We start from the raw sequence: 72,089 nt of genomic DNA, 5'->3' as shown, positions 1-72,089 counted from the left end.
TCGTTCCCTCTGTGTTTGCCCTCCTGCAACCCCTCCATCTCTTCCAGGGAACTTACGTTCACTCTGGATGCACTCAAAGCAAATGGCTTCCAGCATGTCCCCAGCAGTATTTGCTAACGTTGGTGCACCATGCATGTGTTGATGTCATCAGATCAGCAAGGGGGGTTTGAAGGTGGCAGCAGTAACGCTTCCACTGCCACTTTCAAAGGTGGAATGTTGTGGGGGGCCATGGGAGGGGTGTCAGCACTCCCTGACATGGGTCAGTGCTAGGACAGCTTGGAGCTGTCCTTGGCATATGCCCATTGTGGCTGAGGATGGCTCCAGGCTGTCCTCAGCATGGAAGGGGTTACTAACTGATTAGTTTGGCAAATAATACTCACCTTGTGCCTCAGTTTACTGACCTGACAATATGACCTGACATTAGGGCAGCACTTTGAAACTGACTCAGTAAACACCAAGGAGGTGCTACCATGACAGTCCCCTGCATGGTTTTGATTAACACCTTTAGAACAGTTCATCAGCAGGCACCAGCGTTTGCATTCCAATAGCACGATCCTAAAGCTGTATTGCGCAGGACCCTTTCTGTGATGCACCTCTTCCCAGACTCCAGTGAACAACTCTGTCACAGCTCATAAACAGGTGAAAGAGTGAGAGTTGCTTGTCCTTTGACTAGGCTAAAAGCGGTGGGGCACACAATTGCAGACAATGGGCATGCCACAGTGCCTCTGTGGGGGCAACAGGACAGGAGCCCGAATTGCAGAAAAACCTTCGAAATGCAGATGGTTGGCCACTCTACCTTGAGTCTCTTGTCCTAGGTCTTGTAGCACTTTACCTTGAGTATGAAACCTGGGAGAGGCACCTACGCTGGGCTTTGCAGCTATAGTGTAGGGCTGCGAGGCCCTAGGGAGTGGGTGACTCTCCCCTGGGCCTCACAGCCATGATGCAGCACTATGAGGCCAAGGGGGGGGGGGTGGACTTCCTCCATCCTTGCCTTGCAGCAATGTACTGACTGCAAGGCCTAGGGGATGGGCCCTCCCTCTCCTGGGCCTCACACTGCTAATCCTTAGCTGCGAGGACCAGGAAACAGGGGGCACGACGGCAGAGGGATCCATGTTGGCTAGCTGAGCATGGAGACCTGAGCGGCTGCCCACACCGCCTATGCATAGCACCGGACCTGGTCACAAGCTCAAAACTGGGATAAGGAACAAGGGAAGTAATTATCAGAGAGTTGATGAGTTATAGCTTTTTTCAAGGCTAATTTGCAAAAGATGTCACCCTAAGGAAAGTATTTAATTCCAATGTTCTGCAGACTTTTGTGTAGTGCCTGACTGTTATAATGAAATAGACAGTCACAATTTCTGCATCTGTCTTAACATCAAGACAGATCTTATCCTCAATTAGAGATGGCAGATGCCTGGTTTAAAGTACCATAAAATAATTGAAACCAACATTGGCATATATCTTCCTATGAAATATCTACTTCGAAAAGAGAATTCAAGTTCACCCCCTAGACCTCCTGTCCAGCAGTGAAAGCTGCAGACAAGAAGGAGCGGAATCATAGAGTTTATTTAGGGACTCCGATTGGCCGAATTTGGGATGGGCAGTTAAACAAATAGGCAGTTATAGTTGGGAGTCATCAGGATACAGACATATTGATTTTAGATGAGCCTTTCATTTTATGCAGATAGCCGTGCGAAATGGTTACTTTAGGCAGGTACTACTTTGTATGTGAAGTTTAGAATCAAACCCTTGTTTAATTCTTACACCCATAAATTGAAATACCTGACATGCATCGTTTCAGGATATCACACAGGTTGCTATCTTGTACAGTGACGCATGCCTGTTCACTCTGTCTTCGCAGCAATCATCTGTTTTTGCTTCTCACGCTTTGAACTAAATTGCGTAGGCACTGTGAACATGTAAAAGGTCCAAAGATCATAGTAACTGAACCAAGGTCACAGCAGTGATCTACAGTTTGGACCACTTTGTCTTTATTGAATCTGTTATCAGTAAATTAAGAACGAATTAGAAGGGCATTAGGAGAACTTTATCTTCAGATCTTAAAAGTAGTGTGGCGTGAGGCACTATGTTAAATAAGATATTATTCTTGTTTCCTCTGCTTCTCCTCTAGCAATCTAAAGGGGTGCATGAGACCTAAGAAATCAACACTAAAGTAAAGCCAATCAATACCTAGCCGCGAGGACAATAATAGCAAAAAGAAAGCCCAGGATGCTTTAAGACATGTAAAAAAATACTGACCTTCTTTCTCTGGTGTCAACCTGCCGAGGGACAAGGAAACCTGGAATTCAAAAGAGGTCAGTGATATAATACTTCCAGGACTGTTGAGTTTCAAATCTGGCAGTGTCCTGTGTGTAGATTATCAGGTAAGGGAGCTCAGTGGACTCGGCATCTGGTGAATAGTTGTGTGTGGTTAGTGCTCTTTGCAGATTCCAGCACTGTGACTACAGCTCTGAGTGAAGAGTGCTTGCATCACAGATCTGACTGTACAAACAGTGCATATTGCAGTTTCTATCCTTCAATCAATCATTCACTTGTTAAGCACGCTACTCACCCGATAATGTCTCAAGGCGCTGGGGGGGGGGGCTTGCTACTGCTCGAATAGCTTGGTCTTGAGATGTTTCCTGAAGGCCAGGAGGTCCTGGGTTAGACGTAGGTTGACGGGGAGGGAGTTCCAGGTTTTGGCGGCGAGGTGGGAGAAGGATCTGCCGCCGGTTGTGGTCCGGTGGATGCAGGGGACGGTGGCAAGGGGGAGGTTGGCGGAGCGTAGCTGGCGGGTGGGAACGCGGAAGCTGAGATGCTCATTGAGATAGGCAGGGCCTGCGTCGTGGAGAGCCTTGCGAGTGTGGATCAGGAGATTGAAGATGATCCTCTTGCTGACGGGTAGCCAGTGAAGGTCTCTGAGGTGGGCTGAGATGTGTTCGTGGCGGGAGAGGTTAAGGATGAGGCGTGCGGAGGCGTTCTGAATGCGCTGAAGTTTCCTCTGGAGCTTGACTGTTGTTCCTGCCTAGAGTGCGTTGCCGTAGTCCAGTGTGCTGCTGACGAGGGCGTGGGTGACCGTTCTTCTGGTTTCGATGGGGATCCATCTGAAGGTCTTGCGAAGAATGCAGAGGGTGTTGAAACATGAGGATGAGATGGCGTTGACTTGCTGGGTCATGGTGAGCGATGAATCCAGTATGAAGCTGAGGTTGCGGGCGTGGGTGGTGGGAGTTGGAGCGGCTCTTAGTGTGGCAGGCCACCAGGAGTCGTGCCATGCTGATCGGTTGGAGCCAAGGATGAGGATCACAGTCTTATCCGAGTTCAGTTTGAGGCGGCTTATCTCCATCCAGTTGGCGATGGCATGAAGTCCGTTGTGGAGATTGGTCTTGGCGGTGGCGGGTCTTTCGTGAATGAGAGGATCAGTTGGGTGTCGTCCGCGTAGGAGACGATGTTGAGCAAGTGGGATCGGACGATGTTGGTGAGCGGGGCCATGTAGATGTTAAAAAGGGTGGGGCTGAGAGAGGATCCATGGGGGACTCCGCGGATGGTCTTGGTGGCTTTTGACAGGAATGGAGGGAGGCGGACTCTCTGAGTTCTGCTGGAGAGGAAGGAGGTGATCCAGTCCAGGGCCTTGTGGCGGATTCCGGCAACGTGGAGGCGTGTGCGAAGTGTGTGGTGACAGACAGTATCGAAGGCTGCCGAGAGGTCAAGGAGGATAAGGGCAACGGTTTCACCTTTGTCAAGCATGATCCTGATGTCATTGGTAGTGGTGATAAGAGCGGTCTCGGTGCTGTGGTTCTTGCGGATGCCGGTTTGGGAGATGTCGAGCAAGCTGTTGTCCTCCAGGAAGCGTGATAGTTGGCTGTTGACTATCTTCTCATCTTACATGCAACGCCGGTAACAGTTTCATTGAGCACCGTGACAGGGATCCGAGGCTTATCACGGTCCTCAGACACTTCGTTTATCAACCATTATATCATCCTCTAAGAAATTAGCGAATTCTGGCATTTTGGAACACCGTATGACACTCCTAGCTTTAGCCTTGAAAAAGTCTAACCTGACGAAACACGTGTCGGCTGTTGTCTATCTGAACATGAATTCTGTTTTCACCTTCTGACTCTGTGCCCAGGATGTCTGATTGGGCCAGACGTCATCTGTTCACCTAAAGACATCACAAAGGAATAAAGTGGAACTTTTCACCTTTCTAAGATGTGCCGTGGTTTTCTCTTTTGCATCTTCTCGATGACCTTTGCTGGGAAGGACAGAAGGGAGATAGGCCGGTAATTCTTAAGGTCTTCGGGGTCTGCCTTGGGTTTTTTGAGCAGGCAGTTGACTTCGGTGTGTTTCCAGCTCTCCGGGAAGATGACGGTCTCCAAGGAGCTGTTGATAGTACGTAGTTGTGGGGTGATGATTTGGCTGGCTTTGTTGAAGACATGGTGGGGGCAGGAGTCGGCGGGTGATCCGGAGTGGATGGTGCTAATGGTCTTCTTGGTGTCCTCGTCGTTGGTGTGGGTCCAGGCGCTCAAGAGGTTGGTGTGGTTGGGTGCGTTGGAGTTAGTGTTAGCCGTGGTGGTCATGGGGATCGGAGAGGCGAAGCTGCCGTCGATGTCCGTGATCTTGTGGTGAAAAAAGGTGGTGAGAGAGTCACAGAGGTCTTGCAAGGGGGGGTCAATGGAGCAGGACTTGGGGTTGGCGAGTTCTTTGATGATGTTGAAGAACTCTTTGATGTCGTGCGCGTTGTTGTCGATTTGCTCTTTGTAGAATTATCTTTTGGTGGTCTGGATGAGCTGGCGGATGGCTGTCTTGAGGGTGGCGTGGTTTCTCTCTGTTTGTTCATGGCGCAATATCTTCTCGATTTTCCGGCACTCCCGCTTGGAGGTCTGAAGGTCGGCGGTAAACCAGGTGTTTTCTTGCTGGTGCGGGAGTTGGGTGGTTTCCTAAGTGAAGCGAGGGTGTTGCCGCAGTCGTCTAGCCATTGTTTGAGGTTGAGGGCAGTGGTGTTGGGGTCGCTTTTGTTGGGTGGCGGGGTGAGGGTGGAGATCAGCTGGTCCTTCGAGATCTTGTTCCACCTGCGGTGAGGGATCCGTTGCAGGTGGTGGTGAGAGGTGGGCTTCTGGAAGGAGAAGTGGACACAGCGGTGGTCGGTCCAGTGGAGTTCGGTGGTATGGGTCAAGGTGATTTGGGTGCTGGCGGAGAAGACGGAGTCGAGTGTGTGGCCGGCTGAGTGGGTGGGTGTTGTGACGGGTTGTTTGAAACCGAGGTTGGCGAGGTTGGTGATCAAGGCTGAGGAGTTGCTGTCGTTGGTGTTCTCTAGGTGAAATTCAGGTCACCGAGGAGCATGTAGTCCGTAGAGGCAAGGGCGTGGGCGCTGATTGTGTCGGTGATGGCATTGCAAAACTGTGGACAGGGGCCTGGGGGTCTGTAGACAAGGGTTTCTCTGAGGGTGGTGTTGGCGTTGACGTGAATCTAGAAGTGCAAGTGTTCGGCGGCATCAATGGTGTCGTGGGTGTTGGTTGAGATCCTGATGGTGCTCCTGTGGACTATGGCGATTCCTCCTTCAGGTTTGTTGGTGCAGTCTCTGCAGGTAATCTTATAGCCTTCTGGGATGGCTATGGAGATGTCAGGTTCCGAGGAGGGGTTCATCCAGGTTTCGGTGAGGAAGGCGATGTCTAGGGAGGTTGAGGTGGGAAGGTCCAAGAGATTGACGGCGACTTAGTCAATGTTCTTTTCAAAGTCGAAGGAAGAGTCACCCTTCTACTGAGAAACAATAATCATACAGTAGAGTTTTGGTGCGAACATCAGAGAGGTCAAAAGCTTTTGACAAACAGTGAACCTGCAGCATTCAGAAAACAAGCACTGGCAAAGCCAATCAGCCTGGCTGTAATATGCTAATAAATGCAAATCTAAGAAGGCACAAAGACACATAAACTCTTCGAGCCATGGATCTTTGTAAGCTGCTGCATGGCAGTTGTATGACACAACATCGAGAAAAACAATGCCAAAATACCCAAATATCATCCAAAAAATTACTAAAACCTAAATATCTGGACCCTATACTTAAACAGTAAAGATATAGAGTAGCGTATGTGTGGCTTCACCCCTTCACATTACAGAAGTAACACAAAAATGTTATCAACACCATTTATTCTGTGTGACTTAACATTATTATTGTAAAGTAAAGCATCAAACCCTTTAATTGAAGGTGCATTGATTTTAGAAACTAGAGTTTCACAGATACGTTTGAGTTCTAATGTTTAACTTTAACATGAAGATTTGTAGTTCTCATTCACATTTACACTTGTATTTTCAAATATCACCTCTACTGAAAGTATACTGCATTTGTAACCATGAATTAATTTATTCACTTATTGCAAAAATTCTGACACTATGCTTGCAGTTATAATTGAGTATTCACAGTGCACATTGACAATGATTTACTAAGTTAGCATGAGTAGGCCTTCACTTTAACAATAAATGTAGTTTTTCGTGTTCTGCATGTTTCTTCTTTTGCAGGTGCGCATTTGTGACTTCTTAGCTAGAGAAAGGAGCATTGTGTATTAGAGATAGAGAGGCCTAAGAAGAGAAATGTTGGCAAGAACTGAATGATTTAATGAAGCCTCCTATTCATTGCATCTCTGAAATGGAAAGACTCAAGGTTAATCTGGTTGGTGGAGCTCTGTGAGAAAGGAGATTCATCCAATGTTGCAAGTGTGCTTCGTGAGAAAGAGAATAATTGGGTTTCTGTTGACATGTTGGGAGATACAGTTGCTCCTGGAACTTTCCATCTTAAGTTAGTGATCACATTGTTAGAGCTATGCTAGATGCTTTTAGACTTGAAGAGGTGGAGATCTTCCAGGACCCTGTGCCCTTACAGTGCCTAGCTTCATGGTATCACTAGTTTCTTCATTTCTGAAGATCCCTCCTGGAAGCTTTATGATGTTGACACCTACCTTGCTCTGTCCCTGAAACCCTTGAGACCTTATCCTACATAGCTTAGAACTTAATTAGATATCTTTAATTCAGTTTATGTTTAGGAGGAGCAGTCCAAATTTATTTAAGGAATGTCAATTCTTATTTCTTAGTATTTGTATTGCTGTGAAGGTAGTCCTTGTATGCTTTATGCTATTGAGACTGAACTTATTCCAGCGTTTCAGCTTGCTGGTTCTGATTCTGTACCTGTACTATTTGATTTTGATATGCATCTATACTGGATTAATTACTAATTTGTTATAAACTTAATCAATTTTAAAATTAATTCCTGGTCCTCATTGTGTGGCCAAATGGGCTTCACAAAATTGTAAATTGTTGATCTGTTGTTAACTCCCTTGCCTCCCAGTCCACTGCAAGATCCATCAGATGGAGACCACATTCCGCTTCCATACACACCCTCTCAGATATAAATATAGACAAAAAAAATATTGTTGAATACTTAAATTACAACATATAAAATGAAATAAATATCATTATATCAAAACTAATGAAACACTACAACAATTACAAACAACAAAATATCGAACACCTGAAATCATCAGAATTCAAATAAAACAATATTACAATAAATATAATATAGACATATAAAAATAATTATCAATAGGAATAATATACAATATATCACCATAGTAAAAACACTAATTAGTATTTACCATAAGTGGTAAAAAGAATCAAACTACTTTCCAAACAACCTATCAAATTAAACTTGAAACAGTTTGAAAATAGAAATGCTTTTCCAATTAAAAGCATTAAAAAAAGGCCACAAATACACATAACAAAATTCATTAAGAATAGCAATACAGTGTCCCGCTGCTGGATTGAAGCTCAAAATAAGAGGAATTCAACATTACAAAGAAACACTAAATGCAACAAGGATGTAAGCTTTAAAACAAATGTCACCTAACAAAAATAATAAAAAAAAATTAAAAAAAATGAATATGACAAATAACTGCAGCTATGCTGTATATTTATTCCTCCAAAATACATGTGCATCCACTACAAGACACGTCAAACAAGGAAAAGAATATTAAGCCACAGACATCAACAAATTACAAATTAAAGAAAGGTAAACTGGAAAGTAAGTATTTATTTATTTATTAGTTTGTGAAGCTCATGATTACCCAAAGGGTGTCCTGGCATTGGCAAACTAATATCTTTTGCACCCCCGGGCATAAATACTGAGAAATAAAGCCTGGTTAGACAAATAAGTAAGTGTTCAGAGCTCTAGAAGATCAGGCATTAGGTGTACCTCAAGATGCAGTCTTCTCCAGGCCTGAGCAGTTAACACGGAGAAGGCGCTAACCAATTGCATACTATGATACTTCGGTACTATAATCAGAACTGCAGAGTTTGAGCCAAGCAGTCTGAGAGGACCGTATTTTTTAAACATCTCAGAAATATATGAGGCTCAAGTTACTGAATAGAGAGCTGTGTGAGCCATACAGAGGGCCTTGACCTGGCATCTCATCTTAACATGGAACCAGTGAAGCTGTATGATAAGAGGGGTGACACTATGAAACTTTCTCCTCCTCTCTCAACCTGGCAGCTGCATTTTTTATGAGTTGTAACATCTTGATGAGGTAATATGGAAGACCAACATATAGGGTATTGCAATAATCTAGTCTGTTTAACCACAGGGATTGTACCAGCAGATGTCAGGAGTGTTGAGGAATGAACTGAGTGATTTTTTTGAGTTGGCTCATGATCAAGAAGCACTTACACACCAGCTTGTTGATATGCTGCTGAAATGGAAGTCTGCTATCAAATAGTACACCTAGATTCTGAGCAGAAGATACTAGTTCCGGGCATTCACCCGAAGACTGAGGCCACCAAATAAGAGACCACCCAGAAGAATCTTCAAAAATCAAGACTTCTTTCTTTTCTGAATCCAACTAGTAACCTTAACTATCACTGAATTGCTCATGGAGCTGAGTGATGTCACCCTCCATGTGGATGATAATTTGAGTGTCATCTGCGTAACCATAACATTGAAATCCAAAAGAGGCAATCAAGCCTACCAGGGGAGCAACATATATCTATTAAAAAGTGTAAGGCTGAGATCAGACCCCTGAGAAAAACCACACATTATGGGGTCATTATGACTTTGGCGGTCTTCCATGAAGACCACCAAAGCCACGGGTGTCAGAAGATCACCAGTGCTGGCAGTCTTCCGCCCTCCATATCCAGGTGCTGCTGAATTTCTGCTACACTTTGGGTGGAAATCCAGCAGTAGTTGTGCTGGCAGGCGGAGATGCTGGGGCAGTTCCACCACTGGCCGAGCCAGTAGGATGCCGCACACATATTATGAGCAATAATACGGTCTGGCGGTGTCCTCATGAAAGGGCGATGCCGGCGGTGGAAGCGCCCCTTCCCGTTCCCTGCCGGACGACCTCCTCCCCGGACCCGGTAAGTTGATCGTCAGACAAGGGAGAGGGTTGCTAGGGTGGGAGGTGTTGTGTGTGCATGTGTGAGTGTGTGGTGTCTGCGTGTGTGCATGAATGTTTGTATGCGTGGTTGTATGCATGTCTGAATGTATAAGTGTGTGCGTGTATGCATGTAAGTGTTTATGCGTGTGAGTATGCGAGTGTGAGTGTTGTGAATGCGAGCATGAGTGTTGTGGTGAATGCATGTTTGTCTGCGTGTGAGTGTGCGTGTTTGGATGGATATGAGTATGCATGGTTGAATGCGTGCATGAGTGCTGATGTGAATGCGAGTATGGATGCATGTGAGTGAATGCGTGTATGTAAGTTTAGGTGAATGACTGAATGCATGGTGCGTGTAGGTATCTGTGTGCGTTTGCACATATGTGGGGTGTGGGAGGGGTTCTGTGTCTGGAGGGGGCGGGGTGCGCTGTGTCTGGAGGGGTGAGGGTGGTGGGTGCTGTGTCTGGAGGGGGTGGGGGAGGGGGCGCTATGTCTGGTGGTGGAGGGGGATTTAGTGCTTGCTGGGCAGTGGGGGAGACCTCTACTGGTGACAGGGAAGAAATTCATTGTCACTGGTGTCCTTTCCACCAGGGTTTTCTTGGCGGTGCTACCGCCGTGGAAACCATGGCAGAAAGGCAGCTCCTAATACCACTGGCAGTCTTCTGTGGACCATCGGGATGGAGATGCTCATCTCCGGCCCAGCGGCTCTGCCCCCCTGGTGGTATGAAAGGAGGTGTAGCAGATTGGCAGAGGCCAACTCGCCACACTCATAATGTGGCGGTCTTCACCACCAGCCGTTTGGCGCTGAAACCGCCACCTTTACCCTAGTGATCTGAAGACACCCATGGTCATAATGACCCCCTATGTCCTTATAGACTGAGTGAAAGGCTGCTCTCTGAACTGCCTGCGTTCTAAGTTCCAAAAAATGATTCAAAGCATCTGAGTGGCTTGTCTCTCAGGCCAATAGTAGCAAGTATTTCCAATAAGACAGTATGTGAAACCGTATCAACTGCAACAGACAAATCCAGAAGTATAAGTGCTGCTTAGCTTTGGGCATCCAAAGTCATCAGTATATCATTTGTAACTAAAGTGACTACAGTTTCCGTGCTAAAGTTGGATCACAATCCTGATTGATGTTTATTAAACACACCATTGTCCTCACAATAAGAGTCTAACTGTGCATTGACCCAGCTTTCCAGGATTTTTGAGAGACGTGTGAGAAGAGAGATAGGCCAATAATTAGACGGAACATTAAGATAAAGTGTTTCCTTTCGCAGAAGTGTCGTAACTAATGCTGTTTGTCAAATAGCATGCATCCACCCACTTTTTTCTTTAAAGAATTACTACATATCATGGTTATCAAAGAAGAAAGAAAGGATGCTATCACTTTAAAAATCCTAATAGGACAAGCGTCAAGAGAAGAGAGTGATCTGATCGTAGAGACTTTAATTATCACCTCCTCATTAGTGAGAGGGCTAAAATTGGACCAAATGTTCTGCAGATGGGTGTCTTGCTCCAGTTTTCCTGACAAAGGCATTGTGGGTGTAAATGCAACTACTGTAAAATAGAAGAGATCTTGGTTTGAAAGAAATCAGCCAGCTCTGAACAGTGCATTAGCATAGAAGGGGCTTTAGACAAATGATGCATTTTTTTTGCTAGAGACCACAAAAAGCTCCCTAGTGGGATTATTAGCAGACAAAATGTTACTGTGATAGTTGCTTCCCCTGCAGGTTTTCAAGAGCCCTTTATACGTCCTGTGTTCTAATTTATATGCCTTTTCTTTCATGCCAGAGTTAGTTCTTGGATATACCAGAGATGTGATGGTGTTTTACAATATATCTTCTTACTTTTAGGTGGCAACACCTCTTCATGAGATCCCCCAATCCAAGAATTGAACTGCCCAATTGACACATCTACATTGGTGTCTGTCTGGATACTTGGTTTAGATTGTTCTAAGCGGTCCCTTTGTCTGGAACTATCCAGAATTGTCCAGGCCCACTAATAATAACTCGTGGGAGGTTACAAGGAAGGAGTACCACCACTCTTATGAAGGCGGAAAGAAGTCAGTTTGTGGTCAGACCATAGAACCTCTTCTACAGCCTCCACAGAAATCAAACCTACTTTAGCACACATAAAGTCCAATATGTGTCCTGCCTTTTGGGTGGGTTGTTGAACCAAATGTTCCATTTCCAAAGCCAAACAGATACTGATAATCTAAGAATTGTTAACATCCAGATCACTGTCGTGATAGTCAGGTCCCCAATACCACTTAAGACTCAGGGCCAGAAGTATAAAGACTTTTAACGGTCTCAAATGGTCCAATTCACAGAATCAGGACATTTTCAAATGCTAAGTAGCTTTTTGGATGCACCAATCCAAAATTGTGATTGAGTAACTTGTTACTGAATCACAATTTTGCTTTGCGATTCGGTATTAGGAAAGGGCGTCTTTAGGGCACCCCTCCCCAATACTGAATTGCAGTGGTCTGTTTGAATGTTTTGTGACTAAAATGCGATTGCAAAACATTTGGAGGTTACTACCAATTTCAAACGCATTTGGTAACCCATTTGCAAGGGGTCCGTAAGAGCCCCTTCACCTTGGTGAATGTCTGTAAAAGCATTTTTTAAGAGCAGGCAGTTTCCCCAAGGACCACTGCCTACTCTTAAAAAAATAAGAAAAAACCTTTTCATTTCCTTTGGCTTCATTTAAAAAAAAAGATTTCTTTATTTAAAAGCAATCACAGACATGGTGGTCTGCTGCCCCGAGCAGGCCACCAACCATTTGATTTTTGTGATTCCCAGTGGGTCGCAAAGCAAACCCCACCTCCTGACTATTAATGAGGTAGGTCTTTTGCAACCCTCTGTGAATTGCAAATGGAGCTCAGGAGAGTTTTTTCCATTTCAAATTGTGATTTCCTAATTCTGATTTGCATGGAATCACAATTAGGTACTTGCAAGTCTAACATACATACATGTGGCCCTCAGTCTCCAAAAAACAGCTGTTACTATCTCTTGAAATAAGCTAATGAAATTCTTTACCTGACCAGGTGGCCTGTACATTAATAGAAACGTCACTGAACATTTATATTTGATAATTAGTGACGGGACAAGTAATACTACCTCCTGCACATTTGGTACAAACAGGGGGCAGCATACAAATGTCCTTTTACAGATCAAGGCAAACCCTCCTGCTAACCCCAGGACCAGTGCGCTAGCCTCAAAAAGTTTCTTGTTAATTGGTAAAATTTAATTGGCAAAGACAAACTACCCGTAAGTCACTAGTGTATGGTAAGGCATGTAGGTTTAGAGACCCCAGTGAACTTGATGCACTTAGGTCTGCACTGCTGTGGCGTCTGATCTAATTCTAAAGCCAGACCTGTCTTGCTAGTTTGAAAAAAAACACGTCCAAATTCAACTATGGAATTAAAAGCACTGACAAAGTACAAAACTACCTTTTTATTACGTATGAGTCACTCCAATGGTCTGCCCTAGTTGCCCCAAGGGCAGGGTGCATAATTATAAAAAGCAGGGACAATATAAAGTTGTTTTACATACCCTGGTAAGGAAAAACAGCATTGAACCCTTGGCCAGTGATGGAGGACACTTATCTCCCCAAAGGAACCAAATACCAGTCAGCAGCCTTATCATAACTGAGCTGCCCGGCGCTAAATGATGTGGAGCCTAGCACAACCTCACCACTCAGCGGCCAGCTTTGATAGAACTATCACAAGTTGATGCTAAGACTAACAAAGCCGCACAGCTCGAACACCACTGACACGAGTAGACGTGAAACCTCACGAAGCCTAGCCGCACAGTTTCAACAGAACTTACGCAAGTTGACTCAAAGCCTCACCACCCAGCTTCATTGAAACCAATGCAGAGTGACACTACACAGTGCAGGACCCCGCATCGTAGCCATCACAGCTCCTCAGAACAAAAGCTGGACAACGCAAAGCTTCCTGAAGCAATGGTGCACAGAACAAGCACCAAAACCATAGGCTACAATACTCAGTAGGCCTAACTTGATCCTGCCCCCAGCCTGTTCTCCATCATGGTCGGCCTGAACTTGTGACTTTTTCCTGGTCCAGCATGACCAAATACCCTCACTGCATCCTTTGGCACTATTTTTACCTAAATGTAACTAAATCTTTAGAAATTCATAACTCTTGTTCAGTATGCTGGATTTTTTGTCCTTTTGGTGTCATTTTAAAAATACAAATCTTTCAAATATTTTATACATTTTTTGTTGGATTTTTATTGTGTTGTATCTTTGACTTATTTACTGTTTTGGTGGTTTTAAATGCTTTACACATACCTGTCTCTTAAGATAAGCCTGACTGCTTGTTTTCTAAACTACCACGGATTAATTTACTTAGACTTGTCTGGACCTATTAGTGATTGTGATTTTAGTACTAGCTGAGGGTGAGTAACCCAGCCTACTAATAAACACACTTTCCTACACTCATACAATAAAAAACATACGTTTCTGCTGGCCAAAAAAACATGAAGGTATTCTAACTGCTCCCAATTTAATGATGAATACTGAAAACACAAACATATGTGCTACATAGAGATACTCTGTAAAATTTCTCAAACTGTTTCCATGCTTTGCATTGTCCTAATGATCCATTTACATTTTAAGCCACTTCCGTCTCACAATAACATATATTCATAGCTCCTAAATAAATGCATTTTTTATAACTGAGGAATCGTGTTCTCTTAATCATTGCTATACATAAGTATAATTTCATTTTTGACTGTGTGTGCAATGTAAGTAATTACTCTCATTGACTTTTAATTGTATGTGTTTGATAAGTGAGCTCTAAAAGGTTTCATTAGTATTCATTATGCACAAGAGATGATAGCATTTCTCCTCAGAATAATTTTATTAATGAAAGTGAACCGCTTTCACTTAATCACGATGACGCCAAAAACTAAAATTACCTATTAACTAAATTAGAGCTTGTTATAATATAGACCCACTTACAGATAGGCAGGGATGCTTTTTTTGTAGAGAGAACAACAAAATAGTTCAAATACAGCATAAACATATACAAATCCTTATTAATGTAAAAGGTTACGGAAAAGATAACTCTGACAAATCAAGCCTTCGTAGGTAGAGAATAAACAGGATAGTTATTTGAGATTTGAATTTTCAGACGTTCACTATGTCTTGATGTTTAGCCCTTGTTACCAAATTTACATTTTAAAACGTGCCATTGTGATTTCTTATGTTTTTTTATCTTCAACGGGGATAGCAAATAAGAACTGTGAGCATTCTTTTATCGTCATTGCAGGCGCACCCGGCAACGCAGCCTGTCAGTACTATTTAAAGAAAACACCTTCCCCTGCAGGGCTTAAACATTAATATGCAGACACCCCTACTACTCAAACTCAAACTACTGAATTTCCATTCACCTGAAAGTTCACAAAACAACACTGATAGTGCCAAGTCACATTTCCCATTTCCTTACTCAAAGCCCCAATTCCATAGTTAGTTGTCTTATCGGCTTTGCGTTCTCTGAAAACCTGGACATATACTTAGATAGTAAATTGGTAAGCCCGTTATAATAGTAGAAGTGACCAATCCAGCTTTTTCAACTGGACAACTGAGAAGATAATAAAATACATTGCTTGAAGGTTAGCAAGCCTTCCGAAGAAAATTCTGCATCCTTTTTCTAGAGACAAACAAGTGCTATTGCGTTCATAATCCTTGCGAATGATTCCTTGGGCCACAAGCAAGTGCTGTAGAGTTTGTAATCCTTGTGGATAACTCCTTGTGAAACAAACATGTGCTACAGAGTTGATTGCAAGATACGTATCTGGATCTAGATGTATTTGTTGACTTCACAGAAAAACAGATTGAAGGATTCCACAAACACGTCCCTCCTGCAGCACCTGTGTGTCACGATTCCCTACCAAGGATGAGAGACAGCATGAGTAGCTTTTATTCTGTGCTTCAAGATCGTTGCCACCTTCAGTAAGACTCGTGAGAGACATATGGCATTGTGGGACACATAGGGGTCCGCGGGGGTCATTCCGACTTTCCCGCTGGGCCGGCGGGTGACCGCCAAAAGGGCGCCCGCCGGCCCAGCGGGAAAGACCCTGCAACAAGGAAGCCGGCTCCGAATGGAGCCGGCGGAGTTGCAGGGGTGCGACGGGTGCAGTGGCACCTGTCGCGATTTTCACTGTCTGCAAAGCAGACAGTGAAAATCCTGTTGGGGCCCTGTTAGGGGGCCCCTGCATTGCCCATGCCAGTGGCATGGGCAGTGCAGGGGCCCCCAGGGGCCCCACGACACCCGTTCCCGCCATCCTGTTTCTGGCGGTGAAAACCGCCAGAAACAGGCTGGCGGGAAGGGGGTCGGAATCCCCATGGTGGCGCTGCAAGCAGCGCCGCCATGGAGGATTCCCCCAGCCGGGGGAAATCCGGTGGGAAACCGCCGGACCCGGCTGGGAGACCGCGGCTGTCAGAATGCCATCTGAAGCACCGCCAGCCTGTTGGCGGTGCTTCCAGCATCCTCCACGGGTTGGAATGAGGCCCATAGTCCTTCTTTCCTTTAACCAGGCGTTGCACGAACTCTGCAAGGCTTCTGTCTACACAGTGCCCAGACCCTGCACAGCCTACCATTCTCCACTGCTCCTGAAGATGTGCACAGTCATGAGCGTTGAAGTCAGTAGCGGCTGGTAATTTTAGGAGGAGGGGGCAGCTGGAACACACACATACACACTCACGCATTTATTCACACACGCACCCATGCACACACACACACATCAAGTCACAACACTCATTACCAAATATTCAAGCATACACGCACACATGCACCAGACATTAATAAAAAATATATATATATATATATCTTCAGCTCAGCGTCAGAGGTCCAGGAGGGATGGGACTGTAGCCTTACGTCATTGAATAACCTTAGGCTAGCAAAAGAGGGAAGGCTGCAGTCCTGAGCCTCTGATGTCCCAGGAGGGTTGGGAGTGCTGCCTTCCCTCATTGGATGACCTTAGATCAGCCATTGAGGGAAGGCAGCAGCCCCAACCTTGTCACAGAGTGGGATGGGGTCAGTGAGACTGCTGACCCCACCACACTCTGTGATGATGTGTAACTGATTGACACATGGCCCTGGTTGCTTTAGGGCTTAAAACTGAAGGGCCCAGGTTGGAGTCAATGAGTGACACTGCCCCTCGTCACCGAGGGGGTGGGCCTTGAGGACTTTTGCTGAGCAGAGTAGGCCATGCCCACAGGAGCTGTCACCTCCTTAGGCCAGCAAAGTTTAGCACAGGCAGGAGCCTGCGCAAATAGCCCATGTCAAGCTCCTGGCTGCCTGACCTGAAAATGAGGAGTGTCTGGCTGACCTTTGCTCAGCTTGACAGACACTCTTCTTGAGGGGCAAAAGGCAAGGGTGCGTGGCCTCTCAACCCCAAAGGACAGGCCACGGCTGCTCGATGTAGCGCATCACACATGACCAGAGAGCAATGGTAAGCGCTTCTTATGCTGTACCCTGACAGACTCTAGTGTCCAAGTTTCAGTCTCTTGCAACAATGTTTCATCTGCAGCAACTAAGCATCTCGGTTGCCTATCATGAAACACTACAAAACACAAAGAACTTAGAACCATGAATTGGGTACAGATTCCACCACTGCAAGACTTTTTGAGACTCCTTTGTTGACATATTGTTTATATTGACCTTACTTGTGTAGTTAACATAGTGCATGTGTTGCAGATGCAAATCTCAAACCAAATGGCATCTACACTCTGTATGCACTGCTGGCCCCCTCTGCTAGTTTGGACTATTTAAGAGACCCAGAACTACAGTATAGAAAGGAAAGAGTGCCACTGCAGTCTTGAGCCAGGATTCTATGAAGGCAACCATATCCTACCACTCTACTTCCTGAGTGATACCCACTACACTGACACTATTGAGGCTTGCACATCCTTTGGAATCTTTGGCCCTACACAATGTTTGTCATGTCAGATACCTGTTTCTTCAGGTCCTCCATTGAAGGTTGAAGTTCCTTGAGTGATTCGTTTGTTGACTCCATCTGACAGCTTCCCTTAGTTATCTCAAAGCCAGTGGTGTAACAAAGGTCCGCGAAGTGTGTGTGGGGGGCTGTCAGCACGGAACACTGTGCACAGGCTGCTGGCCTCTGACTGGGTCCGGGGGAAGGAGTCCCCCTCCAAGTTCTTTGCAGGGGGCCTCCTCAAGTTTTGTTAAGCCCTTCCTCAAAGCAATTCCTGGTCGACCACTAACGAGTTTATAATGCTTTTCTGAATGCTGTGATGGCTTCTAGTATTCTATTGAGTTTATCTGGGGATGAGGTGTATTGCTCATCAGGTATGAAATCGTGGGGTATTTCACTTGCATCAGCTGAGGGCTTCAATGATTGCACTAGTGATCCTGTAGCGCTGCTCTGTTCTTTGTTAGAGAGGTGTGTGCCCATTCTGGAGCTATTGCAATGTTGCAGCACTGGTCAGGTAGTATCAGGCCCAGGTAGGTAATACATTCAGGTAATGATTCCAACGCTCCTCTATCCCCAGGGGTGTGAGGTCAACGTCATATGGCCACTTTGATGGTTTGCCTGGTTTGTCCTTGACAGGAAAAATCAATGCAAAAGAAAGTCAGTTGTGGTATTTTAACCAATCTAATTGCTGTTAGCAGGATGCGTTCCAAGAGCAGGTCGGTGAATCATCCAACTGGCACCCTTCTCTCATGGCCTAACAGACCATGGAAATCTGACAGCGATCCCATGGCAAATTCTTGAAATCCTCCAGTCCAGCAACCAACTTTGTTCTGCTACCTGCAGGGCGGGTGTCACAAACAGTCTCAGAAGAATTTCAGAGACACACTGTATCACACATTATGCCTGGCCAGTTCTTCCAATATTACTGTCCCAAGTTGTTAGCAGTGCCATGTGGCAGCAAAGGGCATTTTCACATTTCTAGTGTTCAACTGTTCTGATGTCATACCTTGGGACCTCACCCAATACTGCAGGTATGTCTACCACAATGGGTTGTTCACCTACTGTTTTACAACCTTCCTATGAGTTTGGCATTGAACAGATTATGGTGCCCATTCACTTCTTAGCTACCCACTGTTTTCACATTGAGGCCCCATCATGCTTCTCTGTCACCATCGAGGCAGTCAGCCTGCAAGTTGTTTGGATCCTCACGACATTCCCTATTCACGGAGGGACACTGGCAATGAAGCGAGAGGATAGAGCAAGATGGGGGACCACCACTTCTTAAGTCTCCAGTCACCTCCACCCTTGGCTTTCTGTGTCTGTGGAAGAAGGAGACACCAACAAACACTGCACACTGTAAGAAGGAATCAGTTGGTGCAGACAAGAGAGGTTCATCCCCTAGGTACTGGATCGATACACGTTCCAGTTCATGTGGTCCCGTAGTGGTGCTGTTGTTTTGCTGTTGTTTTCCTGCTTGGTGGCCGGATGTCACCACTGTTGCCACTGGTTACTGCAGGTTATTTTCTGGGTTTAGCTGCCTCACAGTTCCCCCGCCATTTTAAAGATCACCTTCCTCTTACATGAATTGCTCCTGCATCACACCGCAGACTATTTAGGGTGCTCTATCTACAATTTAGAGCTCCTTGCAGGTCAGGATCTCTCCAAGCTGACAGGCCAATGGGGAGCCGCTGGGCTATGCATCCTGTGCCATTGATTGCAGGCCATGTTCTCATTATGAGACACACTTTCTCTTAATTCTAAATTGTGTTGGAACAAAGATTTGTGTAGCGTGAAAAAAAACCACGATACAGTGTACCCAGTTCACATACGCATGTGCTTGTGTAAGTCAGACATTCACAAAAAATATTATTAAGGTGTATTATCGCACTTGAGTAACTACCACTTCAGATGCATCAGTGGGTGTTGCAGGGCTGTGATGCTTATAAAGGTTTGAAAAAATACACAACATTGAATGTTTGTGGTAATTTACAAACCATTCTTCACCCTTTTCCCCCAGATTTACTGTCACCTTGGAAATAGTAGAGGGACTCCTGACAAAAAGTAGGAGTCAACCACATTCTAGCAAGAGAAGGGAAGGAAATAACCCCAAAATTGGAGTGAGAAAGTATTTCTCTATGGAGCAAATCTTTTTGAAAAATAAATGAAATAATATGTACAATTATGCATGCTGAATGCTTCTACTCTGTCTGAAATACGAATTCATGAAGTAGACTTGGAAACCTGGGAAACCAGTTTTCCTGGCGTGCTTCAGGAAACGTTTGTGAATTCCAAAAAGTTGTAAGTCTGCACCAATGTAAAGGTGTAAGTCAGCGAATGCAAAGTGACAACTTTTTCAAGAATTTGAACCATTAATTTTACTTGTATGATGCATACTAGATTAAAACGAACCCGATGTCTCATTTCTGCACTTTAAATAAACACTTTTCTCTTAAAATTGACACAAATGCAAAGCCGTGCTATTATTGCCACAATTCAGTTCATTTTCATCATACATGCTGGCTCGTATTGGAAGTAATGGGCAGGAAGTAAATATGCAAGAGACTCTGTATCTGCACTGATAACGTTTTGCAAACACAATCTCTTCCCAAGATGCAAAACTCTGACCCACCCACCCAGAGGCTGATAATAAACGCACAGCTAAAAACGATGTGCAAGTGTTACAGTAGTACTGCATAACCCCCAAAAAATATTCTAGAGGTATAATCTAAAAAAGACCTAGAGAATGTTTTCTGCTGTTGGGTTTTACCTTTTGTTTTAGCACTTTGCTTTAAATGAGCATGATTTTACTTTATTAACTTTGTGATCTCGGACAACCATATTATTTCTATTACAAGTGTCTCCAACGTGTCCATCGTTAGCTACCGGTAGCTCGCTGAAACCCTGTGAGTATCTCGCGACCGACTGTTTGTTTTAGCCTTGTGTTAGCCTCTCTTTATTATTTTTTTTAATTGCAGGCCTCTGTGCAGTGCTTGGCTGCCTTAACCAAAGCAGCTGCTTAGATTGACTGTACTGAGCTTAACTGTAGCGAGGCTAACAGAAGTGGGTGATTTGGGAGGTAGTAAGTGGTAAGAGAATTTGCACTTCCAAGTGGTGTCCAAAATTAGTACATACAGAGAAATATAGTCAAACAAAATTAGGTGCACGTGGTCAGGTGCCCTACTACCCTGAGGCACAAGAATGATGCATACAAGTATGCACTAACTACATTGAAGAAATGCGACCACAGCACTCAAAGTATGAGAAGTAACAGAGTACAGGTATACGTTTGTATGTAGCAGATCCGTAAAATGAAGAGTACAGCAATCGTCTTAGTGTTCCATTGAGTTGTTTATTCGGACCAGAGGTCGCATGTCCAGAAGAACAGTCAATCAAACACAGCCAAGGTAGTGTGTTCAGAAGTACAATCATATACAGCCAACACGTGTTTCGTCACAACAGTGACTTCCTCAAATCTGTAAGAGACATATAATACAGAGATCTGTTTGAATGTATTTATGTTGGAACCTTAAACATAAAGAAAGGACTAGATATAAGTGATTAACAGACATGACAACGGTGACTGAGTATGTGTAAGTAAGGTGCCAACACGTATAAGTTACTATGAAGACTTAAAACAAAGGTGGAAAAAAGTGTGGAGACCGTACACGCAAGTGATACATCGTGAGTATTTATCTAAAAAGGTGAAAATATCAAGGTGTAAGGGTAAGCAAGCAGAAACTGAGATTACAGTGACCGTTGATCATCAAGACAGATGTCTGAAAAGGCCCTTGTCAGGATTTGCCGGGACGTTGTTTCATAATCATGTGTCCCTTGCACATCACAACTTTCAGAGACATCATATGAAGGATCTTTCTTTTGCTTCCGTTTTTGCTTCTATAGAACCCAGTCACCTTCGTTAGACAATCTCCAGAGATCGCCAGCGTTGATCAGCATATATCTTCATTTGATGTTTTTGAGTAGTGTCAGTAGCACAAACCTCTTCAACATTCTAGGTTCATTCACGGGTCCACTGTGAGAGTTTGATTCTATTAGTGATCCCGAGCATCAAGGTGGCAGGACTCTCATCGGTGGTAGAGTGAGGAATCGAATGATAGGCACGAAGAGCTTGACATAAGGCCTGACTCAGCTTAATTCCCTCCATCAAGGCATGTTCAATCACTCATTTTAGGGTTCCCATAAGACATTTTATGACACTGTGAGAAGGTGGTTCTGACCATCTGCTCCCCACATATTTTTTGTTTTTTTATCACTTGGCTTTTGACCTTTTACTGTGGGGGAGCCTTATAATCTGTGACTCACCCCCAGTAAACTCATGGTAAAATGCACTGTGCATGTTTACTGCCAGTGCCCGCCTGTGGGAATGTGCCCTCTTTTTGGCATGTTACTCCCAATTTCTGCCTGATGTCAGTGTGCTTTGACTGTGTCACTGGGATCCTGCTAGTCAGGACCCTAGTGCTTATGTTTTTTATTCTGCTTGTTAGCATGTTTCACTGTTCTTGAAAGTATGCTTGACTCTGTCACTGGAGTCCTGCTAACCAGAACCCCAGGGTTCATGCTCTCTCTGTTTCTAAAGTGATCACTACATACTGGTTTCCCAGTATTTCACTCCCAATTGGCATACTGGTCACCCCTTATAAGTCCCTAGTGTATATGGTACCTAGGTACCCTGGGCACTGGGGCTCCCTATGGGCTGCAGCATTACGTTTGCCACCCATAGGGAGCCCATGCAAAGGTTTCTACAGGTCAGCCATTACAGCCTGTGCATGCACCATTTCACAGCCATTTACACTGCACCAGGTCACTTATAAGTCACCTGTATGTCAAGCCTTTCAACCCTGAAGGTTGGGTGCAAAGTATCTGTGTGTGAAGGCACCCCTGCACTAGCAGATGTGTCCCCACATCATCCAGGACCATTTTACTGGAATTCGTGAATGCAGGGACGCCATTTTACGCGTGCACTGGACATAGGTCAATACCTATGTCCAGCTTCACAATAGTGTGAGAAAGTAGCCTCTTTCTAGCCTTGTTACCCCCACTTTGGGCCTGTTTGTGAGTGTATGTCAGGGTGTTTTCACTGTCTCACTGGGATCCTGCTAGCCAGCACCCAGTGCTCATAGTGAACACCCTACGTTTTCAGTATGTTTGTTATGTGTCACTGGGACCCTGCTAGCCAGGACCCCAGTGCTCATAAGTTTGTGGCCTATATGTATGTGTTCCCTGTGTGATGCCTAACTGTCTCACTGAGGCTCTGCTAACCAGAACCTCAGTGGTTATGCTCTCTCTTTACAAATTGTCACTAACAGGCTAGTGACCAATTTCACCAATGCACATTGGCATACTGGAACACCCTTATAATTCCCTAGTATATGGTACTGAGGTACCCAGGGTATTGGGGTTCCAGGAGATTCCTATGGGCTGCAGCATTTCTTTTGCCACCCATAGGGAGCTCTGACAATTCTTACACAGGCCTGCCACTGCAGCCTGAGTGAAATAACGTCCACGTTATTTTACAGCCATTTACCACTGCACTTAAGTAACTTATAAGTCACCCATATGTCTAACCTTTACCTGGTAAAGGTTGGGTGCTAAGTTACTTAGTGTGTGGGCACCCTGGCACTAGCAAAGGTGCCCCCACATTGTTCAGGGCAAATTCCCCAGACTTTGTGAGTGCGGGGACACCATTACACGCGTGCACAATACATAGGTCACTACCTATGTATAGCGTCACAATGGTAACTCCGAACATGGCCATGTAACATGTCTAAGATCATGGAATTGTCACCCGAATGCCATCCTGGCATTGGGGAGACAATTCCATAATCCCCGAGTCTCTAGCACAGACCCGGGTACTGCCAAACTACCTTTCCCAGGGTTCCACTGCAGCTGCTGCCAACCCCTCAGACAGGTTTCTGCCCTCCTGGGGTCCAGCCAGACTTGGCCCAGGAAGGCAGAACAAAGGACTTCCTCAGAGAGAGGGTGTTACACTCTCTCCCTTTGGAAAAAGGTGTCAGGGCTGGGGAGGAGTAGCCTCCCCCAGCCTCTGGAAATGCTTTGATTGGCACAGATGGTGCCCATCTCTGCATAAGCCAGTCTACACCGGTTCAGGGATCCCCCAGCCCTGCTCTGACGCAAAACTGGACAAAGGAAACGGGAGTGACCACTCCCCTGACCTGCACCGCCCCTGGGAGGTGCCCAGAGCTCCTCCAGTGTGCTCCAGACCTCTGCCATCTTGAAAACAGAGGTGCTGCTGGCACACTGGACTGCTCTGAGTGGCCAGTGCCAGCAGGTGACTTCACAGACTCCTTCTGATAGGCTCTTACCTGTGTTGCTAGCCTATCCTCCTTCCTAAGTAGCCAAACCTCCTTTTCTGGCTATTTAGGGTCTCTGCTTTGGGGAATTCTTTAGATAACGAATGCAAGAGCTCATCAGAGTTTCTCTGCATCTCTCTCTTCACCTTCTACCACGGAATCGACCGCTGACTGCTCAGGACTCCTGCAAAACCGCAACAAAGTAGCTAAGACGACTACTGCAACCTTGTAACGCTGATCCTGCCGCCTTCTCAACTGTTTTCCTGGTGGTGCATGCTGTGGGGGTAGTCTCCCTCCTCTCTGCACTAGAAGCTCTGAAGAAATCTCCCGTGGGTCGACGGAATCTTCAACCGCAGGCAACAAAAGACTGCATCACCAGTCCTCTGGGTCCTCTCTCAGCATGACGAGCGTGGTCCCTGGAACTCAGCAACTCGGTCCAAGTGACTCCCACAGTCCAGTGACTCTTCAGTCCAAGTTTGGAGGAGGTAAGTCCTTCCCTCCCCACGCTAGACTGCATTGCTGGGTACTGCGTGATTTGAAGCTGCTCCGGCTCCTGTGCACTCTTCCAGGATTTCCTTTATGCACAGCCAAGCCTGGGTCCCCGACACTCTAACCTGCAGTGCACAACCTCCTGAGTTGTCCTCCGGTGTCGTGGGATCTTCTTTTGTGACTTCGGGTGAGCTCCGGTTCACTCCTCTTCGTAGTGCCTGTTCCGGCACTTCTGCAGTTGCTGCCTGCTTCTGAGTGGGCGCCTTGTCTTGCTGGGCGCCCCCTCTGTCTCCTCACGCAATTGGCGACATCCTGGTCCCTCCTGGGCCACAGCAGCATCCAAAAACCCTAACCGAGACCCTTGCAGCTAGCAAGGCTTGTTTGTGGTCTTTCTGCGTGGGAATACCTCTGCAAGCTTCTTCACGACGTGGGACATCCATCCTCCAAAGGGGAAGTTCCTAGTCCTCTTCGTTCTTGCAGAATCCACAGCTTCTACCATCCAGTGGCAGCTTCTTTGCATCCTCAGCTGGCATTTCCTGGGCATCTGCCCAATCTCGACTTTGTCGCAACACTTGGACTTGGTCCCCTTGTTCCACAGGTATTCTCGTCCAGAAATCCACCTTTGTTGCATTGCTGGTGTTGGTCTTCCTTGCAGAATTCCCCTATCACGACTTCTGTGCTCTCTGGGGAACTTAGGTGCACTTTACACCTACTTTTCAGGGTCTTGGGGTGGGCTATTTTTCTAACCCTCACTGTTTTCTTACAGTCCCAGTGACCCTCTACAAGCTCACTTAGGTTTGGGGTCCATACGTTATTCGCATTCCACTTTTGGAGTATATGGTTTGTGTTGCCCCTGTACCTATGTGCTTCTATTGCAATCTATTGTAACTTTACTGCTTGCATTACTTCCTTTTGCTATTACTGCATATTTTTGGTATTATGTACATATATCTTGTGTATATTTGCTATCCTCATACTGAGGGTACTCACTGAGATACTTTTGGCATATTGTCATAAAAATAAAGTACCTTTATTTTTAGTATATCTGTGTATTGTGGTTTCTTATGATATTGTGCATATGACACCAGTGGTATAGTGGGAGCTTTGCATGTCTCCTAGTTCAGCCTAAGCTGCTCTGCTAAGCTACCCTTTTCTATCAGCCTAAGCTGCTAGACACCTCTTCTACACTAATAAGGGATAACTGGACCTGGTACAAAGTGTAAGTACCCCTTGGTACCCACTACAAACCAGGCCAGTCTTCTACAAATAGTAATCCCGAATATGGCCATGTAAGGTGTCTAACAACTTGGAATTGTACCCCAATACTGATTCAAGTATTGGTTGCACAGTCCCATGCACTCTGGGGCTCCACAATTGTCCCCCAGTACTGCCTTACCAGACTTCTGAGGTTTTCCAGGTAGTCCCAGCTGCTGCCACCTCACAGACAGGTTTCTTCCCTCCTGTTGCCTGAGCAGCTCAAGCTCAGAAAGGCAGAACAAAGGATTTCCTTTGAAAGAGGGGTGTTACACCCTCTCCCTTTGGAAATAGGAGTTACAGGCATGGAAGGGGTAGCCTCCCAGAGCCTCTGGAAATGCTTTGAAGGGCACAGATGGTGCCCTCCATGCACAATCCAGTCTACACCAGTTCAGGGACCCCCAGTCCCTGCTCTTGCGTGAAACTGGACAAAGGAAAGGGGTGGTGCCCAGAGCTCCTCAAGAGAGTCCCTAGGTTTTGCCATCTTGGATTCCAAGGTGGTGGGGCACTCTGGGAGTATCTGAGTGGCCAGTGCCAGCGGGTGATGTCAGAGACTTCCCCTGATAGGTGCTTACCTGGTTAGGTGACCAATCCCCCTTTCAAGGCTATTTAGGGTCTCTCCTCTGGGTGTTTCTTCAGATTTGGATTGAAAGACTCCAGCAGGAATCCTCAGCATCGTTTACTTCATCTCCTACCGAAAGGAGAGCAGCTGAACCCTCCAGGAATTCTACAAACTCCAACAAAGAAGAAAAGACAACTTCTGCAACATTGTGCCGCTGTCCAACTTTGGTGAAGGTAAGAGCTTGCCTCCCCAGGCAAGATAGTTCTCCCATGCACTACGTGACTTCCAGTTGCCAAGGTTTGTGTGCGACCTTCCAATAAGTTTTTCTTGCACAGCACAGCATAGGCCCCCAGCACTCCATTCTGTGATGCACAGCTTCCTGAGTGGTTCTCCGGCGGCGTCGGATCCCTTTGTGTTGTGCTGCATGAGACTCCTTTTTCACCTTCTTTGTACCCATGCTGTGGGACTCATGTGCATGCTGCCTGGTCTCCTGAGGGCTCTCTGAGTTGCTGAGAGCCCCCTCTGTCTTCTCCTCCTGGGTAGAGGCCACCAGGTCCCTGCTGGTCCCAGGCAGCACCATCATCTGCTAACCACAAGCTTTGCGTGTGCCAAAGTTTGTTGGCAGAATCCAGCAATGCAAACCAGACTGTGGTCATCCGTCCGGTGTGGGACATCTTCTTCACCAACCATGAACCCACATCTGACTTCTTGGGTGCATAACTGACTTTGTCTTCTCACCAGCGGTTCTTCTTTTGCACCTTCATCCGGGTTAGCAGGAGCTCCTGCCCTCCCTAGACTCTTCAGTGCTTCTTGGACTTGGTCCCCTTCTTCCACAGGTCTTCAGGTCCAGGATCCATCATTGGTGTCTTGCAGTCTCTTCTGGTTCTTGCATAACCTTCTATCACAACTTCTTGTGTGTTTCAGGAAACTTACTATGATTTACTCCTGTGTTTCTGGGCTCTGGGGTGGGTTCTATTACTTAAGTTTGGTGTTTTCTTACATTCCCAATGCGGCTCTACACACAACACTTGCCTAGGTGGGAAACTGACTTTCACATTCCACTATTTTAGTATATGGTTTGTGTTCCCCCTAGGCCCATTGCAACCTATTGTGATTTGCACTATTTGCACTGTTTTCTGACTGTGTACTTACCTGTTTTTGGATACTAGTGTATATATTGTATATATTACTTACATTCTAAGGGAGTATAGTCTCTAAGGTATTGTTGGCATTTGGTCACTAAAATAAAGTACCTTTATTTTTGTAACACTGAGTATTGTCTTTCATGTGTGTGAGTACTGTGTGACTACAGTGGTATTGAAAGAGCTTTGCATGTCTCCTAGTTCAGCCTTGGCTGCTCTGCTACAGTTACCTCTAGACAGCCTAGCTGCTAGACACTGACTACATTTCACTAATAAGGGGTAACTGCACCAGGTATAAGGTGTAAGTACATTTTGTACCCACTACAAACCAGGCCAGACTACTACACCACCTTTTAAGACAAGGGTGCTGCAATACAGTAAGGATAAGAGGTACATGGCTGGTTACATGTGGACAAGTGTGCATGCCTGTGCACAATTGTTAGGACTGCGCAAGGGAGACTACTGTCATGCACAGCCCTAAAACTGCGCACAGGTAGCCTGGGATGGATGGGACTATGCAGAGTGGGTGGTGACCTGGAGTAGGCCTTCTAATGTGGGCATACACATGTAAGGAAGGTCAGTGTGCTTTAGTGTCTTAACTGTAGTGGCACTCCATTACACTCCTATGGGAAAGACTGCCCTTTGGCACCTCTCCAGTTCCCTGGGATCCATAGATTCCAGAGTTGCACCAATGTACACTGTAACCTGTACGAAACGAACATTGCTGTGAAGTCCAAAAGTATATCTGTTCAGCTTATGGGTTATCCAGAATGTCAGATTTCTCTAACTCAGCTCAGAATCAGAGCCTGGGCCTTTTGTGACCCTGTTGGGCTGGGTTTATGACTTGTCTCTCCAGCTGCAGGAACAACGGCCTCACCCATCAAAGGAAGCAATTAACAGTGCTTACGTCAGCTCTAAAGGAGGAAGGAATTGGATGAATTGCTCTGCATCAATCAGCCAGTTGTCATTCTTTGCCAGGAAAAAAGGCCTGCCCCAGAACACTCAGCAGAGGGAGTCCAGACCTCTGGAGTCAAACCAAAGATTTGCTGAGAAAATGCCCAGGCAGTGATGCCAGTGAGGGAAGGAGCTGAGTCCCCCCAAGCACATGTAGAATGTGACTCCTAGGTGACACCATTTTGAGCTATCCCAGAAGACTAAGCAAGGAGGTTGAGACAGAGGTGGAGAGGTGATGTGGCACATCAGGATGGGCAGGAGGCTTAGCACTGCTGGACACTCCCGCCCCACTCAAAAGGTCCTGCATAGGGGGAGAGAGGTTCTGCCAACTAATGGGTTAGGAGGCTGGCACCATGGACAATTGGAAGGAAGACCCCCCCCCGACTGCCCACTGGATCAAGGACTCTGCCTCTGATTGACCCCAGAACCCGGTTGGAGAAAGACTGGGCTCTGCGCAAGGAAGAGAGGCCCAGAGGAGAATCAAGTGAAATGCTGGTGCAGGGAGCCAGTGAAACCTGCTCCCTGGACAGTTTGGCCTCTGCAAGGCTGGGAGGCCTAAAGAACGTGTTCCAGGTGGCACGGGCTCACCACCAAGAGTGAATGAAGACCAAAATCATCAAAATCGGCCCAAAGGGGCCCGAGTGATGGCTGTCAAAAGTTTGGCTATCTTTGACCTTTTTGGTCAGTACCGGCAACAAAGTGCATGGGGCTCCAATGTTGTTTAAATCTGTGCCCTTTTGGTGGGCCTGGGCCCGGGGGCTACCCCCCTGTAAGCAAGAAAACAAAGAGCAGAAGTGCCGTTACGCTTACCCCAGAGAGGAGAATGGGCCAAGGACCCCTTTCCTGGGCCCCGAGGAGGAGTCTGCCTAAGGGAGCCGTTGAACTCCCTGTTTCCTAAGTGGGAGCCAAGGACCCCATCTCTGGGCCCCGTAAAGAATGTGGAGGTGAAAGAGGACCGCCACGCTCTCCTGCGAAATCAGAGGGGGCCCAGGACTCTATTTCTGGCCCGAGAAGACCACAGACCGGGGCAGTGTTCGCACCCCCTCAAAGGAGAGGAGGGGAGAGGCCCAGGACCCCATCCCTGGGCCCAAGGTGCCAGCCTTGCAGCAGGACCACCGGCAGCAGCAGAGCCATCTGCCCACAGAAGCGTGCAGACTGAAGTGAACTGCCAGATCCCGTGGTATCACTTGAATGTGCTGGCCAGACGGGGAAGTGGCGGGAGTGGCCAGGGTGGGCTCCCTGAGCCGCTCTCCAACAAAAGAGATCTCCATGCGGGGTGTCTGGTTGGGACCGGGCATCCTAAAAGAAATTAAACCACGGTGCAAGGCTGCAACAAAACTAGGAAACCGGAAGGAAATTCCCAGTGGCTCTTCCTGGGGCAGCAGGAGAGCCACTGCTCAAATATTCATACCTCTCATGGAAGATCACCCTATAATGCCCTGCAGGGCCTGGCTCATGCTTTTCAGTAAAATCACTTGTTCTCAGCTCGTGGTGACCCCAGGAGGATAGGGTCACCACTAAAGGGATCCAAATGGACAGGGGGAGCTGCTAGAGCAGCCTAACCTTCCTCCGGCAGTTTAGCATCCCCACCCTGGGGGCACTCATAAAAGATCACCCCTCAAGGGATTTGATGTGTTTGCAAGCACTCCCCAAGCTGGAGCTTTTGCCCTCATCTGGGAGTGCTCCTCCGTCTAGGCGGAAAGTGTATAGCTACAGTGTTGTACTATTTTTGTTTTCATGTGGAGAGACACTCTCTAGGGGTGGAAGGTGGTATTACACATTGGTTAATGTACAAGTGATGTCCTTTAGGGACTGTGCTAATAAATGCAGTATTATATGTGAAAAGTGATTCTACATTGATCCTGATATATGCTGCAAACACCCTCTAGGGGGTGAAGGTCTGTCATTGTATAAATGGTGTAATTATAAATGTGATGCAATTTAGGGGCTGAGGTTAAATTGTGTATTTTATGTTAATAGTATTCTTGCTAACATAAACCAATCAAACATGCCTATGACATATTCTTGCAAATGCTTTATTTGAATAATGAGACTGACAGCCACTTGTGATCAAAGTATATATGCTTTATTGCCAGTATTAAGTGCTCTAACTCCAAGTTATACTCAGATAGTGCATTGGAATACAAGTGAATGTTTTGACACGTGAACTGTTGATTTAAATTCAAAAGAAAAAGCACAGACTGGACAATCAAGTATTCAGTGTTATTATTGTCTACTTGTGAATGGTGATTACCAACCCCCACACCACCTCCCTTGAGTAGGTCTTGGACTGCTCTGCTTTGCTACCCGCTGAGAGTCAAGCACTACAGTAGGGTGTCTGGCTTCCAGTGGAGGACAAATGTGGACCCATTACTTGTGCAGGCCTGTCTGGTATGGCCCACACTGCAAACATGTCATCCAGCAGCTCAATTACTTTGTTGTGGATTGTTGATGACATTTCCTAGCGGCCCAAAAAAGTCTACGGCCACTCTCTTCCATGTGAGTGCTCGTACTTTATCTGAATCAGGAGTCATCCCACCATCAGAAAATATGTACCCACAGAACTTGAGTCTGGTTTTGTGAAATTTACACTTTTCTGCATTTAACCTGAGACCTGTATTTGTAAGTAACTGACACACTTGTTTGAGAGCCCTATCATGCTCCTTCCATGTTGTTCCAAATACCAGTATATATCACTGTAATTGAAAGCACGCATAACAGGTTGAATTAATCTATGTATATCATCTTGGAAAATTTTCTGCAGCAGATGACTCTCCAAAACTCAACCCTTTTGTATCGAAACAAACCAACATGAGTTGAAAAGTGGTACCTACAGTTATCTTCCAATAAGAGTTGATGGTATTCCTTGCTCAAGACAGAATGGGAGAAGACTTTGGCTCTGTTCAGGTGTATGATCATGTCTGCAATGTCCAGACTAGCATGTCTTTCTCTTTCAATTTCTTTGTTGGCCTGGCGCATATCCATGCGAATGTGCACTGCACCACCACTGTCCTTTTTAGGCACTATCACTATGGGCGACACCCATGGTGTGGGACCAGTAGAGTGCATGATATTGTTGTGTTTTAACAGGGCTTCTACTTCCTTCTTGGCTGCTTTTTGTAGGTGAAATGCTTTTCTGTGGTGTCACTGAACAGGCCAGATGTTTCCATTAGTGTGAAGTTGCACCTTTATTGTCTTGAGCCATTCTGGGCCATGAAATAGCAACGGGAGCTGACTCACAATTTTGCATTGCGTATTTAGATTGTAATTAATGGATATCAGTTCCACATAATCAGCAGCTGCAAAACTAAGTAGGCATTCACTGGTCTAAGTACCCTGAAGAACATGGATGCAGGTTTGCACTGACGTCTTCTTATGCCTCAAGGTCGCAGTGGACGACACTTGACTCTGCAATGATTTGGAAGCAGCCCATGTGAACACTTTAGTATTTGATGCTTTGAGTCATGGTACGTGTGTCAAACTGTTACATTTTTCGACTGGCATGATGTTGATTGATGCACTGCTGTTGATTACAAAGGTTATGGGACAACCATTGATTTTTAGTTTGAATTTGGGGCAAGGTCCATATGAATAATTTTGTTTTGTTGATTCACTTGTTTTTGTCATTTGTTTGTCTTTTTTGCAAGCAGAAAAGCCCATGTGTGCATGTCGCTTTTTTTCAGATATGATCATTGCACATTCACCCTATTCACTGTTGCTCAATGGTGATGTTGAGGACCTCTTGCAGGATGAACTTGATGACAATCAACTTCATTTAGTTTCCACACATCTCAATTGAGGTTGCATTTTGTCTTTGTGGGCGTATCAAGAACGCTTCTGGAACATTCTGGCATCCATTATCTCATCTCGTCGTGGTGCAGTTGGTTTCTCTTATGCTTCGCAAACTGTTATGAAGTGTTTCTCTTCTCCACAACCTTTGCACGTCTGTCCGATGGCTGTACATTTGCTTTCAAGTGGAAATGAAAATCCACATCAGAAACAGACTTTCTTTCTTCAATTATGTCGACCTTTATTCATCTACTTTGTGTTTGTGTTTGCTCTTGATGATTAACACAGATTCACTCTTTGCTGTTCCCACTTTAATGACAGCAGCATGCCAAGTGACGCTGAGGCGCATGACTTCTTCATCATTAAATTCCCCCAACTTACAGTGTTTGTTAAGCACTTCGGCCCATATTTATACTTTTTGACGCAAAACTGCGCTAACGCAGTTTTGCGTCAAAATAATTCGCGCCGGCTAACGCCATTCTGAAGCGCCATGCGGGCGCCGTATTTATTGAATGACGTTAGCCGGCGTTAGCCGCCGGCGCCGTCTGGTGTGCGTTAAAAAAAAACGACGTACACCAGACAGCGCCGGCGTAGGGGGATATGGGGCTTGGGCGTCAAGAAATGGAGCAAGTCAGGTTGAGGCAATTTTTTCGCCTCAACCCGATTTGCGCCATTTTTTTTCCACTCCCAACCCCCATAGAAATGACTCCTGTCTTAGCAAAGACAGGAGTCATGCCCCCTTGCCCAATGGCCATGCCCAGGGGACTTCTGTCCCCTGGGCTTGGTCATTGGGCATAGTGGCATGTAGGGGGGCACAAATCAGGCCCCCCTATGCCACAATTTTTTTTTTTTTTTAAACTTACCTGAACTTACCTTAATGTCCCTGGGATGGGTCCCTCCAGCCTTGGGTGTCCTCCTGGGGTGGGCAAGGGTGACAGGGGGGGTCCCTGGGGGCATGGGAGGGCACCTCTGGGCTCCTTCAGAGCCCACAGGTCCCTTAACGCCTGCCTTTTGCAGGCGCTAAAAAATGGCGCAAAAGCGGCCGTATGTCATTTTTTTTGACCCGCCCACTCCCGGGCATGAATTTTGCCCGGGAGTATAAATCCGACGCACATGCCTCGGAGTCGATTTTTTAGACGGGAACGCCTACCTTGCATATAATTAACGCAAAGTAGGTGTCCACGCTAAAAAATGACGCAAACTCCATGGACTTTGGCGCTAGACGCGTCTAACGCCAAAGTATAAATATGGAGTTAGTTTTGCGTCGAAATTGCGTCAAAAAAACGACGCAATTCCGGCCCAAACGGAGTATAAATATGCCCCTTCAAGTCTCCCAACAAACTTATCCATCATTTTGACAACTTGTTTTCTTGCTTCATTGAAAATACTCCTTTTATTGTCGACATTTGGCATCAGATTGAACTTGGCTCCTAATGCTTCTTTGATCTGACTGTATAACATTGTCTCAGTCTGTAAGATTTTCTTTATCACTTCTTTCACTCCATTACCAGCAAGATTAAGTATTTAATGATTCTCTCATCATTTACTTCTTCCAGAGCAGATATTAAGTCATCGCAAGTCTCCATCCATGTGGTCCATCTGGCACTAATATTCTTCTTTTTGGCGGTATCGAATGGTGATGGAGACTTCAGAAAAGTGGCTGCTGTCTACTTCGTACCGCTTTCTACTCTCTTTGACAGTGAGTGCTGTTCAGACAGCCCTTGTGGTGCACCTGAATCCACGCCTTCTTCACTTTTGATAGTAAGTGTATTATTTGCTTCTTCCAAGTTCTAGTCTCTGCTTTCATCTTTCTGTTTTGTTCAATTAATTTTTTTGTGCTGTTTCGACAGCTTTCACCATTCCTAGTCCAATCTGTGCCTTTGATAATGGATGGTAGTGCAATTGAGTCGCTTCGCTTGAGATGAGATTTGGAATATAGTGGATGTCACTTCCTACTTTGCATGGATCGGTCACTCCAGCAGGTGTCGTGCTTCACGCCCAATGTTGCAATCACAAAGCTTTTTTACTTCGCTGGTGAGTATATCTCTATTTTCCTACCTGGTGGTTGCTGCCTTTAGTGTTCTGTTTGTGTGAATGATGGCTCGGTGTGGTGGTGCAGTATCGTATTCTTCTTCAGCCTGGCTGGCAAGTCTTGGCAGGTTTTTCAAATGGTGTTTCTCTGCTAGGCTTTCAACTACTCCATGAGGCCTTGAATGGGGTGAAGTGGAGTTTGCACTCCACATACACCAACTGCAGGCTTCTTTGCACCAGCTTGGGGCACACATGGAACGCAGAAGCAGTTTGCTATGTCCTTGCAAACTCTCAGGGAGAACAGTCTTATTTCTTCAGGGCACGTATCCCTACTCGTCGCCAGTTGACACATCCTCCCCAGCCCAGATGAATGCGCCAGAACACACTTCACGAGGAGCTCAAAACCAACATTTTTATTCATCAGTGTACAACATTCAACCTGAAACTTATCATTAGCTCATAACCGCTTTGCAAGACCTGGCTGTTCAAGCAGTAGCAGCACCTCCCCACCACCTCAGCGCCTTGAGACCCTCATGAGTGAGTAATGGGTTTTACAAATTCCTTATTGATTGATTGATTGAGCTGCTAATAGCCACACCTTCACAGCTCCCAAATGACTGTGTAATTCTTTCATTGAGTCTGCTCAGGACTGATGGGTCCTAGTGCTCACAGTCCTGACACTAAAGCCAGTGTAGCGAAGCAGCAGCCTTGACACCTGAGCCTTGACACAGGAAGTCCGAGTTTCTGGGTTGCATACTGCGCAGGTGGTACAGCGCTCGGTGCAAGAGGGCAACCACTGTAAGGCCTCAGTTACCATCAGTTACAATTTGAGAGGTACTTTAGTATAAATGAAAAGACTTGTGTGAAATGCTGTAAGAGATGTGAAACACAAGAGGTATTTTTTTTTTTACAAAATGTGAAACACTGAATTCATTAAATCATTCTGACTAGGCACACTCGAAAAATTGGAACACAATTACCAAGAAATGTCCGTCTTCTTATGTACTTGCTCCTCATCAATTATCGGTTTGCTCTTTTTTATTATATTCACTGGAAATGGTCTTCCCGAATCAGGTAACTAGCCATTAGTGCCTTGAATAGTTACAATGGGACTAAGGGTAGTCGTAGTCATGGACTACTGAACTCCCTGTTCAACTGCAGAGCTTATTATATAATTCACAGCTGTATCGATGTTGCATTGAAGAGATTGATTTTTTCTTTCTTGAGTCATATTTTTTCATGATGAAATTGTAATTTGATTTGTGCTTATTTTCAGCTTGTGTTAGTTCTTGCCCTATAAAAGAAGAGAGTGTAGTAATTTTGCAATGAAAGTGCGCTGGTTTTAACTCACGGGAAGATGATGAGATTGAAACTTATTTTTATTCATATGCTTACATTAAACTTTATTCTTCTCCGCCATACATGTTTCAGACTGAGTTCCCCTTCTTTTTAAATATGAGAGTGAGATTGCTGCAATCACCACTGCTGGACACCTGTGAGCCATGAGCATTCCCAGTTTGAGGATTGTGTACAGAGCATTATTTTTCCAATGTGTAGTTGCACAATATATAGCTCACATTGTGATTTCTTTGCTCAGTCTGACAGGGGCAAAGTGTTGCAAACACTAGTGTTTTTGGGATATCTTCAAGAGATAATGGAAGCACGCCCTCCGCATCTTCCTGATGTTCCACAGAGGTGAGGAGGAGTTGGGGGGAGTTGGATATGTTCCCCCAATGTAGTAGGTCATTCATATTTGTGATATCTTCCTGTTTACTGACCTCAAGGCCTACAAAAGTTTACATCTCCCACATCTCCCACCACTTGAAAGAACTCCACTGGCTCTCGGTCCAGAAGAGATGCCACTTCAAGCTCCTCACCCACGCCTACCAAGTCTTCCATCACCAAGGACCCGCCTACCTGAACCAGCGCCTGCACTCTTACCAGCCCTGCAGGAACCTACGCTCCGCACACCTTGCCATCGCACAGATCTGTGCCAGAGGACGATCCATCTTCCCATCTGACTGCCAAGCCCTAGAACACCCTCCCCCGCCACCTCTGTACCCCCTCCACTGAATTAGGGAAAGGACTCAAAACCTGGCTTTTCGATTGAGACCTATTTCAAACCTGGCGGGTGACAAGCTGCACTCTACAAATACTTGATTGATTGATTGATTGACCAATAATAGACTTGGCTTTACTGCGAACATTATTACTTTGAAGTATCCTCTTACCTGAGACATGTGTGTGAGGTAAAACAACGCCGTCCTTAGGAGACCCCTTGAGTTGGTCGGGGTCGAAACATAGACAATATTTTTCCATTTGGGTAAGGATGACTTATGAGTGAAGGGGGTAGTCCTGATATACAGGCTGACAGACGGACTTACCAGTCTGGTAATATCATTGGGACATGTATAATGTGCCTCTGTACTATATTGTATATATGTGTATTTGTATGTTTATGTGAGCACTGCCTTGTCTACACTATTGAGTCACTTCTTCACACACTTCATTTTGAAACAAGACTAATAATTAGATCTACTAAAATGTGTCTCTTTTGTAATAACGATACAACTACAGAAATTAGTGGTAGGATTATATAGTAAGTGACTAAATCAGAGTACAGGGCTAAAAGGCCTTTCAGAATAAAATTAGCGACTAAAATAAGTCCCACGTGACGATTGTATGTTGACAATATTCCTAGCAGTACACTTTCCTTTATCAGTAGATAGTATTCAGCCTAAGAAGCGTGCGTCATTTCCATACGGCACACTCCCATTCATTTTACGGACACACAAGACAGAGAAAGTACAATTTCACAGAAAAGAATGTGACAATTATAAAAATATGTCTCAAGTTTCTGCAAGGAAAAATGTACCAAAACATACTATAGTAAATGTTTAGAAAAGGGTGTTAAAATGTATAATAATGTTCCACTAGTGTATTTAATTATTTAATACAATACATTCTCTGTGTTTAGAAAGCAAGCAAATTAAAATAAATAGCCTTTCTACCAGAATCTAACACGTTTTACCCAGCGCTTCTTTTGTGTTTCCTGGTATTAACATCTCTGTACCACTCAACTGCTTGTCACTGTCATTGGTAACAGGAAAGGGCCTGCACTGGTTGACTGAGCGACTCCAGTTGAGTGTCTTCCTTGCAGAAACTTACTTTGAGGCTGATGGTCAGTCGTGATTCCATTACAGGGAATTAGTAACTCAGTCAGTGCTTTCTGGTGTTGCTCGGACGTGATTATAGCCGCTGCTGCTACATCCCCGTTCCTTGGCCATAGTTCTTCCACCTTCCTTTCTGTTGCATTTGCATTTTCCCTTATTGCCCAGAAATCCAGATTAATAGAAAATCTGAGGGAATATTTTTAATTTGATAAGGATTTGTTTGAAATATCCCAGATTGATTAAAATCTACAAGAAATGTTAACAAAATCTCCGTAATCGGTGTGGAATTACCATGAAAGGCTATTTATATGAACACCTATGCTGCAAACGTTGACTATTCCTAATAATATGCTTCCTGTGTGTTTTTTTCATTTTACAAATGCAGAATTTATTTGGTGTGCATTACTTCTGCTTCCGTACTACTGCATTACTTGACATGCACCTCAGTGTGTAAGATTGGGGCCTTTTCTGCAGTTGCACAGACTGAGTGCCAATGTTTCAAAGAAGAAATCACGTATGAGAGATCATTATAGGACATTATGAAGTATTATATGATTTTCTGAGGGCATATCAGATCTGCCTCTTTCACATTTTCAGAGTTTAGGCAAGGGAAACCTTTTCATCAATGCTCGGTAAATTTGCAAAATTTCTGACATTAAAATTGACATGCCTCAAAATGTTGCATTGTACAATTTCGTGTAACTACTTTAAGTGCGAACCTTGCATAAGAAGTCTCATAAGATACCAGCAGTGGACTACCTAAAGATCTGAAAAAGTCTGGCCTAAAGGCATTTTATGATCAAATCAGTCTTCTGCCAGTACCTTGCAAGACTTTTGAAGCGACGTGAGAGCTTACATAACAGAAGTCACAAGCATACTGATAAACCACAATTCAGTTTGAAACTGCAGTTTCACATAATTTCCTATAGTGTCACCATTTTTTAATGGAATTCTAAAGCATTTTGCAAACAAAATACTTAAATAACACGCTCTTACTTCTGTAACCACAATGAAGAGATATAAAATAGTGAGGACTAATAACGTTTACAACTCTAACAATATATGAATTATATTCCTCAATTCCAGAGTAAGTGCAAGCATTGGCCATAGCCTTTGGCACACCTTCTATGTGTTGAAGATTGAGGAATGGAAGTTATAAGCTAGATATAAAGAAACGAACAACTTTACCACCCCAGGTAATCCCTCACCTCTCTGCTGGGGTATAATCAGCTAATTTTCTGGATGTGCCAAAGAGTGGAGAAGGATTTTTTGATTAACAACACTAATATACAAACTGACAAAACACAGAAACAAGAGTCGGGCAATCAAAAAACAATGGTTTGGTCCATATGCAGGTTGACTAAATCAGAGCAGAGTGGCAATATGGTTCAGGCACCACAGATGTCAAGAGGCTCCAGCTCAGTTTTTAAAATAGACTATTGTAAGCTGTACAAAGTGACTAGGAATGTGCTTTTCCCATCCAAAACTGATATAAACAATGAACAAAACCTCTAGTCTGTGGAGAATCTGTTTTCTGCGAAAGGTACAATTCCACATTTCAGATATGTTCCTGAAATTGCACTCTAAAATGCACCTTTAGCCAGCACCATGCCACAAACCCTTCTGCTGAGCTAGCTTAGAGTATATGGTAACCTGTCTCTTTAAGACACACTTCAATTTACCGAGATTCTGTCAATGTCCAGCAATCTGACAGCCATATTTCTGCCCAATACAGTGCACTCCTGTCCTTTCCCCAGTATCAGAGCACAATGGGCTGCCTAGCACCAACCCAGGCACACTCGCGACATGGTGCAAGGGTGTCTCTGTTGCTTGTAGGATTGTTTTTGTGCAGGAAGGGGCACTTTTCTGCAAAAAAACAATCCCCTGAGGCTTTATGCAGTACACATATTGAGAGGAAAAAATTAGGAGAAATAAAAATATTTCTCCTTGTTTTGCTTCACTTGGGGAACTTTAGATCACCACTTCTGGTAAATTTAGGAATGCATCTGAAATCCATGGATGTTGGGTGGGAACATCCACACAACACCCATGGAACGCCTCCCTTGCGCAGAATAAGGCAACACAGCGACTAACATTACATTACTTTACTCAAGATTTATTAAGTCACTCAGGTTGATGCAAGGTGGCCTTGCGTGAATTCATAAATCAAATTTTTGAGTTGCATTGCGTTGTTCAAGTGCGATGCAACTGGAGTCATAACTATGGCACTGAGGCCCTCATTACAACATTGGCGGTAAATCCTGCTTAGCACCGTGCAGAAGACCGCCAACACACCGCCGCAGCGGCGGAATACCGCTACAGCTATTACGACCCACAGCCCGGAATCCGCCAAAAAACAGACACCCACACAAGTCTGCCACACCAAAGGTCAGTGATAAACTGGTGATAACAAAAACTCCACCGTCACGCCAACAGGAATACGCCCACACTATGTCACCCACTAATCCATGCAGCGGTCTTTCAATCGTGGTATTCCATTGGCGGTACACACCGCCGCGCTAAAAATACACACACTTACAAAACACAACCACATTGGACAATTCAAAATACACACACCTGAAACACATACGCACACCACTCCCACACACTCAATACAATATAAAACACACACCCACATCACCCACAAACCCCTACAACAAAAATTGAGAAAGAAGCCCAGAGAGAGACACCACCAGAAACAACACTAGCATCCACAGGCACACAACACCATCACCCACACAACATCCACGCACCTCAGACAGCACACACAAACACATCCCCTCACACATCACAACACACACCACCTCACACATAACCCACACCACACCATGGCACCGCAAAGACACCCCAGGTTCTCTGAGGAGGAGCTCAGGGTTCTGGTGGAGGAAATCGTCCGGGTAGAGCCACAGCTATTCGGATCACAGGTGCAGCACACCTCCATAGCTAGGAAGATAGAGCTATGGCGCAGAATTGTAGACAGGGTCAACGCAGTGGGACAGCATCCAAGAACTAGGGATGACATCAGGAAGAGGTGGAACGACCTACGGGGGAAGGTGCATTCCGCGGTCTCAAGACACCAGATTGCAGTACAGAGGACTGGCGGTGGACCCCCACCTCCTCCCCCACAACTAACAACATGGGAAGAGCAAGTCTTGGCTATACTGCATCCTGAGGGCCTCGCAGGAGTAGCAGGAGGAATGGACTCTGGTAAGTCAAATCTTAACTATTACATCCCCCACCCTACCTGCATACTATCACATACCCCACCCTCACCCCTAACACCTCATAAATGCCCCACTATCACAACCTGCCCATCCCAAAACCAAGCCCTGCATGCAACACCAAAGCATGGACACCCATCACCAAAGCATGTCCACTACAGATACCCACACAGACCCCAAACCAATTATCACACAAGGTCCTAGACAAGAATGCAAGCAATGGAATACAGGGTCACCCACCCTTTGCACACAATGGCACACACAGATGCAATAATCATGCTGTTACATCCCTGCAGGACCCCTACCCAACGTCACCGGACAGGAGGTTCCAGACATGTCCACTCACCCCACAGAAGAGGCCCACAGTGATGACAGAAGCTCTGTTCAACTGGATAGAGATGACCAGCCCGGCCCATATGGGACCTTGGGACAGTCGGTTCCCCTGACACTGGCACATGCCACCACAGAGCCTCCCCCTTCAGGAAACACCAGCACAGCACCCACCCAGCTGGCCCATCCCTCTGTCCCCAGGACACGTCAAGCAGCAGTGTGTCCACCACTATAGGGAACCCAGGCAAATCCACCACCCCAAGAAAATCAGGGACCTGGGGGCAGTGGCAGTGGGCACACAGTTCAGGGGACAGAGGCACAGGAAAACAGGGGAACTGGGAGGACTGCTGTGCGACAGGGGGAGGACAGGCCCAGGGAACCCACTCTCCACGAGGCCCTCTCCAACATCATGGGAGCATCCCATCATTCTCAGGAGACGATGGCAACGGTACTGGCCAACTTTCAGGAGACCCAGCGGCTGCAGGAGGAACACTATCTGGGGATCAGGGAGGAACTCAAGTCCATCAACACCACCCTGGTCACCATTGTAGGCGTGCTGAAGGACCTTGTCAACACCAGGAGGGACACTGCGGCACAACAAGGGGCCCCTGACACTAGCCTGGATGATGAACAGCCCTCCACCGGCGCAAGTGGACAGGAGGCACCACCACAGAACCACAACACCAGCACCCCACCCCCTGAAGATGGAGAACCACCCCGCAAACGGTCCCTGAGATCCAGGACAAAGACAGAGAACAATGCCAAGACCCCCGCCAGGAAATGAGACCCCCCTGAATGTCATCCTTCTGTCCCACTTTGTCACCATGTCCATCCATCAACTGCCCTAGCTCCACTTCCTATGTCCGTCTGGACAATGCACCTGTGAAACAAATAGACTGGACTCTGCCATGGACAATCCTCCACCATCACCCCTGCCCATTTTACAACCCCCTCCACTATTTTGCACTGAAATAAACACCCTTGAATCACAAAACAAGCTGGAGTCAGTCTGTGCTTTCACAAATGTGTATTTGCAATAACTATGGAATATAGCAATGTTGATTGTATTGTCAACATACTGATGTAACACAGCTTCAGTCCATGAGGTAATATAGCAGAGGTCACACGGTGGGACCCACATCTGTGAAATGGAATGGCAAAGTGGCAAGTCAGGGTCCATACACTGGGTGAAAGCGACAGACATAGGATAGGTCTAACAATTGTATGAGAGGTGTGAGGCAGAGACATCTTCTTACCTGTGTCTCACTGGAAGTATTGCTGGATAACTTGTTTCTCTTGTCGATATCCTCTTCTTCTGCCTCCTCTTCTTCACTGTCCACAGGCTCCACAGCTGCCACAAGACCTCCTTCTGGACCATCCTCCTGCAGAAAAAGCACCTGTCGTCGCAAAGCCAGTTTGTGCAGCATACAGCAGGCCATGATGATCTGGCACACCTTCTTTGGTGAGTAGTAGAGAGAACCACCTGTCATATGGAGACACCGGAGCCTGGCCTTCAGGAGGCCGAAGGTCCTTTCGATCACTCTCCTAGTTCGTCCATGTGCCTCATTGTAGCATTCCTCTGCCCTTGTCCTGGGATTTCTCACTGGGGTCAGTAGCCATGACAGGTTGGGGTAACCAGAGTCACCTGAAAGTGTCGAGGGACAACTGTTAGACACACTCTAACCCTTAGGGACAACCCCAGATCCAGACAACTATTCACAGGGTATAGGGTCCTTGTCCTCATCTATTTGCCACACACGGTGCCTCTGGAGTTGCCCCATCACATAAGGGATGCTGCTATTCCTCAGAATGTAAGCGTCATGCACTGAACCAGGAAACTTGGCATTCACATGGGAGATGTACTGGTCAGCCAAACACACCATCTGCACATTCATTGAATGGTAGCTCTTCCGGTTTCTGTACACCTGTTCACTCCTGCGGGGGGTACCAAGGCCACATGTGTCCCATTAATAGCACCTATGATGTTGGGGATATGTCCCAGGGCATAGAAGTCACCTTTCACTGTAGGCAAATCCTCCACCTGAGGGAAAACGATGTAGCTGCGCATGTGTTTAAGCAGGGCAGACAACACTCTGGACAACACGTTTGAGAACATAGGCTGGGACATCCCTGATGCAATCGCCACTGTTGTTTGAAAAGACCCACTTGCCAGGAAATGGGGTACTGACAGGACCTGCACTAGAGGGGGGATTCCTGTGGGATGGCAGATTGCTGACATCAGGTCTGGCTCCAACTGGGCACACAGTTCATGGATTGTTGCACGATCAAGTGTGTAGGTGACTATTACGTGTCTCTCTTCCATTGTCGACAGGTCCACCAGCGGTCTGTACACCGGAGGATGCTGCCATCTCACCACCTGCCCCAGCGGATGTGCCCTATGGAGGAGAACAGCGAGCAGAGAGTCAGCCAACACTGAGGTATTACTAAATGTCATTAGCAAACATTTGCAAATCCGCAATGTGCCTGTTACTGTGTGTATGCAAGGCCTAGATACGTGTGACGCAGTTAATATTAATGCCATGTGGCCCCCTGAAATGGCGGCTTCCTGACCTGTAAGGTGGGACAAGGGGATATGAGGTAACTGCGCTGGCGTTCTAAACCGTCAGGGTAGGCGGTGGAAGACCGCAGCGCAATGCTGCATTGGTTAACATTGGACCCTATGGGTCCCAGGAGCCAATGACGATGTACACCGGCGGTGACGGTACGCACCGCCGCGGACGTGACTGCCATTTTCTGTCTGTTCACTCACTTGATACCTGACCTTCGACAGGAGAGGACCTACACTGCAAGTGCTGCTGTGACCTCAGTCTGGAAGCGACGATGGCTCATGTGTCTGGGCAAAGGGCCCCTGCATTCACTTCAGAGGAGTTGGAGAAGTTAGTGGATGGGGACCTCCCCCAGTTCACACTACTCTACGGTACTCCAGACAAACAGTTGAGTACACTATGAGCATGCTGCATGGGCAATGCCTGTTTGGAGTGGTGTGGATGGAAGATACGGGGGGAATGAGGCCTGCATAAGCAGACGGTGAGTGTATGTGCGTCAGGGCAAGGCTGGGAACGTGGGCCAATGACTGTGACGGTCCGGACAGTTAACGTTTTTCCTTTTCCCCTGTACTATTCCTCTAGGTCAGCGCCCACCAGAAGAAGGATATTTGGCATGCCATCACCAAGGACATCCGGACCCTGGGGTCCACCACAGACGGAGCACCCACTGCCGTAAAAGATGGGAGGACATTCGCCGCTGGAGCATGAAGACGGTGGAGGCTCAGCTGGGGATGGCCTCCCAACGTGGGAGGGGTGCCCATCCCACCATGACCGCCCTGGTGTTCCGGATCCTAGCGGAGGCGTATCCGGAGTCGGATGGGCGCTTGGGGCATCACAGCAACCACAAGGGGGGAGTACGTCATATCCATCTGACTCTGCGCGCATTACGAGGTGTATGGGTGGGGGGCAGTCGGTTACACTAGGCCAGGGCAAGCTTTGTAGGCAAGGACCCTTGCTGAGGCAGGCTATGTGGCACCCCAACTCCACCAGTGGTAAGAGCCATCTAAACCTAGTCAGGCTCCTGTGACTTCCATGTGTGCAGCAATCGGGCATAGGCCTTGTACACCATGGGCATTTGATTAATCTAGGAACTATAAGTGCATGGCGTAGTGCAGAGGGCTGCTGCGTCTGTAGTGTCTGCCAACGGTAGTGGTATTGCATTCACTGAACATGTCTTTCTTCTGTCCCCCCCCCCCTTTTTGTGGTCTCCCTGTTCTTGTGTGCAATAGCATCATCAGGCAGAGGAGCAGTGGCACCGGAGCAGAAGGGAGCTGCATCCCACTTGGCCCTGGAGGGTGAGACAACGGAGTCTGAAGCCACCAGTGGGACGGAGGGCGAGGGGAGCTCCACGGCGAGGACAGGCGTGACATCAGCGACAGCGACTCCTCCTCTGATGGGAGCTCCCTTGCGGTGGCGGGCCCCTCTGTGCCCCCCGCATCAACAGGTACAACTGCCACCCCCAACACCAGCACCGCCCTCCAAGCAGCCCCTCAGCGTGTGTCCCGTGGCCGCTCACCCAGGAGGGTGGGCATCTCCTTCGCTTCAGGCACCTCAGGCCCTGCCCCAGTCAGCCCTGCTGCCCTCAGTGAGAAGGATATTGACCTCCTGAGATCCCTCACTGTTGGGCAATCTACCATTCTGAATGCCATCCAGGGTGTCGAGAGGCATTTGCAACAAACAAATGCATACCTGGAGGGCATTCATTCTGGCCAGGCAGCCCAACAGAGAGCATTTCAGGCTCTGGCCTCAGCACTGATGGCAGCCATTGTCTCTGTGTCCAGCCTCCCCCCTCCAACTTCCTCCACCCAGACCCAATCTCCTGTACCTCAGCCTATCCCAAGCACACCATCAGACCAGCATGCACACACCTCATCACACAATGGTGGCTCAGGCAAATATAAGCACCACACATCCCACAGGCACTCACACAAGCATCATTCCTATGCAGACATACCACTATCCACTGCCTCCACTGTGTCCCCCTCCTCCACATCGTCCTCTTCCCTCACTGTCTCGTCTCCACTCACACCTGCATGCACTACATCTTCAGCCACTACCTCCATCACCAGCACGCCCATCACCACACACCGATCACGTGCACTCACCACCCCCATTACCACTCACACATCCCCTGTGGCCTCTCCCAGTTTGTCTGTGAGCCCTCCTCCCAAAGTACACAAACACCGGCACACACCCACCCAACAGCCATCCACCTCACAACAGCCTCCAGCCCATGCACTTTCACCCAAATTCAGCAGTCGTACACCTCCTACAACCACTACCTCTTCCTCTACTCCCAAACCCACTCCATCTACCCTTCCCGGTGTGTCTAAAAAACTTTTCCTGGCTAACATTGACCTCTTCCCTACACCCCCCGTCTGTCCCCTAGGGCCAGGCTTTCCAGGTCCCAACTCAGCACCTCAGTGTAGGAGGCTGGCCTGGCTTGTAGTGGGTACCAAGGGGTACTTACACTCTGTACCAGGTCCAGTTATCCCTTGTTAGTGTAGAAGAGGTGTTTCTAGCAGCTTAGGCTGATAGAAGGTAGCTATAGCAGAGCAGCTTAGGCTGAACTAGGAGACATGCAAAGCTCCTACTATACCACTGGTGTCATATGCACAATATCATAAGAAAACACAATACACAGATATACTAAAAATAAAGGTACTTTATTTTTATGACAATATACCAAAAGTATCTCAGTGAGTACCCTCAGTATGAGGATGCCAAATATACACAAGATATATGTACACAATACCAAAAATATGCAGTAATAGCAAAAGGAAGTAATGCAAGCAGTGTAAAGTTACAATAGATTGCAATAGGAGCACATAGGTATAGGGGCAACACAAACCATATGCTCCAAAAGTGGAAACGAATGGAACCCAAACCTATGTGAGCTTGTAGAGGGTCGCTGGGACTGTAAGAAAACAGTGAGGGTTAGAAATATAGCCCACCCCAAGACCCTGTAAGGTAGGTGTAAAGTGTACCTACAACCCCTAGAGAGCACAGAAGTCGTGATAGGGGGATTCTGCAAGGAAGACCAACACCAGCAAAACAACAACAGTGGATTTCTGGACCTGAGTACCTGTAAGACAAGTGAACCAAGTCCAAGAGTCGCGACAGTGTCGAGAGGGGGCAGATGCCCAGGAAATGCCAGCTGAGGGTGCAAAGAAGCTGCCACTGGATGGAAGAAGCTTTGTGTTCTGCAAGAACGAAGAGGACTAGGAACTTCCCCTTTGGAGGATGGATGTTCCACGTCGTGAAGAAGCTTGCAGAGGTGTTCCCACGCAGAAAGACCGCAAACAAGCCTTGCCAGCTGAAAGGGTCGCGGTTAGGGTTTTTGGATGCTGCTGTGGCCCAGGAGGGATCAGGATGTCGCCACTTGGATGAGGTGACAGAGGGTACGCCCAGCAAGTCAGGGAGCCCTCACAGAAGCAGGCAGCACCCGCAGAAGTACCAGAACAGGCACTTAGAAGAGGAGTGAACCAGAGTCCATGCGAAGTCACAAAAGGGAATCCCACGACGCCGGAGGACAACTCAGAAGGTTGTGCACTGCAGGTTAGAGTGTCGGGGACCCAGGCTTGGCTGTGCATGAAGGAAATCCTGGAAAAGTGCACAGGAGCCAGAGCAGCTGCAAATCACACGGTACCCAGCAATGCAGTCTAGCGTGGGGAGGCAAGGACTTACCTCCACCAAACTTGGACTGAAGAGTCACTGGACTGTGGGAGTCACTTGGACAGAGTTGCTGAGTTCCAAGGACCACGCTCGTCGTGCTGAGAGGGGACCCAGAGGACCGGTGATGCAGTCTTTTGTTGCCTGCGGTTGCAGGGGGAAGATTCCATCGACCCACTGTAGATTTCTTCAGACCTCCTGGTGCAAGAAGGAGGCAGGCTACCCCCAGACCATGCACCACCAGGAAACAGGCGAGAAAGCTAGCAGGGTGAAGCGATACAAGGTTGCAGTAGTCTTCTTTGCTACTTTGTTACGGTTTTGCAGGCGTCCTGAGCAGTCAGCGGTCAATCTTTTGGCAGAAGGTGAAGAGGGAGATGCAGAGGAACTCTGATGAGCTCTTGCATTCGGTATCTGAAGAATTCCCCAAAGCAGAGACCCTAAATAGCCAGAAAAGGAGGTTTGGCTACCTAGGAAGGAGGATAGGCTAGTAAGAAAGGTAAGAGCCTATCAGAAGGAGTCTCTGACGTCACCTGATGGCACTGGCCACTCAGAGCAGTCCAGTTTGCCAGCAACACCTCTGTTTCCAAGATGGCAGATGTCTGGGGCACATTGGAGGAGCTCTGGGCACCTCCCCTGGGAGGTGCAGATCAGGGGAGTGGTCACTCCCCTTTCCTTTGTCCAGTTTCGTGCCAGAGCAGGGCTGGGGGATCCCTAAACTGGTGTAGACTGGCTTATGCAGAGATGGGCAGCATCTGTGCCCATCAAAGCATTTCCAGAGGCTGGGGGATGCTACTCCTCCCCAGCCCTGACACCTTTTTCCAAAGGGAGAGGGTGTAACACCCTCGCTCTGAGGAAGTCCTTTGTTCTGCCTTCCTGAGCCAGGCCTGGCTGGATCCCAGGAGGGCAGAAACCTGTCTGAGGGGTTGGCAGCAGCTGCAGTGATACCCCGGGAAAGGAAGTTTGGCAGTACCCGGGTCTGTGCTAGATACTCGGGGGATCATGGAATTGTCTCCCCAATGCCAGAATGGCATTGGGGTGACAATTCCATGATCTTAGACATGTTACATGGCCATGTTCGGAGTTACCATTGTGACGCTATACATAGGTAGTGACCTATGGATTGTGCACGCGAGAAATGGTGTCCCCGCACTCACAAAGTCCGGGGAATTTGCCCTGAACGATGTGGGGGCACCTTGGCTAGTGCCAGGGTGCCCACACACTAAGTAACTTTGCACCCAACCTTCACCAGGTGAAGGTTAGACACATAGGTGACTTATAAGTTGCTTAAGTGCAGTGGTAAATGGCTGTGAAATAATGTGGATGTTATTTCACTCAGGCTGCAGTGGCAGGCCTGTGTAAGAATTTTCAGAGCTAGCTATGGATAGTAAAAGAAATGCTGCAGCCCATAGGGATCTCCTGGAACCCCAATACCCTGGGTACCTCAGTACCGTATACTAGGGAATTATAAGGGTGTTCCAGTATGCCAATGTGAATTGATGAATTTGTTCACTAGCCTGTTAGTGACAATTTGGAAAGGAGAGAGAGCATAACCACTGAGGATCTGATTAGCAGAGCCTCAGTGAGACAGTTAGTCATCACACAGGGAACACATACAGGGCACACTTATGAGCACTGGGGCCCTGGCTGGCAGGGTCCCAGTGACACATACACTAAAACAACATATATACAGTGAAATATGGGGGTAACATGCCAGGCAAGATGGTACTTTCCTACACTCAGCCACCACATCACCGGGCACAGTGGTCCCAGCAACAGCGGGCTTTTGGAGTGGGCCAAGCATCAGGGCAGCCAGTGTGCCACGGAGTGTGGGCAAGGACATTCCACCACCTGCGAAAGTAAAAAAGTTGTCCGCATCCCGGAGGGAGAAGGCGAAAACACCTGCCACCAAGTGGTCAGGGAAAACAAAAGGGGATAGTGGCAAGACAGCTGCGCCACCATCCAAAGTGGGGAAAAGCCAGAAAATCAAGGGCAGGTCAGGAGAGGGCATGGTGGCACCGACAATAGGACCAGTGTCACACCTTCTGTCCACGTCGACACCAACCAGTACGGCGGAGAAGATCGCCACCTGCACCGCCACATGCACCACCACCAGAACCGCAGTCACTGACCCCGCCACCAGCACAGCAGTCACAGAGCCCGCCACCAGCACCGCAGTCACTGAGCCCACCACCAGCACCGCCGCCACAGAGCCCGCCACCACCACCGCCAACACAGAGCCCGCCACCAGCACTGCCACCACAGAGCTCGCCACCAGCACCGCCGCCACAGAGTCCGCCACCAGCACTGCCACCACAGAGCCCGCCGCCAGCACCGATGCCACAGAGGCCGCTGCCAGCACCGCCGCTACTGACACCGACGCAAGCACCGCCAGCGGCCCCACGATATCCTGAGCCAGTGGCACCACCGCAGGCATGGCTGCCATCCCCAGTGGTCAGTCAACCAAGCCTGGTGGCCAGTTCCAGGAGCCTGGGCAGCTTCCATGATGCACAACCTTCAGTGGAGAAAGGCATCCACTACCTCAGTCCTTGGCAGGATGAAGCATTCTGGGCACAAAGCCCCCTCCAGAACCAGTGGAGTATCACATCCACTACCTCTGTCCGTGGCAGGATGAAGAACTCTGGGCACAAAGCCCCCTCCAGAACCAGTGGAGTATCACATCCACTACCTCTGTCCTTGCCAGGATGAAGCACTCTGGGCACAAAGCCCCCTCCAGAACCAGTGGAGTATCACATCCACTACCTCTGTCCTTGGCAGGATGAAGCACTCTGGGCACAAAGCCCCCTCCAGAACCAATGGAGTATCACATCCACTACCTCTGTCCTTGGCAGGATGAAGCACTCTGGGCACAAAGCCCCCTCCAGAACCAGTGGAGAAAGGCATCCACCTGAGAGACTGTGGTTTTGCACTCCCCGGGATAAAGCAATGGGCAAACCACCCACTGGAGAGACTTGAGAGACTGTGGCTTTGCACTCCCCAGGATAAAGTAGTGGGCAAACCACCCACTGGAGAGACTTGAGAGACTGTGGCTTTGCGCTCCCCAGGATAAAGCAGTAGGCAACCCACCACTGGAGAGACTTGAGAGACTGTGGCTTTGCACTCCCCAGGATAAAGCAGTGGGCATGGAGCCCCCTCGTGGAGCAGTGGCGTCGTGCCCTCATCCGGCTGAGGTGCCCCTCCTTCCGCTCCCCCTGAGGTGCCTGTTTCATTTCGATCTGATGCCCCTGCAGTGTTCTCTCCGTTTGAAGTCTGGTATCGAGTGTGGGCCTCACCCATGCATTTTGGCCCCAGTGGTCCACGGACAATAATTGGTGCACTATCCGGACTTGTGTAGTTGGTGTACATAACTGTATATACTGTATTTCGAGTTTTGACTACTGTTTTTTTCATGATTACAATCATTCAACTCATTTCCTTTTGTCCTTGCGTTCTTGAAGGGGGGGTGGGGGGTGTAAATGTAATGTTGCAGCATGTATTTCTGTGCATGTTGTTGTGGGTGAGGGTGGGGTGGGGATTTTGCATGTGCGTGTGTGTGTCACTCATTTTTCCCTCCCCCCTCCCCTGTGTTGTAGGTGCAGTACTCACCGTGGTCATCGCCGCCGTCTTTGTTGCTCCTGATAGTGGAGCAGGAATACCATCGCACGGAGTATTTAGAGTTCTGGCTCCATGGCAACCTGGTTCCTCGTGGGGTGTGGAGAGGTGAGTGTTTTCCCTTCCAAGTCTTGTTTCCGCCGTATTTTTGTTTGCGTTGGTTCCGCCCTGGAAAACGTGGCGGATTGGCCTCTCATAATAGTGTGGGCAGTACCTTGTCTTCCGCCTGTCTGTTGGCGGTGACTGCCACGCTGTTTGTTTGTACCGCCGTGGCAGTCGGAGTGTTAAAGTGGCTGTTTATGTTGGTGGTTTCCGCCACGGTCGTGATTCCATTTTTTTTTTTCCGCCGCCCTGTTGGTGGTATTACCGCCGCTTTAACACCGACCGCCAGGGTTGTAATAAGGGCCTGAGTCTTGATAATTCTTTTAGTACCATTGGCTTCGGGGCATTTTCTATAAGCTCAATTCCTAAAAGGATTGCCCAACCTCTAATTTGTTCATAATTTTCCCTTTTCAGAAGCACACTTTTGCCTTTGCCTTGTTTCATAACAACCAGCGACAAGCTCTGGTTAAAATGCAGTGGTCACAGAAATCAAAAACACTTGGGGAACATTATAATCTGATTGGACTCCTCTCTGAATGTCACTTAACCATGCTCATAAAAGCCAGTTTCAGAAAGATTAAAAAAATATATGTTGAGCTCTTGTAACTGTGAATATGACATAAATCTGAAATGTAGGTGATTTATTACCTTTGAACATTGAAGAGCAGTGTGTAGGAGGCAGTCTTATTAGGTGTCAATTGTAACCAAGCAGTATCGTTATTCACTTTGGTGTGGAAAATAAATGTTTTATTATAGTCCTGTTATTAAATCAGACTTGGAAAATTATGTTTTCATCTCCATGTCCCATGTCACTGTTCAGCTACGGGAGCTGCTGCGATTAAATTATATTCAATGTCTTGCAATAATATACACATACACAGCTATAAATGTTACAATTATTTAGTCAAAATGTGGTCAATTACTTGTTCTCTGCTGCAGAGTGTTCACTCTATTGTAACATGTTGTAATTGAATTAGGGCAGCATGAAGCCAGTTAGGTCGTTCTGACAGGTGGCATTTTTCAGTTGTCTAATTAAGTGAGAGTATTTTTTTCTTTTACTTCCATTCTCTGTGAAGAGACAACAATGAGAAAAGTGGTGTTATTTATTTTCAGAAGTACCATGTCAGTTTTAAGCACTTCTATTTATTTGTGTTCGTGGGGCTCAAAGACCTCATCTATCGCCAATGCATGCCTAGACATAAACACGTTTGTGACAGCCTTATGTATTTAAGTTTGCCAAGGGTATTGGTCATATCATGCAAACAGATTTGTAATAGCAGTATTTGAAGCTGTGAGAAAAGAGTGATTTGTGGTGTGTTACTTATTTGTGCAAAAGGTTATTTATTTATTGAAATTACACTGGCAACAAGATAAATATATGCATCTAAGGCATTGAGCCCGCTGGATCTCCTCCCACACTCTGTCTACCCATTTCTCACCTAAACTATTCTATCGAGCACTCAATCAACCACTTGGGTCGATTCCATCTTAGAAGTCTGTGACTTTTTAGAGTCTCCGGCACGGGGTATGTCCCTGTGGCTTGGGGTGGAGGAAATTCGCACATTGGTAAGCGTCAAGGCTCTCATTACAAGTTGCCTGGTAAACGAGCATGTTGAATCATAGTCGGGGAAAACTAATACCAGCTGACTGGCTGTGTTAGCCGAAACTGCACGTTTGTTTCCAGCCATTATGGTATCAGATTTACCAGAACCGAAAAAAACACCAATAAACTCCTGGAGTCAAACCAGTCAGCTAGAGAGCATGTGAGATTTAGGTACTAGTTGATGAGATTGTAAGAGGGAGGACCCATGCCTTATTGGTCACCTCAGAACAAAAACAAGTGGAAAACTGAGGCAAAATGTCTCTGATCTTAGTAGTGCAGTCTCCAAGGCAGTAGGAAGTAGTTCAGTGACCTAAAGAAGGGGGGGAGGGTCCTCCTTTGTAAGCACCGTCTGGACACCCGGGACACTTGAGGAGCCCCTGTACTAGAGCTGAACATGAAGCCTGGAGGGACATGCTAGCGCTGTACTGACTTTAGGGTGAAGTGAACATAGTAAACAGACACAATTTGGTACTACTAATACCTAACATGGAATATGGAAATGATGTAGCCTCGTACACCATTAGTCAGTCACACTTGCATGTAATCATGTGTTCAATATCAAAGAGGGCAGTGAATTCATTATCGAAACTCTGCCATATGCAGTCAGTCTATAAACCATGACCGAGTTCTAATCCATTCCGAAAGTTTCAAGCAGACAGCTCTGATTCAGCTAAGTACTTATTCCATTAACAGCCAATAGGTGCCATATCCGTCAAGGATCACTCTAAACGTGACTGTAACAACCATCACGATTTAATGTCACCCTTGTTGCATATTAAGGGCATGCCTATGACTTAATATAAATTGGTGAGCCTAATTCATTATCTGACAGGTTATTTCTTGATGCAGGTGACAAAAACTGATCGAAAGCTCTGAAGCGTTTACTATTGTACTACAAATATCCAGCACTCACTGCGAGAGCTGGTGGTGCTGCAGTGCCGAAGACTATGTCAACACTCCATCATCACATACAAATATGGGGTGTTATAAGGGCACAACAAAAACATTGGATGCTCCAGAATAAGACTCACAAGACCAACAGGTGTGTCCTAAACTGTGTGGCAGCAGAAGTTAAGGGAGTCAACTCAGCAGAGTAAGGAGCATGAGTCAGGGACATGTAGAATTCTAGGACATGTTACAAACGTTGGTCTTGGCTCAGCTTGCCTACACTAGAGCAAACTGACCAATCACCCATCAGCTGGTAACACTGGGGACCCACCTGTGTTCCATTTCATGGCTACATGCTAAGCAGCACCAGACCTTTTTTTTACATGTCCACTGTTGGACTTTTCATCCTTGGCGTGGCCTCCCTTAACTTTTTGCCTCTGTTTTCCAGGTTGATGATGTGTGCAGTTTTTGTTACTCTGGGCACTTTACTACTGCTAACCAGTGCTAAAGTGCAAGTGCTCCTTTACAAAAAGTGTTTGTAATTGGTTCATCCATGATTGGCATATTTGATTTACTGGTAAGTACGTAGTACAGTGCACTAGAGGTGCTCAGCGCCTGTAAATCAAATGCTACTAGGGGACCTGCAGCACTGGTTGTGCCACCCACAATAGTAGCGCTGTAAACATGGCTCAGACTTGCCACTGCAGTGTCTGTGTGTGCAGTTTTAAACAGCCAATTCGACATAGGAAGTGTACCCACTTGCTACGCCTAAACATTCCCTTTTCTTACATATAAGGCACCCCTAAGGTAGGCCCTAGGTAGCCTCAAGGGCAGGGTGCAGTGTATGTTTAAGGTAGGACATATAGTAATGTGTTTTATATGTCCTAACAGTGAAATACTGCTAAATTCGGTTTTCACTGTTGCAAGGCCTATCCCTCTCATAGGTTAACATGGGGGCTGCCTTTAAATATGACTAAAGTGTAGATTCCATTTGGGAGCAGATAGACATATTGTGTTTGGGGTCTCTGAGCTCACAATTAAAAAATACTTCTTTTAGTAAAGTTGATTTTAAGATGGCGTGTCCGAGATGGCGACGTGAGAAGTTGCTCGGGTGAGAGCTCCGCTCATGGCCCACCACAAAGATCCTGTAAACACCTGTTTACCGGACTCCCAGACGCAACCAAACTGTGACGGTGGCGCCGTGGACCCCGTCGCTTCTTGGAGCTACCGGAGGCATCGCGTGTCGACTCACGCGTTTTGGACTGGATCCGCGTGGGCCGCGGAGCACCGTCCTTTGCCGAACCCGGCTGAGGCCTGACACTACCCAGCCGCAGGAGCTGAAGCCAGCGCGCCCGTGAACAGAAGACGCTGGTACCAGGGAGACACCACGGGTGTCCGACTCCTACCTTGGATTACTGCCGTCGCTATACTGGAGGCACCAGGACGTGTAAGAAGTATCACTTGCGACCCGAGGACGGGCAGACAACGCGAACGCTGTACCGGGATCGGCCCAGCGATGCGAAAGACGACGGAAGCATAACAAAGACCGTCCGAAGCCAGTACAGTGGGGCCCTAAAAATTACGCAAATATGACGGCGGGCACCTTCAAGATTAAGACACAAGACCAGGGCGCGGGCAAAAGGGGATGAAAAAAAAAAAAGAAAAGGAAAATGAAAAAAAACAATAACATACACAGGGAAAAGAAGATGAACAGGCAATAAATAAAGGAACTTACCAGCGGCCTGACACGGCCTGCGGGGGCCGGGAGACGTGGCACGCCTGCCCTTGGGGTGCGAGTCAGAGGGGCACAGGCCACGGACTGGGAGCATCGAGATAGAGCTCGCAGAGGATACGGGGCGGAGACCCGAGGGGTAGCGGCAGCCGGGCCTGGTCTGGTGGAGTGGAATCGCAAAGGGGCTCTCCCAGTGCACGCTGCTGAGGACGATTGAGGGCCTCGGGCGAGCCCTCCCCCCAGAAAGCCTACGGAAAGCACTCAAGCAAAAATGAAAGTATATGTGAGTACACATACCCGGAGAAATCAAAATTGATCGCCCGTCACCCTGCATTTCGACCGTTGAGGCGCATAAAATACTGAACTGAGTGCAACTCTAAATCCCAAAGAGCCATCTTAAATTGGCGAAGTGGTGCCACTATAAGTTATCTCAGCAGCAGTGGAGGCGGGTGACTGGGGTCCCCGGGCAGGCCCCCCTCCATAGAGCTCTCCGAAAACACTTGGGTAAAAATTAAAGCGCAAGAGACCATACATACCCAGAGAACCCACAAATGATTACTCGTCGCTCTGCATCTGAGCTGTAGGGCGCACAAAACACCAAACCAAATATAAATTTCAGTTCATAATTAATGCATAACACGCCCCAAGCAGCTACAAACATGGTGAGCCCAAAACCCCCAAAGAACCAACTTGAACCTAGACCCTCAACCCCATTATTAGAAACGGACACAGAACTTAGCTCAAACGCACTACGCAAAGTGTCAGAAACATTGGCCACCCACTCTACACAAATCGAGAAAGTGCTGCAAGCTGTACTCGATACCAGAACTTCACTAGAGGGCAAAATAGACACAGTGGTGGCAGAAATTAACATCCTCCGAATGGAGCATCGGAAACTAGCAGACAGGGTCACTACAGCCGAAACAACCCTTGAAAGTGCGCAACCAGACATCGAAGAAATGAAATTCCGTCTCCAACACCAGGAATTCGAGATTCAATTACTACACAAACGCGCAGACGAAGCAGAAGGCCGCTCTCACCATAATAATGTGAGATTCCTAGGATTCCCGAGAAGATCGAACTGCAAAATGCGGAATCATTCCTAGAAAGTTGGCTTAAAGAAACCATATTAACACAAGACACCTCACCATTTCTAGTAGTGGAATGTTCACATTGAGTACCGGGGGGCCCTCCCCGTCCGAGTGCCCCACCACGCCCACTGATTGCAAGATTTTAAATTACTGGGACAGAGATCAGGTACACAACAAGGATAACACAGGAGCAGCTTCCCAAGAATCAATGGTGATACGTCAAACTCGCCCACGATCTTCTAAGGTGCGCATACAACAAACACACTAATATACATCCTGCAGCAACATGTGTGCAACGCTCTCAAAGAGGCTACATAGAAACTGAACCGGGAAATGATAATATCCGTATGGGCCACAACACAGGAGCTATCTTGGACTATTCACCAACACCCCCCTAAACCTATTGGGTTACCGAATGGACCTAAAAGAAACCAAAGTTTGCAGTGGCACCAGTTGTGCCTGGCAGTTCACAGTTAGATTAATAAGTGTAAGTTGTAACTTTTCTTCTTCTTTGCCCCTTTCTCCAACATGCTCAACACTTATACGTGCGGGTAGGATGCGGGGGGCTCAGGTCGGGGCAGCGAGGATTCAGGGGTGGACTGAGAACACCCTTAGGGCGGATAATACGCCATACGCTGACTCATGAACAACATGACGACATATAACATAATAACCTGGAATGTCAGGGGCCTAGCCAATATAATTAAAAGACGCAGAATACACGCCTACCTTAAACGCCATAAAATACATATCGCCATACTACAAGAGACACACGCAACAGCACACAAACTGTGTGAAATCGGCAAAAATTGTCTGGGCACAGTATATGGAACTAAAACATCAACATATGCGAAAGGCGTACTAATTTGGATTGCCCCTGGGGTCCCTTAAGCAACTCAAGAAGTCCATATAGACAGTAACGGTAGATACGTCTGCCTGGTTGGAGATTTAGATGGTAGACAGCTAACATTAACAGGGATATACGCACCAAATACGACCCGTCCATACCAACTATTTGGGGGGGAGATTTTAATAGCGTGATAGAAGTGTCCATGGACAGGTCTCATCCCCCACTAAAAGGCGCCCAAAGCAGGAATCTATCTCGAGCGCTGGGTTTATGGATACGGGAAAGGAAACCACAAGATGTGTGGCGTTGTATACACCCTACAGATAAAGAATATTCCTTTTACTCTCCAGTACACCAGCTCCAACGAGAATAGACCTGCTGCTGGCTATGCTCAACCAGGTTAACACATATGATACACAGCGCATCATACATGGCAAAAACCCTATTGGACCACACCCCCTTAAATGCAACACTTAAATGGGGCACGCAGCCTACGTGCATCTCTACATGGCGCTTACAGCCTACCCTACTACGTGATCCCCCCTTCCGAGACAAACTAGTGGAAGAAATAAAATCCTACTTCACAATCAACACAAAGTCGACGTTAACACGAGCGACGGAATAGTACGGACACAAGGTAGTCATAAGGAGTATGTGTATGTCAATGACAGGTGGGGTCCGTCGTGAGTTAACATAGTTACATAATATAGAAGGAGTAATACAGGATAAGGAACGCGATTTGGCTTTGGGCAAGTGCAACAACGTCAAATTAAACAATCTCAAAAAGCAATGGAGCGCAACAGAGTTCCGTCTGTGCAAATTCGACTACAGACACTATACAGCATGACTGCATGCTGAAGGCGACCGCTCTAGAAGAATGCTAGCATGGCTAGCAAGAGGGACACAGAAATCCTCCCCAATAAACACCATTAGACTAGACATGGGCAAGATAGTAAACACGGAACTAGAGATCAATGACGCCTTCAAACAGTACTATAGCACACTATACAGAGCCGAACCCCCCCCACACCCATCACAATTATCAGAGTTTCTCAGTAACACCCCATTAAAGCAGCTAAATGCAGCACAAATAACAGATCTAGATAAACCCATAGAAAAGGAGGAGATCCAGCAGGCAATACAGCAACTAGCCCACAATAAAACCCCAGGGACAGATGGACTACCCATTGAATACTGCCAGACGTTCACCCCACAAATAATCTCATCATTCCAAACAATGCTACAAGAAACATACGAAATTGGGCAGCTTACAGAATCACAATGGGAAGCGACAATAGTTGTCCTATATAAAAAAGGCCGAGACCCTCTGGATGTTCGCTCCTACCGACCCCTTTCACTATTAAACTCAGACTATAAAATACTAGGTAAAGTACTAGCGAACAAACTTCTACCATTGATGGCCACTCTGATACACCCAGATCAATGCGGTTCATACCTGGGCGCAACACTTTTATTAATATTAGGAACTTACTACGTATAATTGCCGAGACCCCTGAAGCAGATCATTCCCGTGCGGCGGTGTCACTGGACATTGAGAAGGCCTTTGATACATTGGGCTGGCCCTTCTTGATGGCAACCTTACAAAAAATGGGATTCGGTGCTAGATTCATGCGCTGGATATCTATAATATATACCAGTCCCATAGCAAGGGTCAAGACTGCGGCCATCATCTAGGAGAAATTTGACATAGATAGAGGCACTTGTCAGGGCTGCCCATTGTCACCACTCTTGTTTGCATTAGCAATAGAACCTCTAGCAGCAAGATTACGAAAGGAGGCAGCGAGACGGGGCATCCCAGATGGAGAGGACTTCCGCATCGTCTGCTTATACGCAGACGACGCATTAATATACTTACGCAACAGCACTGAATCTCTACCGCATATACTAGAACTGCTTAATCACTACGGGACCCTGTCTGGCCTACGGGTTAACTGAGCTAAATCATGTATATTCCCTATGCAACCATTCCCAGAACCACGCAACAATACCGTAGCCGACAAAGACTTAAAATGGGAACATACGACCATTAAATATCTGGGTGTCCAAATATACCACAGTGCCTCTGATCTAAAGGAAGGCAACTTAGACAGAGCAATCAGATCAATAAAAGGGTCTATGCCCTTCTGGTGCTCCTTGCCCCTCTCACCCATGGGCAGAGTGGCGTTGATTAAAATGATCGTACTCCCCTGATTACTCTAGTACTTTGCTGCACTGCCACTCATACTGCCTAAAACATTCTTCACACAATTAACCAAGTTACTGACTGAACTGATATGGGCCAATGGACGCAGGAGAGTAGCTATGACTAAGATCTGCCTACCAATAGAAAAAGTTGGCATGGGTGTACCACAATTCGAACTCTATTACGCAGCAGCACAGCTGCACTGGATTATGATCTGGTTACAAGTCCCCTTAAACCCAGAGGCCCGCAAAGTGAGGTCGTATCTGGGACGCACCGACGTGCTGGGCTGGCTTGTAGGTCGTGAACCCCCCTCACCCCACAACAATGTCCTGATAACCGTGGACGATCGAATTTGGAATTGTTATGTAACACGAGGCGTCCACACACCATTATATTCACCCAAGATCCCATTATTGGACATACCAGGGATAGATAAATTACAAGGCAGATTAGGCCCCATCCCATGGACTGCCAAGGGCATACATCTGATCGGCGACCTGTTTGCAGACGAGCATTTCATCTCCTACTTGGAATTAGCAGAAACACATTCGCTAGGACAGGGCGGATTTATTATACATAGAGCACTTAAACACCCAATACGCAAGACATGGGGCAGCGGCGATTCAGAGCCACCAATATCACCCATTCTCCATGAATTATTAACAGGTGCCGGCACACTAACAAGCATCTCCTGGATATACCACACGCTACAGTGCTCCCCAGAAGAAACTCAAACACAAGCTAAATCCAGATGGGATAGGTCCCTACAAACTCCCCTCACACCGGAAGACTGGTCCATGGCCCTTTCAATCACTCGCGAAATATCACGTAACACCTGCTTCAGATATACCCAACTTAACTATTTACACCAGACATACTTGACTCCGACTCGCATAAAACGCATGTTCCCACAAACTACACCTGAATGGCCAAGGTGTGGAAACTCGGAGGCATACTTTTACCACATGATTTGGAGTTGCCCTCCGCTACTCCATGTATGGCATGAAGCTACTCAACAGATAGCCACATGGTCTGGTCTGTCTCTGAACTCCACACCTGAATCATGTATATTAGGAATACGCCACAGGCGCAATAAAGACAAACAAAAACATAGATGTTCGGACTTAGCGTTTATTACACTTAAGCAACTCATTGCAACACAATGGAAGTCTCCTGGGGCTCCAGAGACACGTAAGTGGACCGAAGAATTGATTCAATGGGTCAAAGCAGAGATACAAGTACTACACACACTTCGGGACCTTGGAATCGAGGTCAAGTATGCGGACACATGGGACACCTTCCTAGACCAGATGCAGGAAAAAGACGACACCCGATCACCTTAGACTGTCAACAAAATATTCATAGAAAAGCTATAGTTATACGACACCTCGCCTGAGAGACTCCCCACTTCTTATACTCCATTCCCCTCTGAGATTGATACATGCGCCCCCTCTCCCCCTGCCGCTGGCACCTACACGTGCACACTCACGTCCCTAACCTTCAAAGAAAAAAAAAGTGCATTCAAAAGTTTTTGCAGAGCATCCCCCCCACCACCACACTCCCTCTCTGCTGCCCCTTTCAGGAACCTCTTCCCTAATCTCACCCCCCACCACAATCTCCTATTCTTTCCTTACTGAGTTACGATGTGCGATGTACATTATAAGTATCACCAAATGTATAAAATATTAAACTGAACAACAGTAGGATTGTACTTTCCAGGTGATTGAACCTGTAAAACAGATTGACAAAATAATGTGTACATTGGAAACAATTGAAAACCTTAATAAACAGATTTTAAAAAAAAGTTGATTTTAAGATTGTGTGTTTGAAAATGCCACTTTTAGAAAGTGAGCATTTTCTTGCTTAAACCATTCTGTGACTCTGCCTGTTTGTGGATTCCCTGTCTGGGTTAGATTGACAGTTGGGCTGTTTACACCTCTCTCTAGGCAGTGACACAAAGGAAGCTGGGGTGTAGCCTGCATATCCTGATGAGCCATCTGTGCTAGGAGGGAAGGGAGGAGTGGTCACTCACACCTGAAAGGGCTGTGCTTGCCCTCACACAATGCAGTCTCTAACCCCTTGGTGTGTGTCTGGGGCCTGGCCTGGGCAAGGCAGGATCTCAGAAACAAGAGAGACTTTGCTTTGAAGTAAGCCAACTTCAAAGGGCAAAATGGGTATAAGAAGGGCACCCAAAACCACAGACGTTAGATCACTTCTGGAAACCAAGAGGGACCTCTGCGTGGAGAAGAGCTGAAGAAGAAGAGCTGCCCTGCCTGTGACGGTGCTTTATGTAGCTATCCTGCAGTTGCTGCTTCTGCATGTGCAAGAAGGACAAACACTGGACATTGTGTGCCTTCTTGCTTGTGAAGAACTCTCCAAGGGCTTGAAACTGAGCTTGCCTCCTGTTTTAGAAGTCTTAGGAACAGCAAAGACTTATCTCTGCCAGCACCTGGAGCCTCTGCTGAGACTCCTGCCCTGCCAAGTGGGGCCCTATCCAGTTCCTGTGGCCTTGACAGATGAAGCTGGTGGACCAAGGGAAATCTACGCACAGATCGGCGCACTAGGAAATGTCCGAAACAACCTCCGAGAGCGGCCAAAGAAACGATGCGCCGCCGGATCCATGACTGAAATCGACACAGCGCTTGCAGCACGGCTGTGAAATCGATGCACGCGCCTGGAGAAACAAAGCTCTGCTTCGCTGACAGAGGCTGCAACAATGCAACATCGCCGGGGGTGGAAAAACAACACAAGCCTTCCCGGACCCAAGGTGTTTTGTCCAGATCAACGCATCTCTCTCCTGAGGGTAAAGAAACGACGCACGCTGATCGGACCGGAGAAGGATAAACAACCTTCTCGCTTGCAGGTGAGAAATCAACGCACTTCTTACCTTTTTTGACGCACACTGGCCCGTGCGGGTTATTTTGAAGCGACCCAGGTACATTTTCACACTAACAGCGTTAGCGTTGGGTTTAAAAGAATGTGAAGGCTCTTTTTGCATTTTAATTAATAACTTGACTTGTGTATGGTCGATTTGTGTAGTTTTGGTCTTGTTTCATTTAAATAAATATTTTCTATTTTTCTAAACCTGTGTTGTGCCATTTTGTAGTGTTTTCATTGAGTTACTGTGTGTGTTGGTACAAATACTTTACACCTAGCACTCTGAAGTTAAGCCTGCCAGCGCGTGCCAAGCTACCAAGGGGGTGAACGGGTGTTAGCTGAGGGTGATTCTCTTTTACCCTGACTAGAGTGAGGGTCCTTGCTTGGACAGGGAGTAACTTGACTGCCAACCAAAGACCTCATTTCTAACATCCACTTTCACACCATCAGGCTTTGCAGTCATTGTCCCCGCATAAACCATAATGAAGGTCTGCAAGCAGTTCTCAGCCCGCTGTGCCTTTAGGGATTCCAGTTTTGAAGGCCACAGGAACAATATTTAGTATTAAATTTGAGATTAGAGTGTCATTCTGAGATGGATTTGTATAAGTTATACTTCATGTTTACTGTCTCTGGGTTGCGGGTGGTTATGGTCATTAGGATGCGATAGGGTGGTTTCAGGCTCAGTAGTGGTTACGGTATTGTCCAGGGGTGGGTTAGTTTAGGTTACGCTTTAGGCTTTCCTTAAACCACTTTCATTTTAATTTCATGAAAATAAACATAAAATATTGTAAGCATGATCAGTGCTTGTAGAAGGTTGGTGCATACGTGTCAGGAGCCCTGTTCATATTGGATATCCTATGTCACATCACGTCAGTATCTCCAATTATAGAGAAAACAAAGTTGTGTTAGATACTACCAGTAACACTCTGTGGTTCATAATTATCAGCGTCTGTTGCCCTATATATAATTGCTCACTGCAGCTTTTCTGCCTGTTGTTTGGGTTCAGACCTTACTCTGATCTTCCTATTATTGGTTTATAACGTACTCATGTTTTGTGGAAGTTGTAGTTATTAAGACAGAAATGGCTGATGTATTATTTTGAACATCACTGTAGAGTTTAAGATTTGAAAACATGTCCACGATGATAATGACTGCACACTTTAATTTATGCAACAGTATACTTAAGGCCATGTGTGCATTTAGAATTGCACTGTACTCACCTAAAGGCCAGGTTCGGAAGGGATGCCATCTCTCCATCATTATTCAGATCCTGTTGTCTCTTGGGAACATGGAATCATTAGTTGATGCTCAGCAACAGACACAGTAAGGTTTTGCAATGTAACCCGCATCACACCCTATCTGTACATTGATTGTGTGTTGCATTTTATAGAACATCTGTTCACTCTCTCTGCGTGGTATTAATGAAATATTGGTGCTGTCCAACTCTACCTCAATTATGTAAAACTGCAGCTTCACTCTGTTGCCTTTATGTGCATCTGTGGGAATATAACTTACTGTGACACCAACCTCAGCCAAGATGCTAGCAGCCAGCACTTACCTCAGGACTTCACTGAAGATGTGCTTGGCCACCACGTGCAGACTGACCATTGATGCTTGAAATCCCATTGTTACCAAAAAGTGTAGATTCATTGGAGGAGGGGTAAGGCAAGGCCGGCAGTATTTATGCCCATATTAGGGTGCAATGTGTTGTCTTGGGCAGTCACCAGTGCCCTTGGCTTCACGTGGTAGAATAAAGCTGAAGTCATCTCCAGCCAAGACTGGGGTGTCTCCTTCTGGGAGGCTGTGGTGGTTCTCAGAGCTGGGCAGCTGCTTCCTCTGTTGTGGCAGTGTTAGTACTTGAAGGTGAATCTGCATTGTGTGCAGCATGATGCCCAGGTCCATGTCTTGCTGTAATGAGTTGCTTCCAGGTGCGAAGAAGTTGATTTGTTGGTGTCAGAGACCCAGTACATATACCCAGTTATGCCTTTGAAGTGGGGAGACTTCAAAGAAGGTTCTTTGAATTACACAGAGGTCTTTTCTTCCTAGCCCTGGATCTAGTCTATCAGTAGGGGGTAATCAGCTCTTTGTGTGGGGACAGACACTCCCTGTTTAGGTGTAAGTGTCAGCTCTCCCTCTCTCTTCCTGCCCAGGAAGAGCTATTAGAATGCAGATGAATGCAGATGAGTCATCTGCCACACCCACCCTTCCTGTGTTTGTGGCCCTCTAGAGGGAATGCACAAAGTGTAGCTGTCATCTATCCCAGAAGTGCATTGGAGGAATACTGCAAGGTACACAGAGAAGTAAGAGCAGATAAATACCTACTTTCTAAAAGTGGCATTCCTAAAATAGTGATGTTAAATCCATCATTACCATTTAAGAGGATTTATCATTACCATTCCAAAGATATGAAACGTGATCTGGCTACTTCTTTCAGATCAGGAATTACATCCTAAAAGGGTATTAAGGATTTCCCAATGAGAGGAGTAGGCCTCACTATAGTGAAAAATGACTTTGGGGGGTTGCACTACCATGCCATGTAAATCTCAAAAGTACATGTCCAACTTTGCAGATAAATAGCACCATGCTCAATGGGCTACCTAGGGCCTATCTTAGGGGTGACATATGTATTAGAAGGGGAGTTTGGAGTTTGGCAAGGGTTGTTTTTAAAGGCCAAGTTCAGGAAGTAGTAAACTGCACACACATGGTTAATGGGCTACTTATGTGGGTGGCACAATCAGTGCTGCAGGCTTACTAGGAGCGTTTCATTTACAGGCCCTGGTCCTCTGCTGTGAGGCGCAATTCCGAGTGGAACCAACGCATCACCTCTGCTGCGAGGGTTCTACCATTGCAAGAATTCTGCATCAGCTCCGCAGCTTGCATCAAAACTGCCGCTTTGGGAAGTTTCACTGATACAGACCATTGCATTGCAAATCTTTTGTTGACGGCAGCCTCCACGATGGCGCAGGATCTTGCCTCGCAGCTGTTCCATTTACAGGCCCTGGTCCTCTGCTGTGAGGCGCAATTCCGAGTGGAACCAACGCATCACCTCTGCTGCGAGGGTTCTACCAATGCAAGAATTCTGCATCAGCTCCGCAGCTTGCATCAAAACTGCCGCTTTGGGAAGTTTCACTGATACAGACCATTGCATTGCAAATCTTTTGTTGACGGCAGCCTCCACGATGGCGCAGGATCTTGCCTCGCAGCTGTTCGGAACCAACACATTGGCTTGACTGTGCAAAAAAATCTTAATGCTGAACTTGCCATCGCAACATCGTTGACGGGATTCTCAATGGTGATGCATGACCTCACATTGCAGCTCTCTACAGCCCTTCTGAACTGATACATCGCCAGGGCTGTGCGAAGCATCCTCTCCTTGGGAGGTACAATCAGTGCTGCAGGCTTACTAGGAGCGTTTCATTTACAGGCCCTGGTCAAATGTAATGCACTTTACAAGGGACTTATAAGTAAATTAAATATGCCAATTGGGTATGAGCCAATACTACTATGTTTTAAGAAGAGAGCAATTTAACACTGGTTATCAGTCGTAATGTGTACAGAGTCCTAAACACAACACAAACAAGGTCAGAAAAAGAGGAGGAGGAAGACAAAAAGTTTGGGCTATTTTTGAACAGTGTGACTTACTCTTAACTTTGCAGGAGTATGGCATACTTCTTTACTGAAAAAAAAGTTTTTGAAATAGAAATTTTGTGTTGTTCTCTTTTCATATCCATATTTCCTTTATTTATCTCTCTACACAGCACCTTGCTCTCCCAAAAGTTTGGTTTTCAGACCCCACTGTAGATCTTATTCTACTTTGCCAGCTCTGAAGGGGTCCTTCAGTTGATTGCCTTGTACATCACCCAAAAGATTTTGAAGTTGATGCAGGTGAGGCCTGGGAGCTAATAGAGTTCTCCAGGGCCAATAGTAATGTAGACATATTTTCCAATATCTTTGATCATGTATACAGTATCATGGACACTGCTCTTTTGGTGTGGTCATGTGTGTATTATGGATACAAATGAGTGGGTTGATGGTGCCTTCCCTGATATGGAATAGAGTCAGTGTTGAATAGGTGTTCTGAAGCACCAGTTATGGAAGAAAGACCATCGATTTATAAAGCAGGCACAATTTAGGCCATATGTTTCTACTTTTTGTATGCTGTAAGTTCTGAAATTGAGATTGCCATTCTAGAAGCCGAGGCACTTGACACTGAGTTAATAAGTGTTATCTGAACTCTTCAAAATTCACTTCTGAGAGCCAGCATGAACATGCTCTGCTTGTTGCTGCTGTGGGTGAGTACAAACTCCTTAAATGTTTGGTTAACCTCGAGGCAGGCCTTTGCCATTCATTCTGAAATCATGACAATACACGTCTAACCTAGAGGGGATCACCAGGTACCATGAAATGTTATCCACATACTGATGTCTTTTGAAGATGTTGTTGATGCATACAATCCAAAATGGCTTTTGCTATTATGGTGGAGATTTGGGAAAATCCCAAGTCTCAGACCTTGGTGGTCTTGTTTGGAAAAGCATGTATATGTTGTTCATCTATGATGTGATTCAGTGCTTGTTGTCACATCAAATCCCATACTAAATGTGATGGTGTGGAGCATGCCAACATTGTTGACATTGTTCAAGGCTGCAGAGAAGTCAAGGATAGTGAGGAGGTCTGAACTGCACTATAGACCACTGAATCGATGCAGTCTCTGTCCTGTATTTTAGGATGAATCCAAACTGGCAACATGGAAATGGTGTTCAAAATTTTGTAATTTAGCTAGCTTGTGATGCCAGTTTTGAAGATCAACTCTAAAAAGGTAAGTAGACAATCAAACAGTCATTTTCAAGATTGACAAGGTCAAGGTAAGGTCAAACGTGTTTTTATTCTTCACAATTTGCCTATAGAACAGTTGTATGCAATTATTAATTTTATCCAATTTAAACTAGTACTCATCACGTTGACCCTGAAAGGACAAAAGGCTAAGTATAATAGTTCGCTGTTAGACATGGCATCCTTGGTGTGGTTTCCCCCTGACTTTTGTCTTAAACCCTCCTGTTTTGCTGACTTCCTTTTTGCTGGCTTTAGGCCTCTGCACACTTTACCCCTGCTTACCAGTGCTAAAGTGTGTGTGCTCTCGCTTTCAAACTGGTAAAATTGGCTGATACTCAATTAGTATATTTAATTTACTTGAAAGCCTCCAGAAAAGTGGTACTACCTGGGCCCAGGACCTGTAAGTTAAATGCTGCCACTGGACCGGCAGCACTGACTGTGCCACCCACTAAATAAGCACTTTAAACATTACTCAGGTCCAGCATTGGAGCCTGTGTGGGCAGTTTTTAAACTGCTATATCAACCTAGCAAAATAAACCTTTTGCTGGGCCCAAACCTTCTTTTCAATATATGTAAGTTACCCCTAGAGAAGGCCCTGGACGGCCCAGACGCCAGGGTGCACTGTATTTAAAAAGTAGGACATGTACGTTTAGGTTTTATTAAATTTTACGTTTCACATGCTCGGGTGGTGAAAAACTCAAATTCGTTTTTCAGTCAGGGTTACCTTACTACACCTAAAAAGTCATAATTTTCAAACGGGAACAGGTTTTCAGTTATCGTTTGGTGTCTTTGGAATTGTAATGAGAAATAATCTCAAAAGGTAAAGTCAGATTTTAAATTGCAATTCTGAAAATTACACTTTTCGAAAGTTGACATTTTACTGCCTTAGCCATTTAGTGCTTGCACATGTAGTTGGCATCACATGTAGTTGGCATCTGGGCTTTGTGTATTCCTCCTAGACAGTTACACAAAATGAATAGCTTAACTGAAGGACTTAACCTGCATCTGTTGGACACAGGACCCCAAAGTGACTCCAAGGGCTAGTTGGCTGGCTTCCCAACTAGAGCTTCAGGGACAGAAGGCTCCAAAAATTTTAAACCCAGCACCTGGACTCTGCCTCTGTGACTTCTACTCTGCCAACTGGTGCCCCCAGTCCTGGAACCTCAGAAGTGGGCCTGAAGGTGCTCTGCCAGTTCATCTGTAGATGTAGTAGAATCATTGCATGTCCTCTGCTGTGAGGCGCAATTCCGAGTGGAACCAACGCATCACCTCTGCTGCGAGGGTTCTACCAATGCAAGAATTCTGCATCAGCTCCGCAGCCTGCATCAAAACTGCCGCTTTGGGAAGTTTCACTGATACAGACCATTGCATTGCAAATCTTTTGTTGACGGCAGCCTCCACGATGGCGCAGGATCTTGCCTCGCAGCTGTTCGGAACCAACACATTGGCTTGACTGTGCAAAAAAATCTTAATGCTGAACTTGCCATCGCAACCTCGTTGACGGGATTCTCAATGGTGATGCAGGACCTCACATTGCAGCTCTCTACAGCCCTTCTGAACTGATACATCGCCAGGGCTGTGCGAAGCATCCTCTCCTTGGGACCTCCCAACACTCCGCAAACCAGGATCTAAGGTACTCTTGTTCATCAGGTCTCACTGGGTCAGTGTAGCCGGCCCGCGCTCCACTGCAGGTCCAAACTGGCTATATACCATGATTACTTTTTACAACTTCAACCACATTTGGACATGGACTGATTGCAACAAAGCCAATTCCAGCAGATTACTGCATCATTTCTCTTTCCAAACCATTCCTGCTCAGGACTAAAATGTATGAATAAAATAATAAGCTGGACCAGTGCAGTAACCAGCTAAGTACACTATAATCATAAGAAATACCATAAAGGGAGCTGCACAGCTGTCCAAAACTTCCAGTTCATGAAAGCCCTAACATGTGTATGTTAGCCTTAGGGTGGTCTACCCCCTAACTTTTTGCCTTCTCCTCCCCTGTTTTACTTGATTCAGTTTACTTTAGACATAGGCCTCTGTGCACTTTACCACTGCTAACCAGTGCTACAGTGTATGTGCTAATTCCCTAAAGCATGGTAAAATTGGCTTACACCTGATTGACATATTTAATTAGTCCCTATTAAGGTGGTATAGTATATATCTAAGGCTAGTAAATTAAATGCTACTAGTGGGCTTATATTGTGCCTGCCCCATAATACATGTCCCAGTCCTGCCATTGCAGCCTGTAGGCAGTTTTAAGCTGCTAATTTGATTTGGCAAAATAAACCCCTTGTCAGGCCTAAAACTCCCTTTCATTGTATATGTCATCCCTAAGGTAGGGCCCTAAACAGCCCACAGGGCAAGGTGCACTGTATTTAAAAAGTGGGATATGGATTTTTAAGTTGTACATATCCTGGTAGTGCAAAACATACATATTTGTTTTTTTTTTACTGTGAGTCCTGCCTCTCCCATTGGATAACATTGGGTTATTACATCTTAACTATAACTTGCATTTGGGAGCAGGTAGATATTCATTTTTGGTGTCTAAGCAATTGTAATGTTAAATCCTCTTTAATATTAAAGTCAGATTTTAAGGCTGTAAATGCCACTTTTGGAATATTTGTGTTTTCTTGTCCTATTTGGTGCCTGCAGCCTGTCTCCTGGGTCACATGACTAGGTGTAGCTGGCAGCTGGTCTTTGTGTATTCCTCCGAGACAGCCACGCAATAGAGGGACTGGGTCTTGGCAGGAAGGGCCACACAAGCAGGATGGAGGTGAAAGGTGAGCTGTGCAGAGCCACAATTCCACTTCAAAGCATCTGCCTCAGGTCACACACAAAACACTTCCTACTAGCCTAGTGTAACTGCACACAGATAGGGCCCAGGGCAGGGAGGCAGAAAGTTCTTGGCACTTCAGTGAGGGAAAAAATCCAGACATTTTTTCCACTTCAAAGCTGGCACCAAGTATAAAATGAGGACCCTCAGACCCACTCTTCAATTCACTTCTGGGCCTGCAGAAGGACTCTCAGACGACTCTCCTGCTATGTACTTCAAGGGACTGCCCTGCTGCACCAAGAGGACTGCCCTGCTGTCTGAAGCCTGGCCTGTGCCCTCAGAGGACTGCTGTCTGCACAAGACCTGCTTCCATGCTTGAACTCTAGGTTTCCAGAGTGACACCAAGGGCCAGTTGGTCGGCCTTATGATCAGAACCTTAGGGACATAAAAGGCTCTAACTATATTTAACCCACGCCTGGACTCATCCTGAGTGACTCCTGACCCTCTAAGTGGCGCTCCTACAGTCTTGAACCCTTGGCAGTGGTGCTAAATGTGACCAGATGGCCCAAATCAAAAACTGGGAACTAAGGAGATTTTCTGCCAAAAAGTGCTCTAAGAACTGAGAGGAGACCAGGACCTACTGGCTTGCTGATCCGCCAAAGTGCATTGCTAAACAACTTGACTTCGTAGCAGCTCCCGCTATGTTCTTCTTTTCTGCAGTAGCAAATTCTGTTCAGCAGCTCCCCGCAGAAGGGTTATTTAGTATTGTGGAGCCATCATGGGCTACAGCCTGCAGCTTCATCCAGTTACAGATTTTTGACTTCCATAAAAGAGACTAAGGGCCTGATTTGAACAGTGGAGGAGGGGAGTACTGCATCACAAACGTGATGGATATCCCATCAGCTGTATTACAAAATCCATAGGATATAATGGAACTTGTAATACCGCGGGTGGGATATCTGTCACGTTTGTGATGGAGTAATCCTCTCCACCAAGGTCATAATCAGGCCCTTTATCAGAATGTAGAAATATTCACTTCATCTTTATCCAGCAGCTCCCCAGAGATGATGCCTCTTCCTCAGAGCCGACTGTTTTGCTCCACTGAACTTTACCTTCTCAGATATTTTTCTTTGAAAATTCTTGTAAGTCTGAAGATAAGTAGAGACTGTGCCCAATCTTCATAGTGCATCACTCTCACACATTATCTCTACCACACTTCTAAGTCCTGTGTCCTATGACATTATAACCATCAGTGGTGGCTCATTAATAATGGGCAAAAGGGCTCTGCCACCCCTCTTTAATGAAGAGAGCAACTGAGAGTAAAAAAAACAATCATGTTGCTGCTCCTTCAGGAAAAGGGATACAATTATTGTCTTTTCTTAAGAGTGTTACACTCTGCTTCAACATGCAGCTTCCACCATCACAATTTTATCTGTGTATGTCATGTGTTGGACCTGGCTTTTTGACAGGGACATCCCCAAACCTTTTGCCTCCTTCCTCCTATTTTTTCTGACCTGTTGTTGTTGGCTTTTGACCTCTGGGCACTTTACCACTGCTCTGTGTAAATTGTACTATTGATTGGTTTATCCATGTTTGGCTATTTAATTTACTTATAAGTCCCTAGTAGAGTGCACTATATGTGCCTAGGGCCAGTAGATTAAATGCTACTAGTGGGCCTGCAGCACTGGTTGTGCCACCCACTTCAGTAGCCCCTTAACCTTGTCTCAGGCCTGCCATTGCAAGGCCTGTGTGTGCAGTTTCACTGCCACTTCGACTTGGCATTTAAAAGTACTTCCCAAGCCTAGAACTCCCCTTTTTCTACATATAAGTCACCACTAACGTGTGCCCTAGGTAACCCCTAGGGCAGGGTGCTGTGTGGGTAAAAGGCAGGACATGTACCTGTGTAGTTATATGTCCTGGTAGTGTAAAACTCCTAAATTCATTTTTACACTACTGTGAGGCCTGCTCCCTTCATAGGCTAACATTGGGGCTGCCCTCATACACTGTTGAAGAGGCAGCTGCTGATCTGAAAGGAGCAGGAAGGTCATATTTAGTATGGCCAGAATGGTAATATAAAATCCTGCTGACTGGTGAAGTCGGATTTAATATTACTATTCTAGAAATGCCACTTTTAGAAAGTGAGCATTTCTTTGCACTTAAATCTTTCTGTGCCCTTCAATCCACGTCTGGCTAGGTTTAGTTGACAGCTCCTTGTGCATTCACTCAGACACACCCCAAACACAGGGTACTCAGCCTCACTTGCATACATCTGCATTTTGAATGGGTCTTCCTGGGCTGGGAGGGTGGAGGGCCTGCCCTCACACAAAGGACTGCCACACACCCTACTGGGACTATGGCAGACAGGACTGAACTGAAAGGGGCTTGGTGCATTTCTTAGACACTCTTTGAAGTCACCTCCACTTCAAAGGAACAACTTATTATAAAACAAGGCCTCTGCCCTACCTCATCAGACACTTGCTGGAGAAGAAACCTGAACCAGAGACTACAATCTGACAAGGAGGGCTGCCTGGCTGCTCAAAGGACTCACCTGTCTGCTTTCTACAAAGGACTGCTGCCTTGCTGCTGGCCTGCTGCCTTGCTGAACTCTAGCCTGGCTGTGAAAGTGCTCTCCAAAGGCTTG

This window comes from Pleurodeles waltl, chromosome 2_1, assembly GCF_031143425.1.
Source record: "Pleurodeles waltl isolate 20211129_DDA chromosome 2_1, aPleWal1.hap1.20221129, whole genome shotgun sequence".
Lineage (NCBI taxonomy): Eukaryota > Metazoa > Chordata > Amphibia > Caudata > Salamandridae > Pleurodeles > Pleurodeles waltl.
The sequence above is the reverse complement of the archived record's forward strand: the minus strand, read 5'-3'. Positions refer to the sequence as shown.